This window comes from Camellia sinensis, chromosome 1 (assembly GCF_055761805.1).
Source record: "Camellia sinensis isolate YWXY chromosome 1, ASM5576180v1, whole genome shotgun sequence".
NCBI classification, from domain to species: Eukaryota; Viridiplantae; Streptophyta; class Magnoliopsida; order Ericales; family Theaceae; genus Camellia; species Camellia sinensis.
This window is the reverse complement of record NC_138961.1, coordinates 30,284,979-30,357,067: the sequence shown is the minus strand read 5'-3', so window position 1 is coordinate 30,357,067 and position 72,089 is coordinate 30,284,979. Positions and strand designations below refer to the sequence as shown.

Genomic DNA, 72,089 nt, shown 5'->3' with positions numbered 1-72,089 from the left:
GCATGTTAAAACAAAGCTAAAGGACTACTTAGATGGCATCTAAGTGACTCAAAATCAAAGGCATGCATAAACACCAAAACATGGAGCATTGCTACGCAAGCTTAAGAGGCATTAAAGATGCGTGCAAGGCAATCAAACAAGCATGGAAATGGGACTGAAATAACATGTGGGGGGACCCCAAATCACCAAATCGATGCAAAGATGTCATGCTACACATGCACATACTCAAGGCCAACAAGCCCAAATACAAAGGAGCTATATCAAGCATGCCAAAATCAACCCAAACAACCTAGGACAGACCTAGAACATGGCAAAACATGCACAAAATCTTCACAAGACTAAGCCTAAAACATGCTCCAACAAAGGCTAACAACCTAAGACATGTTAAGGCATAACAAGGCATTACAAGGCAACTATGCTAAGCATGCATGGAGTACCAGCACCAACTTAAAATCATGTTATATTATGGATATATAAGCATGAAAAACAACCTAAACATGCTCAACACACACTCAAGCATAATGCTCTCTCAAGAGGCCAAAACATGCCCTTTTCAAGGACAACAAGGAGAGGGGGTGACCCTCTCCTTCTTGGGACTTCAAGGCATCATCTTCACCACTGAAATCCCTCAAGATTTCAGTGGTGAAGAGACCCCAACACCAAAATCCCGGAGCTAGCACAAAATGGCCCAAAATGAGGCCTTTCAAGGCCTAAGGGGGGTCAACCACCCTCAAACAACAAAACACTCTTAATAAACAATAAAGAGGGCCTAAAAACAGAACTTTTTTATGTTATACAATAAGCATAAAAACATCTCTAAGATAGGTAGAAAATCAATGCAAAAATGGGGAATAAAGGTGTAAGTTTCTTACCCTTGATGATCCCTTCACAAATGGTGTTCCAATGGCCTCCTTTAGCTTGGATCCAACACCAAAACTTCAAAACCAGTCCCTTAGAACCTCAAGAGCCAAAGGAAGGTGAAACACTAGGTGTTTGTGTGCAATAGTAAGACACAAAACACCTAGTGCACAAAAGAGAGGGAAAGAGATATAGGGAGTGTATCTAACTCAAACCCTAAAACCAGAGCTTAACAATGGCTGTTTTTGCCCTCAAAATATCTAAACTCTCCAACCTCTCAAGCCAAGAGACCCCCTCCTCTCTATATGGCACTCCTTGTCTTGTAAAGCTTACAAGACAAGCTTCATAAGAGGGAGATCCCTCCATACACGTGTATGGAGGGGAGCCAAAGCAAGACAGCTGTCTTAAAATATCTGCAAAAGCAGATGCACAGTAATCGGCCGGCCAAAAATGCCATCTTGGCCCAAAAGAGTGCCGGCCGGCACTAAAAAGTGCTGACCGGCAACAAATAGTGCCGGCCGGCAATATACATTGCCGGTGGCAGCAAAAACCAGCCGGTGGCCTCTAGCCATTGCCGGTGATGGGTGGGGATGGTCCACAAGCCCTACCCTGCCCTTCCAAGGCAAAACACAAGTGTTTGGTGCAAAACCAGACACTAAACGGTCGAGTTCGGAAATCCTGAGGTAAGGCGCGCGAGCCGAGGCCTCCGGGAACTCCAAACGAACACAAACATGGATAATCACCGAGTGTTCAAACGGTGACGTCCAAGTCTTGAGGACGGTCAAAAATGGGGTGTCTACAGCGAGAGATAGACAAAGAGAGAAAGAAAGAGAGCAAAAAGAGATGATCGATAGAAAGACATAGAAAAAAAGAGAGATAAAGAGAAGAGAAATAATCGAGAGAGATGAGAGATGAGAGAGATAGAGAGACGAGCAAGAGACAAAGAGAGAAAGAGATAGAGACAGAGACAAAGACTAACAGACAAAGAAGAGTGATGAGTGAGAGAGAGAAGAGAGAGACAAAGAGAGAGAGACAAAGAGAGAAAGAGATAGAGAGTGAGAGACAGAAAATGAGATAGTGGTGGTGGTCATAATTCCACCCATTGATTTAAGTATGGTGTTTGTTTTGAGCTTTCAAGTCATAATTTTACATCCATTTTTCAAAACTCAATTCAAAATATAATTATTACTTTTCAAAACTCATAACCAAACACATAATTCAAAACTCTTTTCAAAACTTAATTCAAATCAGTTTTTTAAATATTTAAATATTTTTAAAATATTTTAATTTTGTGAGAGACAGATAAAGAAGAGAGATAGAGACAGAGACAGAGACAGAGACAGAGTGATAAGCGAGAGAGAGACAAAGTGGTTGCTAAAAGTTTATTTTCTTATAGTGGATCGATAAATCGCGAAGGAACTCGATAAATAGAGAAGATGAGAGGGAGAGAGTGAGCAAGGCGAACATAGTGAGGAAGAAATAGACAAATAGACAAGTAGACAGAGAGAGAGAGAGAGAGAGAGAGAGAAAGAGAAGAGTGATGAGTGAGAATGAGAGAGAGACATAGAGAGGGAGATGGAGAGAGAGAGAAAGAGAGAGAAAGAAACAAGAGATGAGCGAGAGATAGACAAAATGAGAGAGAAATAGAGCGAAAAGAGATGAGCGAGAGAGAGACACAGAAAAAGAGAGAAACAGAGAGAGAAGAGAGATGAGCGAGAGAGATAGAAAGATAAGAGAGAGAGAGAAAAGAAATGAGAGAGATAGAAAGAAGAGAGATGAGCGAGAGAGACAAATGAGAGAGATAGAGAGAAGAGAGATACGAGAGAGACACAAAGAGAAAAGAAGAGAGATAAATAGACAGACAGAGAAAAAAGAGTGATGAGTGAAAGAGATAAAGAGAAGGGAGAGAGATAGAGACAGAGAGACAGGAAGATGAAAAAATGAATGAAAAGAGAAATGTTATATCAAAAGAGTAAGACGACATCGTTTTCTTTTAATTTTTTTTTGCGACAGAAAAATACCGTTGCATTTATTCAAACCATTTTGTGACTGTACATATACGAAGCTGTCTCAAAACCACAATCACTATGCTAGATTAGAGTTTTCCAAAAACTCTTTTGAGAAAATTATACTTTCTTGTTTCCATGTTATATTGTTTTTATTGAATTTTTTAAATATTTTAAGTATTTTTTTTAAAATTTTTAGACACACCTAACATAAATACAACTAAAAATTAAAAAAATTGTAAAAAAAATCTTTTAAAAATTCACTAAATACCAAAAATACAATAATTCAATACATTTTTTTTTTTTGTATTTTTATGTATTTATTAATGTTTAAAAATATTTTTTTCATAATTTTTTTTTAGATACATCTAAGTAAGGTGCATCTAAAAAAAATATTTAAAATTTTAAAAATATTTACTAAAAACAAAAAAAAAAAATGAAAGTCACTTTTTGCGACGGCAGAAAATGCCGTCTCAAAAAAACAGAGTATTTGCGACGGCACCATTTGCCATCTCAAAAAAGTAGAGCATCCATCGCAAATGCTCTCATTTTTTGAGACGGCAAATAGTGGCACCATTTGCCGTCTCAAAAAAGCAGAGCATCCATCGCAAATGCTCTCATTTTTTGAGACGGCAAATAGTGCGCACTATTTGCCGTCTCAAAAAATGAGAGCATTTGCGATGGATACTCTGCTTTTTTGAGACGGCAAATGGTGCCGTCGTAAATACTCTGTTTTTTTGAGACGGCATTTTCTGCCGTCGCAAAAAGTGACTTTTTGAGACGGCAAGTGTGCCGTCGCAAATAGTTCCGTCTCATAAACCTACTTTTCTTGTAGTGGAATGTGAACGAGTTAAGACTGGAAACTAATAACATAATAATAGAGTTTGCCCATTGATTACCCACAACTTTTCAAAACCCAAGGACAACTTAAATTTTGAGGACGAAATTTTTTTAAGGGGGATAGATTGTGAAACCCTGTATTTTTATATAATAAAAATAATATATATATATATATATCTTTAATTTTCTTAAATAGTTATTCACAATATTTTGAATTTAATAGTCTGTATATTTTTATCCAGAAAATTTATTCAAAATAAAATAAAATAAAATATATTTTGACTTTACATTATTACTCAATATTAATTTCTGAACCTTATGATATTTTTATTATATTTTTCTCTATATTTTTTTGTAATCAAATTACACTGAAACCTAGTATTTTATATACTAAAACCCAATCCAAAAAAAAAAAAACCATGGGCTTGCTCCCTAGGTTTTCTCACTTTCCGCCTTCAACGTGCAACCATTTTATGTATCAAAAATGTGGTGGACATGCAATACCACCAAGTGTTCCATTCCTTTTATCCTTTCTTTTAATTTCTTTTCAATTTTATCTTCTTTTACTCTTCCTCATCTTTCCCATAAATTGAGCTTCTCTTCCAGTTTCATATATCTCTCTCTCTCTCTCGGTTCTCCCTCTCCCTCCACCTCTCATTCTCAAAACTCTCTTTCTCTTTCTTTATCCATGTTTTTCCTCCTCTCCCCGACCTCCATAGCCATGGCCTCAACCCATACTATCACCATCCGAACCACTAACCCGCGAATTTCACCACCATTGGCACACCGTCGGACCACCATCACCACCATCACCTAATTCCATTATCATCTAGAACCACCATTCACAAAGTGTTGTAGGTGAAGAAAGAGAAGAAGAAGGAAGATGGAAGAGAAAGAAACAAAGTTAGAGAAGTTTATTTTGAAGTTCAAAAGTTGGTTTTCGGCTTACTTTCGGCATGCCAAACCATTCATTCCGGGAAGAAGTGAGAAAAAATAGGCCATGTAAGATGAAGTACGAAGTAAGTTGAAGAGATTGGCGAAAGAATGAAGTAAAACCGTTAAGAATTAAGAGAGTTATGGGGTCCGAAAGATGGATCGAAAAAAAAAATGTCCGTGACGGTAGGAAAATAATCTTATTTTTTGTCAAATTTTGGAGATCCGACGGCATGCAAAAAGAGACGGAACGAGGCGTGTGAGTAGTGAACCAAAAACTAGGCCGTGAGGTGAATCCAATGACAGAAAAATAAGATAAAATGGAGTTACGATGAAGAAGACACAAGCATTTAAACTGGTGACATTGAAACTAAATTTCTGGGTCTTCTGTTCGTGCATGCTACGGCGGTTGGAGAAGATGAATTGAATTTTTATCCAGCATTTCTCGGCCCATGGTGCTACGGTGCATCCTAGTACCTTTAGGTTAATCGAGTGGTCCTATGACTTTGGGGATGACCACCAGTAGGTTTTTTGACATGTAGAATTCATTTTTTGGGTTAGATATTTCAAATTCTAAGTCTAAGATGATGATCAACAACTAAAAGTTCTAAGAAAATCCAATGGAAGATCAACAATGAGATCGCGTCCGATTAATGTGAAATTTCAGCAAGACGATCATGGAGCCAGGACGGTCATATCATACGATCAGAATCATAAATCAAATTCGGACGATAAATCGTTAGCAACCTAACATAGAAAGAAAACCCTCTCAACCCTCTCATTTTTTTTTTATATATATTTGAGATTTTCAGATTATATACATATGATAAAATGTCTAAACTTGTATATAGAATTTTATTTATAATTGTATGAAAATTTATGACGGTATATCAAATTTGGACTTGCATGTGTAGTTTATGCCATTAAAAAGATTATTGAAGATGTTATTTGGCCCTTTAAATCTGTCAGAAAGTTGTACGAATTTTTTAAACATTTTATACTCAAAATTTGAAGATGATTTCTTCTACAAAGTTGTTGATAATGATGTCTAATTTATCCCAAAAAAAAGTCAACAATTATTGAGTTTTTTACGAATTTATAAAAAATTTTAACCAAATCTGGAGCTATAGGTAGATTTCACTATGTGTTTGAAAAATCATTAAAAAAATTTATATTAAACCAAATCTGGTAATTTCTAAGCAAAAAATGAAATTTGAGAAGTCTAGTTTTATAATAAATTTTTATATTATGGAATTTATTTATAAATTTAAGTATGGAATTAATTTAAGAAAATGTGATAAATCTGTGTCATGAACATTTCTGGAATTTTTAAGAATTATTTATAATTTATTTTTGGAAAACGCTTTCTGAAAAATGGCCATAACATGTTTATTAAGTATTCTGTAGATTTATATGAATTTTAGAGTTCTATAAGTAATTTATTTATAATTTTATTTGCAAGATATACATTTTGAAAATTTTGGCAGATTAAGGAGGAATAAAAAATAATCTCTTCAATATTTTTTCTTTGGACTAAAATTTAATATTGTGCTAATCTAATCTTGTTGATTAAAAATACATGCATGTGTGTGATTATGATTTATTTCTTCTTTTTGGTATCTACATTATTATTTTATACCATGGTTTAAATTAATTGTTTATTTAAATTTTGTATATTTGTTTACTGTTGTGTAACATGTGTAATATTTTATATTAGGAATTTTAATGAGTTGGTATAACATTATTGGTAATTAAATGTTGAATTATTGTGAATATCTCAACAAGCAAAGAGACACGAAATTTAACCAATGATACATTAGATTTAAAAGTGATGGGGTGAGCCCGGTCTAAAATCTTGCGCAAGTGAGTTGCGAACCCTAACATGGCACGGGAAGGTATTTCGGCTCTTATCGGTGTAGGCGATATAAGGTTGGTGGTGCGAGTGTCACAACATAGACCGTTTCCTTGGGGCAGACCGTGATGTCACGACTCAGGTATGTAACCCTGGTGCGTGGGCATCATTGGTAGTTACTGTAGATAACACTTGAATATTTGACCAAGGGGGAGTCAGAATTGCCCGTGGCCATTGCTTACCGGTTGAGTGGAAATAGTGCTCCGTGGGGAGTTACTTAAACTTATCTGATAAACTAAATCTATGAGAATTTAAAAAAAAAAAAAGCGGGCATTTTCCTTATGATGAAATACTGCCTCTGTTTGTCATTTTTATTTATTTATTATCTATTGTTATTATTTCAACTGATGGCATTCCTATTGTGCTTATTAAATGCTACCTGTTATTCTGTTACTACGCATTATTCATTGTGGGTATTATTATCGGGGTGGGTATTTTGGGTTGTAGTACCTTATTGAGCCCGTCGCTTATTGGCATCCTCGTTGCCCTGGCGTTTCATGCCAGGTACCGAAAAAACCGAAGGAAACACCGAGGTATTGGAAGGCAACATTCTGCCTTGATTAGCTTGAAGCGTGCCAAAGTTCCATGAACCATTTTTCTGAGTTTTCTAGTTTTTCTCTAGTTTTTTTTTTATTTGTGTACTAAGACAAAGTTTTAAGTTTGACTGGAGTTGTAATTTAAGAACTTTTAGTTTTGGTGTTGTTAATTAATGGATGATGGTAAATTTGGTGGCAACATTGATAAGGATTCTTAATTAAAAAAATTGATTTTAAGTTTTAAACCTTATTATGATGTCCCCAAATTTTGAGGCGCCACAAGGAGCGTTGGGTTAAACTCCCTTTTTGTCAAGCCAACCATTATGCCTCACTTCGAGGTTCCGAGTGCGTCAAGCCAAGGCTGCTTCGAGGTGTTTTAGATTCCCCCTTTCTGTCCCTGTTTTGTATAGACTTTATGAGACTGTCACTGTACTGTTATGGTAAGGACTTGGTCCCTAACCTGAATGTCTGTATATGTTGTATGTATATATGTTTTGCTTATGAATGTGAATGTGTTCGGAAAAGTCTTTTTGCATACAGCCTGTCACAGCTCAGTGGACATCTTTTATTACTGTCTTGGCTTCCGCCAGCCCCTATACTCTGTATTACTGTCTTTACTGTTAAGCAGGCCATTGGTAATCACGGATTACTGGCCGGTTACAGTGCTAAACCCATAGGGGCGGGTTTGGGTCGTGATAGTTTGCGGCCGATATGTAGATGACTTGTGAAAAGCCACGTTGTATTTCTCCAACAAGTCGATCACCTCTTTCTTGAAGTAGGAACCATTATCTGAAATAATCTCATTCGGGACCCCGTAGCGACAGATGATGTTGTTTCTGATGAACTTAGCAACATGCGATGCCTTCAACATCGCGTAAGATTGGGCCTCAACCCACTTCGTGAAGTAGTCTATTGCTACCAAAATGTACTCATGCCCGTTGGACCCTTTCGGAGTGACAGCCCCAATTACATCAATCCCCCAGACTGAAAACGGCCATGGCGAAGTCATGTTATACAGCTTCGACGGCGGAATGTTCATGCTGTTTGCATGGATCTGACATTTGTGGCATCGCCGGACAAAGCCAATACAATCCTCCTCTATGGTGGACCAGTAATAACCTTGTCTAAGGATCTTCCGGGCTAGTATTACGCCGTTCATGTGTGATCCGCACTCTCCTCCATGGATGGCCTCCATCAGGCGCTTGGATTCTTCAGCATCAACATACAGTTTATGTATCCCGAGATGACCCCTCTTGTACAGTTTACCCCCGCAGATGATGAACTGAGCAGCCATTCTTCGATTTGCCCTCTTATCTTTGGCATTTGCCCTTGGTGGATACGTTTCCTTTTCCAAGAAGTTCCAGACATCGTAATACCAGAGATTCTCATCTTGTATCTCATCTATGGCAGCAATCAGCTCGTAGGCCGACACAAATTTTTGTTCAATGATGATCGGACGCATCCGGACTCCAAAAGGAATGTCTATCATAGAAGATAGAGTTGCTAACGAATTTGTGAACCTGTTGTTCTCTCTTAACAGATGAGCGAAGTTCAGTTTCTCAAACCGAGGAATCAGCACGTCCAAGGTCTGGTGATAGATTCTCATCTTTTCTTCTTTAACTTTCCAATCTCCTTTAGCCTGAGATATAACAAGGTTCGAGTCCCTGATGACGTCCAACCGTTTTGCCCCTAGTTCTAGGGCGGCTTCCAAACTAGCAATACATGGCTCATACTCTACCTCATTGTTCGATACTTTGAACCGAAGTTTGAATGCTCGAGGTATATGGAAATTTTCGGGTGCTATCAGTAACATCCCTATCCCATACCCGTATTGGTTTGACGCTCCGTCAAAGTACATCGTCCAAGTCTCTTCTTCGACATGCAGAATGGCCTCGTCTGGGAACAGGTACTCAACTGCTTCACCTCCTTCAACTGGGTGATCGGCTAAGAACTCTGCTACCACTCTCCCTTTCACTGACTTGCGTGTCATGTACTTCAGATCAAATTCAGAAAGCAGAAGCAACCAACGGGCTAGCTTAGCCGTAAGTGCCGGTTTGTCGAAAAGATATTTGATAAGATCTAATCTCGAAACTAGTATTACAGAATGAGCTAATGTAACAAGCCCGCAGGGGACCTCGCTACAGCTCGGACTCAACTTTGTCAGTCACGGTTCTAAATCTGAACCAAAGAGTCCAAATCCGGCAAATAGTTTTTGAGAAAACAGATTTTTGAAAGAAGTGCCAAACATGGACTGCTTTGCCAGATACAGAGTCGCCACCTAAATATTTTATTTTGGGAAATTTAGGAAACCCTGACTCGGTGCCAAAAGGCCACGTGTCCGTCATCACCAAAGTTGCCTCGGCTCGGGAACTTGGGTACGATTGGGGAAGGTCACTTCGTGAGCACCCCCGCTCGCCCGGTCATAGACCGGCCTCTACTAACCATGATATCAATTTTTGAAAACTTTGTGTACCCTTAATCCGGTTATTAGCCTAGGTTACTATGTGATGCGCAAAGCATACAAGTATAGACTGGATCGCCTGAATTGGAACAAAACATTTCATGTTCGTTTTTTGAAAATGGTTTGCTACCCGCAGGTAGGCTTGAAACATTTTGATGATTTACTCCAATTCAGATAACCCAGCCTCCACCCACAGGCATTCAGGCAGTTATATCATATAAGCACATAGCCTCATGGTAAGCATGCTATTCATGGCAGTCACTCACACGCATGCAAGGATGCTAAAGCATAAAACTTACCGAGTACTCCAAGCCAAAATGGAAACTTCATTAGAAATCATGCATGATCCTAAGTATGCAGAAATGCCTAATGCAACACATGCAAAAATACAACTATAGCAGGCTCGGCTATTCTAAGATGGCATATGAAATGCTACAACTAACATATATTCAATTTAGAATTGAAAATACAATGTAGTTAGTATGATGCGCCGAGCCCGATGCATGCAAAAACAGATGAATGAATGCAAACATGCTGTCATACTGTATGCTAATTTAAACATGCCCTAATCTAACCATCATAAGCAGGTAAATAAAAGGGAGAAAGACGTGGGGTTGGAAGACATACATCACACACACGCACACTTATTACAACATTGCCCTCGCTCGGAGGGTCCGAATAAATAATACAGTCCCGAATAATAACGAATTACAGCTAATTATTACAGTCCAAATAATATACAAATTCCTAATTAATTAACAACTAAGAAAGCTGTAAAAAAAACTGGCGTGCAAGCCAGAGACTGCCTCGCTTCTGATGGATGATGCATGTCCGGGTTGCCTTGTGCGGAAATCCACCGGGATGCCCCAATTAGCCTCTGTTTAGCAGTTAACCTTGGAAAGCGTGCTGAGCTCCGAAAAGTTGTTGATTCCTGATTTTGCTGCAACAGAGAGCAGGAAAGGGGCATAGCAGTGTATTTTCACAAATATATGCATGCCTCGATCCTCGTGCCACCAATCACGCATACCGAAGCATGATGGCCGAGGAGTCGAATTGAACAATTTAATGTAGGATGAATGCACATGAAAACACAACAAAACCTAACTCCATCATGGATGATCCGGAGTGTCGGTGACTGGGAAATTGAGACACATTCCGTCACTCGGAGTACGAAATACACCTCGTTTCCCGTGCCCGAACTAACTCCTATCCTGAACACGATGCAATATGCATGACATGCAACTAAGATGCAATCCTAACATATACCATGCTATAAAAAAGAGGTGCCTCGAAATGCGTGCACACGGGCACGCAAACCGAGGAAATGACAGAATGCAATGTAATATGGCTAAAATGACATATAGAATGCAACATGGACTTATACTAACATGAGAGAGCCTCAGCCACAATCACATAAGAGGCCGATGGATGAAAAAGAAGTGCCTCGAAATGCGTGCACACGGGCACGCAAACTGAGGCAATGGCATATGCAATGCAATGGCATGGAAACATGATATGGGCTTATACCAACATGAGAGAGCCTCAGCCACACTCACATAAGAGGCCGATAGGTAAAAATGAAGTGCCTCGAAATGCGTGCACATAGGCACGCAAACCGAGGCAATGGCATACGCAATGCAAATGAGATGCCTCGAAATGCGTGCACACGGGCACGCAAATCGAGAAAATGACAGAATGCAATCTAAGATACAACCTAGTATGCACTATGCTGTGAAAATGAGATGCCTCGAAATGCGTGCACACGGGCACGCAAACCGAGATGATGGTATACGCAATGTAAATGACATGGAAATATGAGATGGGCTTACACCAACATGAGTGAGCCTCAGCAACACTCACATAGGATGCCGATGGATGAAAACGAAGTGCCTCGAAATGCGTGCACACGGGCACGCAAACCAAGGCAATGGCAGAATGCGATACAAATGACATGAAAACATGATATGGGCTTATACCAACATGAGTGAGCCTCAGCCACACTCACATAGGATGCTGATGGATGAAAATGAAGAGCCTCGAAATGCGTGCACACGGGCACGCAAACCGAGGCAATGGCAGAATGCGATGCAAATGACATGAAAACATGATATGGGCTTATACCAACATGAGTGAGCCTCAGCCACACTCACATAGGATGCCGATGGATGAAAATGAAGCGCCTCGAAATGCGTGCACACGGGCACGCAAACTGAGGCAATGGCAGAATGCGATGCAAATGACATAGAAATGGAAAGCAATCATTCTAATAGAATTTCAGCACTAAAATATGGGGGAAAACAGTCCCGAAATAAGGCGAAATGACACTATATGCATGGAATTGTCCCGAAATGCGAATTTAGGCACCCGAAATGGCCTATAGCTATGCCAAACATGCACAATATGGACATGTAATGCAAAGAAAGAAGCTAGGCAATCCCAAAAAAGTCATTTCACAGTTATAAACATGGCCAAACAGCAAGCATAGGTAGGGCAAAAATGGCATGCAAGAATAGGGGCCAAGAGAGGGGTAATGAAGCAAGTGATATAAGCAAAATCCAAAATGAAAAATTTCCTTCTACAACATTGAAGAGGGACCAAAAATATGAATATTTACAGTATATGGAAAACCTCAAATCAATATACAAACATGCTAAAAAAAGGCACAAGATTGAGGCTCAAAAGGTGCTATAACATGAAGTATACAAAATAATCACCAAACAGAAAAAAAATGTTAATGAAACATGAAGTATAGGCCAAAATAAGATTATCTCTAGGCCTGTAAAATGGCCAAAAACAAAAGCATGGTAGGCTAACAAAACATGCAAGAATGGGGAATAAAAGAGAGATATAACATGAAGTGGCATATGGAGGTCCCAAACCATGAAAGGAACTAAATGAAACATGAATAATGGACCAAAATAAGAACTTTTTAAGAACTGTAAAATGGCCAAAAACAAAAGCATGGTAGGCTGCCATTGCATGCAAAAATGGGACCAAAAGGGGAGTATAAAGGTAAGTACAACATGGAAGTCCCAAATGGTGAGGGGCCCTTCAACAATGTTGAAGAAGGGCCCAAAATAAGCACATTCACAGATTACATCATGCTCAAAAACAGATTACTCATGGGCCAAAAATAGCATGCAAGATTATGACATATAAGAGGATTAATGAAGCAAGTGCATCATGGAGGGCTCAAACAGGGTTGAGCCCTTAATGAAAAGTGAAAATGAGCTCAAAAGAGGGCCACTTTCAGTTAGGGCCGGAGCTTGAAACAAAAATCATATAGGGCTTACAAATGGATCAAGAAAAAGGGTCAAAAGAGGAGAAATGTTACTCACCCTTGAAGACTAAATCTTTTGTTGCTTCTTGGACCAATTTGCAGCTCCTTTAGCCTTTGAGAAGCCCTCCTTGTTGCTGGAAATGATGTGGTGATGGTAGAGCTTGGTGGTGATGAAGAACATAAGGTGTAGGACTTAAGGTTTTTTAGGAAAAAGAGAAAGATGGAGGGAGATATGGATCTTGAGGCTTGAAGAACAATTTTTCCAACCCCTATATGTGATGCCACGAGCTGGTTATAAGGGCCAAAAAGGGGGTGTAAAGGTGGGGGAAAAGGAGGCCAACTTTCCCCCACAAAATATCCCCCGGATATTGATATTTTCTGGGGGATAAAGCTCTACAGCTGTAAAGTGAACAGTGCAAGGATCTCGGCCGGCCAGTTACTTTGGTTGCAGGTGGCCGGCCGGCCACACCCCCTAGCCGGCCGGCTAGGGGTCAAAAGGGTCAAGCTGATTTAGTGGCCGGCCACCACTTTTTAGGGTCCTTCCATGTGTGTACATCACAAATATGTGGTTCAAAGTTCAAGAATGTGGGTCCAAGGGGTTCAACATTAGCCCGGAAAGAGGGGTTCAAAAGGGTCAAGCAACATTAGTGGCCGGCCACCATTTTTTAGGGTCCTCCCATGTGTGTACATCACAAATATGTGGTTTGAGTTTGAAGAAAATGGCCCCAAGGTGTTCAACATTAGCCCGGAAGGAGGGGTTCAAAAGGGTCAAATTGAATTAATGGCCGGCCACCACTTTTTAGGGTCCTCCCATGTGTGTACATCACAAATATGTGGTTGAAAGTTCAAGAAGATGGCCCCAAGGTGTTCAACATTAGCCCGGAAGTGCGAAAAACGGGCGTCGGAGGGCGTCGGAGGATGTATAACTGGTTGCTGCAACAATTACTGGCCTCCCACCCTTCAGTGACCTTCTTAGTGATAAAACAGAGGTACCTGCCAAAAATGAACGAAAACCGTTGCAAAATGAATGTTCGGGGGCCAAAACACGCAGTTCGGGGTCCCAAAAATGGGCTGTTAAGCACCGAAAGTGGCATTCTGCCACGAAGTGGGTTTCTCAGACCCCAGTGTCCCTCAAAAGGGAGAAAATAGGAAGTATGCCAAAAATCAGAGTAAACGGAGATGGTTAGGCGGTCCCGAATCGAGGCACACGGCCAACGATCCCGAAAAACCGGAAACCGGACTCCGAAATGGAAAAAATGGCCTACGGCCACCAAATGTAGCCCACGGACATTGAGAGATGGTCTACGGGACCTCTCCCTCCCCTCAGGAAAAGAAACAAAGAAAACCGAGCCTGGTTCGTAAACCGAGGCAAAGCATAAAAGAGGGTTCGGAAGTCCGGAGGCAGGGCTCACGGCCGCAACTCTGAAACTTCTGAACGAGCACATTATGCAACATCACCAAGCGCTCAATCAGTGACGTCTGAGTCTTAAGGTCGGTCAAAAATGGGGTGTCTACAGTTGCCCCTCTTTGACAAAACTCGGAAGTCACAAGTGACGGGAGTGAATGTCAAAGCCCAGAGACGACCCATTTTTGACAAGGCCGAAGACTTAGACAAACGTACAAAGTAAACAGAGATGTGCCCGCAAGCATGCCCGCAGGCAGGGGCAAAATGCAAATGATATGCAAAGGGCCGGAGGTAACCCAATGATCATGCAAATGCAGCAAGCTGTAATGAGGCAAATATTCGCAAATAGATGCAACAGTTTTAAGCAAGAATGCAAAGCAACAACTACATTTCATGCAGTTAAGAAATGCGGAGGATTATTCAATCCCCGCCACGTCTCACACGGAGAAGATACGATACCTGCGCGATTCGTCTGGTCGCACCAGCCTCAATTGAACCGTACATACAATATCGTGCCTGCAAAAGAGAGAAATTGCAACAGGAACAATATGCTACCAACATACATTTAATGTGATTCCGAAAGTTCGACACACGCAGTGCCGGTGAGTGAATGCATCGCAGTGCAAGAGTGGAACATGCGTGACAACGTATGCTCAAACATAGAGGTATGCCAATGTCAAGAAATGTGCATAAAAATGTGAGTATGCTCATGAGAATGCAAGTTATGTGCATGATAGTACAAAATGAGCATGAATCAGGGTACCCGTTTGTCATGAAATAACGAGCACGAAAACGCGTGTTTCGGCGAAGGCAACTTGATCGCGGCCTCCGATCCGCTTCCCGGAAAGGCTACAACTCATTCAAAAAGGATATACTTCGATTTCGATGAATGATGATGAGACATATGTCAGAACTTGAAGCTGAAGTCCCGGCGGAGCTATTTCGCGACCGGAAGTGTACTTTTCTTAAACTTTTTCAGGTCCCGGGAACTCCGATCTTCCTCAAAATTTGCAGGGAGCTAGGTGAGCCTGTGAGGGACATGGCCGGCCGGTTATATGGGAAGGGGGAGGTGGCCAACCGGTTTTCCAAAAAGCAAATAGTTGGCCGACCAGTTTTCCAAAAAGGAAATGGCTGGCCGGCTAGAAAAAGTGGCCGGCCGGCCATATGCCCAAATCCGAGGGCATTTTGGTATTTTCACCTCCTTTTTGATGCTCCTTCAATCCAAGACTTGGGGCCTATATAATGCAGCCGAGATCCCTTCCTTTCTTGCCTCCTACAACACTTTCTTCTCCAGATCTGAGTTCCTTACGCGTTTTCCAATGCCCCACGCAAGTTGTTTTCGCAAAAACATTCTGTTTCAAGCACTTTGAAGCGATTAAATTTCGGTTTCGGAGCTTCTTTTCTCATTTTCGCCACTTGAGGTAAGTTTGTCTCAATATTTGGAAGGTTTTCTCGGGAGTTGACTTTTGTTGACTTTTTCATTTCCCGAGAGTTGACTTTTGTTGACTTTTTCCAATTTTGGCTCATTTTCGCTCATTTTTGCTCCTTTTGTAGATTCTTTGAAAATGGCGGGCAATTCTCCCCACGGCGGAGGCTTTCCAGGTGCCGGAGACGATTTTGATCCCATGACTCTACCCCTGAGGACCCGACCTTTTATTCCCGGGAGGTATAATCCGCCAGCACATGTCCTCCCTCGTGCCGTCTTCCGTCACTTCACTAGCTTTGACGAGCGAGCACCTGGGGATTTGCTTCTCCGAGAGCCAGAGCATCACCTCTCTCATGAGGCCCGAGAGGTATTTACTTCATTTTCTGTATTTTTCGTACATTTCAGCACCTTTGCCATGCTTGAACACGCAGTTTAGCTTATGACATAGTACTTTGCTTGCATCCTGAACATGTAGTTTCAACACTCGAATTTCTGAACACTCGGCTCATTAATTAATTGCGAACGCACAGTACACATTAGTTAAGAGGTGATCACACGGCTCAAACACTGATTTGTCGAACACACAGCCCGAATTCGAAAGTGAACACACAGCCCACACTTTAAATTTTCTGAACACACAGCCCAAACTAGAATAGTGAACACACAGCCCACGCTAATTGAAATTCGAACACGCAGCCCAAACTTAAAATTTTCTGAACACGCAGCCCAGATTAGATAGTGAACACGCAGCCCACACTGATTGAAAATTGAACACGCAGCCCAAACTTAAAATTTTCTGAACACGCAGCCCAGGTTAGAATAGTGAACACGCAGCCTACACTGATAGAAAGTTGAACACGCAGCCCAAACTTCAAATTTTCTGAACACGCAGCCCAGGTTAGAATAGTGAACATGCAGCCCACGCTAGTTGAAATTCGAACACGCAGCCCAAACTTCAAATTTTCTGAGCACGCAGCCCAGATTAAATAGTGAACACGCAGCCCACACTGATAGAAAGTTGAACACGCAGCCCAAACTTCAAATTTTCTGAACACGCAGCCCAGATTAAATAGTGAACACGCAGCCCACACTAATAGAAAGTTGAACACGCAGCCCAAACTTAAAATTTTCTGAACACGCAGCCCAGATTAGATAGTGAACACGCAGCCCACACTGATTGAAAGTTGAACACGCAGCCCAAACTTAAAATTTTCTGAACACGCAGCCCAGATTAGATAGTGAACACGCAGCCCACACTGATTGAAAGTTGAACACGCAGCCCAAACTTAAAATTTTCTGAACACGCAGCCCAGATTAGATAGTGAACACGCAGCCCACGCTAGTTGAAATTCGAACACGCAGCCCAAACTTCAAATTTTCTGAACACGCAGCCCAGGTTAGATAGTGAACACGCAGCCCACACTGATTGAAAGTTGAACACGCAGCCCAAACTTCAAATTTTCTGAACACGCCGCCCAGGTTAGATAGTGAACACGCAGCCCACACTAATTGAAAGTTGAACACGCAGCCCAAACTTAAAATTTTCTGAACACGCAGCCCAGATTAGATAGTGAACACGCAGCCCACACTGATTGAAAGTTGAACACGCAGCCCAAACTTAAAATTTTTTGAACACGCAGCCCAGGTTAGAATAGTGAACACGCAGCCCACACTGATAGAAAGTTGAACACGCAGCCCAAACTTCAAATTTTCTGAACACGCAGCCCAGGTTAGATAGTGAACACGCAGCCCACACTGATTGAAAGTTGATTATACTGAACACACAGTTCGTACACTTCACTTCTGAACACACAGCTACTTCATTTTATTTGTATGCAGCTTATTTCACTTCATCGGCACATAGCCCATCCCATTCCATTGGCACGCAGCCCAGTTCATTTCATTGGCACACAGCCCATTTCATTTCATCGGCACACAGCCCATTTCTTTTCATCGGCACACAGCCCATTTCACTTCATCGACACACAGCCCATTTCATTTCATCGGCACACAGCCCATTTCACTTCATCGGCACACAGCCCATTTCATTTCATCGGCACACAGCCCATTTCATCTCATTGGCACACAGCCCATTTATTTCATTATTGACACATGTATTCATTCTGAATGCAGGTTGGTTCCCGTAGCGTACGGGGGTATGGTTCCACCGCCGCACGGGACTGGTACGCTGAGCTCCCGGAGGCCGTCCGAGATTTGGTAGACTTGGCAGGATTCGGGGCTTTCTGCGTTGGGTTGTCCCGTTGCTCTGCCAGGAGGACTCTGATGGCAGCCTTGGTAGAGAGATGGTGGGACACCACCAACTCCTTTCATTTCTCTGCCACTGGAGACATGACCATGACGCCCCTAGACTTCGCTGTATTGACTGGCTTGGACATAGGAGGTTGGCCCATCCCCTATGATGAGGATATGGGCGAGTGGGAGACCGCTTGGATGTATCTATTGGGGGCTCGCCCGCCCGTTGACAGGGTTTCTGGGAGAGTCCGATACACTTGGTTCTCTTCCCACTTTCGGCGGGCGGAGATGGTGCCCGAGACTCCTGAGGAGACGGAGCAGTACGCCCGTGGTTTCCTTATGTTCCTCTTCGGGACTACTCTGTTCGCCGATAGAGGGAACACAGTCGGGCTATACCTGCTGAGCGCTCTGGTTGACCTATCACAGGTCCATCGATATGACTGGGGTGGCGCCAGCCTGGCTACCCTTTACTTTTATATGAGCGCGACCTCCCGCGGGCGGGGAGATTTACTTGGCGGCTACTGGAGAGCCTGGGAGGTACTTTTTCTGTCCCCTTGATTTACATTTCTGCTCTTCATTACTTGTACATTGCACACACAGCGCACTTTTACAGTCTGTATTTTGCTCTCAGCATTTCGTACTTACATTCTGCACTGTTTTTCTCAGCTATGGGTCTATGTATACTTCCCAGCATTAGCCCCAGAGTTGGAGGTGGAAGGACTCCCCATGACCCTATACTCACTAGTGTTCATGGGCCCGCACCGGCCAAGACCTCGAGAGACCCTCATTTACCTGCGACAGTACTTTGACACTGTGCGGCATTCGGAGGTACTTCAGAATTTTCAGTTCCTTTCATTTTCATCTTTGATTTGCTCTGTATATTCCCGATTTCTGATTGGTTTATGCATTTATCATCTGCAGATCTCATGGCAGCCTTGGGCGCCCCTGGGTGATGGTCTCCGACTTCAGTATACCGGAGGGTCGGGCATCTCCCAGTATAGGGTCCTGCTCGAAGGGCCGGTTGGCAGGGCATGGTTCTCGGGGGAACGCTTTCTGCGCCAGGTATGGGGGTATCTTTCTCAGGATCCTCCCGCAGTACCCCCAGTCAGTATGCGGACTGCTGACAGGCTCTCTTACTCGGAGGTAGTCGGCGCTATGCTGGGTAGCGATGCTTTACTATATCTTGAGGAGGGGGACTACGCCACTTACCGTCACATATATTTGATGCCTCCATTGACGGGAGCTCGCACCCCGATGACGAGGCCTGCCGGTATGTCATCCTCGGGCCAGGCCCGGGCTCGGGCTGCAGACGCCCCTTCTACTAGTAGGGCTGGTACATCTAGAGGTGGGGGTAGACCGATTCCTCCGATTCCGTCTACTTATCCTCATCCTGGATGGCCAGATATGCCGACTGAGTTGATGGCGTGGCAGTATGGGGCTATCTCTCCGACCCCGATCCCGCTAGAGCCTCCGATGCCCAGTGATCGATACGCCATTGATCCTGACTCACCGCTGGTATGCTCCACTGTTTTTCATTCATCATTCAGATGTTTAGACATTCTTTTGTTCATTGATGATTATGAGCTCATATTTGCAGCCACCGCGAGGGTACATGGAGGAGGTGGTTGGACTGGTGGCCACACTCGAGGGCATGGTCCTGCGTAGGGAGGCACAGTTGTCTGTCGCGGGCATTCAGGTACCTTTCAGTTTTCTGGCATTTATCATACTTCTGATGACATGCTGATTTCTACTGCATCGATAGACTACTTGTGTAGAGCACATCTGACACACACCCCACTTGGACACTGTATTTACATGCACCTACTTCACGTAGCTTTTGCTTGTATCTGCATCTGATGTATATATTTGGACTGATGTATTTGAATTGAACTCTTTGTTTTCAGATGCCTTCATGGTCCGGTCAGCCGCAGGCCAGGCCACCTGGGCCTCCTTGGGGAGCTGGGTCATCTGGACCTTTTCAGGGAGTTGGGTCACCCGGGCCTTTTCAGGGGGCGGGGCCATCCGGGCCTTCCCGAGGAGCCGGGCCATCTAGGCCTCTTCGAGGAGCTCGAGGAGGGCCTGTCCGCAGACGCAGGGCTCACATTGTAGAGGTGGAGCCTGATGAGGAGGAGGAGGATGCTGAGGAGGAGGAGGAGAAGGCTACCGACCGTCAGTCAGAGACATCTGCTGAGGAGGGGGGCTCCGGTCTTGGTTCGAGGAACAAAGGCGAGGCTGAGGGGGATCCTGAGGATGACAGCTCTGACTCAGATGATGATGATGGTGCAGAGGTTGTCCCGCAGAAGAGGATGAGAAGTGCTTCTCGTTCCCGCTCCCGAGGACATTGATGCTGTTGTTTCCTGCTTTATTTTTCTTTTACTAGTAGTTTGTAGCACTTTGCACATTGTTAGGCAGTTTTATTTTTTGTAAAACTTGTACCTTTGTTTGTTGTAAAGCATGATGGAATGAAACAGCTTTTGAAAAGGTGTTCGTATTTTAAACTTTAGCATCGTATCGCATCATTTTATTTCGCACAAGAAAAGAATGAATTTGAATGGGAGTGCGCATTGTGTAATCACCAAGTCAGGTAGTGAACCGACGCAACAAACTAAGCAACTCAACCTACTAAGATATAACAGAACCTTAGGAAGTTTACAACTCGATAAGCAAAATGCAACAACGTTGACAACGCAAATAAACAAGACTTTAAACAAAGATTGCTTAAACAGAGCGCAATGACTCGAAAACACGAAACACGTCCGCTCGACAAACAACTCGATAAGCAAAACAACAACTTGATAAACAAAACTCAGCAACAACAGAGCGTACTTCTGACGATCTGGGCACCGGAACGCATCCGAGATAAAGGGAAATGAAGGTCTTTGACTCTCCCGTTGCATGGAAATGCTTGAAACTTTCCCTCGAAGGGTAAAACAGGGCCAAAGGGATACACTGCAGCATTGCCGGCCATCTTTGGGAGCCGGCCGGCCAAATTTGTGGAGAGAGACAGCTGGCCGGCCATTTTTTGAAAAAGAGACTGGCTGGCCAGCCAGAAAAGGTGGCCGGCCGGCCACTTATTCCTGCAGCCACCTGGTTTTTGACACGTGTCCCCGTGAATAGTGTTTTTTCCCTCTATAAAAGCCTCAACTTCGAGAACATTCATTTCATCTTATTTTTACACAAAGATGGAGGCGTTTCTCGCGGAAAATCTCACATCTTGGATCTCTTCTCTAGATGGCTCGGAAAAGCTGAACTTCCGGGGTTTCGGCTTGAATGCACTATTCACGCTGAGCCGTACTCCGCTACAGCTCCCTTTTCTCCATGCCGCGGCAAGGTTCTGGAACCCAGTGACGCACGTTTTTAGCTTTGGCGGCCAAGAGATGTGTCCTACTTTCGAAGATTTTCAGGTTTTGATGGAGTCTGAATGCTCTGAAGTGATCTTGCCCCAGCTCCGTTTTGGCCATGCTTAGGCTTTAGGGCGGATGTGTGGGCTCACGGCGCATGATGCTCGATCTCTGATCTGCAGTGGGGAACTGGACATCCTCGGCTTGATCCATCGTTTTTCCGACACTGGTGACCGCAGCAACCATTATTGGCAGGGTTTCAGGCAACACGCCCTCTGCTTATGTTTGTTGTCTCACTTTCTGCTTTCCTCGGGCTTCGGCGGGGCTAGCATTTGCCTGATTGAAGTCGCCCAAGGCTTGAGAGAAGGAAAGAGCTGTATTGTCATGACCTTGGCCGAGACACTGATGGGCTTAGATTCTGTCTATCGCCGGGAGGCGACTAGGTTTGCTGGGAGTCCACTGCTGCTGCAGGTAATATTTCCCACCCGACCTCACATATATATTTGCTCACATCACTCGACCCTCAAGCTCGTTTTTCTCACAAAACCCTTGTCTTACTTTTCTCTCATCGTACATCTCTCTGTTCTTTATTCTCTCATTTTCCATCCCTCCCCTAGGTATGGTTAATGGACAAGTTGCAGGTTGTGGACTCTTGCCCGGCCTATTCAGCTCGAGGCTACTTCTTTCGGCAGCGCCTAGTCAATGCTCTTGACGAAAGGTGGTGGTTCGATTAGATGTGCAATTTGTCTGCAGACGGCATTGCTTGGCGTTGTCCTTGGCTCAACCTCCCGGCAATGAGCTATAGTATGTCTCGGCTGATTGGGATCCAATTGATTGGTCTAACCCACTGCGTATTTTATTTTCCGTTCCGGTTCCTGCATCAGTTTGGTCATGATCAGACCTGCCCACCGAAGGGGATTGAGTACCCAGCCGCTTTCCCGGTCCGGGGTGCACAGCTTGCCCGATATGCCACAGCATGGAGGACTAGAGAGCTCCTGGCCCCTGCTTCCACTTTCAGTTGCACTTTGTCCGATGAGTGCTTGGATTGGCTCAATGAGGAGGCACAGGTTGGGCCTAGCTTGGCATCAGATGCTTCGTCCAGCTCTGGGAGGGGACGCAGAGATACTTGATTCAACTATGCCCCAAATTTATTGCTTATTTAGCATTTTCAAGTTTTCTTTATGAATGTACTAAAAAGCAACCTCGATTATAATGCAAGAGCAGGAGAACTCAGTTTTGAAATCAATGAAATTGAAAGTTGTGGTACTGAAAGTTTTCCGCTTTTGGTCCAAAAATGGTCTTAGTCGTAAAAAGATTAATTTGAACAAAGTCGACTGTTATTAAAACTTTTCAAAACTATTTTCGATGTGGATCAGAACTGGACACGCCGAAGATCTGTCACTGAGATGCACAACCCCAGATCCCTGCGACTGGAAAGTTGCCCCTAGTCTGAAGAACAATGCGGCATTTCATAGCAACGGAAAGTTGCCCCTAGTCTGAGTAACTTTGCACTGTCGCGGCAACGGAAAGTTGCCCCTAGTCTGAACAGCACTGTACCGGAGATCACGATAAATGCTGATGGATAAAGATGACTGAAACGATCAAAATGGACAGAGTTGATCGGGGAAAAGTTCATGGCTAAACTTCAAGGTGAAGTTGCCTACGTATCCCAAAGATGGGAATCAAGCCTTACGTAGTTCAGGCCAAGGTTCACTCGAGTATTTTCACTCTCCTTTTGCGCTCTAACTTTTGCCAAGGCCGCCCTTTGCGGGTTTTCAACCTTGCGAGCTCAGTTTTTATATTTTCTAATTTTTTGTGCTCTGACTTTTGCCTAGGTCGCCCTTTCGGGTTTTCGGCCTAGCGAGCCTCTCAAGGATAGTATTTCTTCAACTTGTCCATATTGATCGGTTGTGAGAACTCCAAGCCATCTAGATCCATCAGAACCACAGCTCCACCTGACCAGATAGCTTTGATGATGTAAGGACCAGTCCAATTGGGTTTGAACTTGCCCCTTGGGTCGTGGATGGGAGCTCGGTTGTCTTTGAGCACCAAATCTCCTTCTTTCAGATTCCTGGACTTAACCTTCTTGTTGAAAGCCCGGGCAATTCTGCGTTGATAACCTTGGATGTGGTACAGTGCTTTCAGTCTTCTCTCATCAAAGAGCATGAGTTCTTCGAATCTGCTTTGCTGCCAATCTGCTTCGGCTATCTGGCATTCAGCCAACACTCGTAACGACGGAACCTCAATCTCAATGGGTAGAACAGCCTCCATTCCAAAGACCAATGAATATGGAGTTGCTCCAGTAGAAGTTCTGATTGAAGTCCTGTAGCCCCACAGAGCAAATGGCAGCTTGTCTGGTCAATCCCGATAGGTTCCCACCATCTTCTGTAGTATATGCTTGATATTCTTGTTGGCGGCCTCAACCGCTCCGTTGGTCTGCGGCCGGTATGTAGATGACTTATGGAAAGCCACATTGTATTTCTCCAACAAGTCTATCACTTCTTTCTTGAAGTGGGAACCATTATCTGAAATTATCTCGTTTGGCACCCCGTAGCGACAGATGATGTTGTTTCTGATGAACTTTGCGACATGCGACGCCTTCAACACCGCGTATGATTGGGCCTCGACCCACTTTGTGAAATAATCTATCGCTACTAGGATAAACTCATGCCCGTTTGACCCTTTCGGGGTAACAGCTCCGATCACATCAATTCCCCAGACCGAAAAAGGCCATGGTGAAGTCATGTTGTACAGCTTTGACGGCGGGATGTTCATGCGGTTTGCATGAATTTGACACTGGTGGCATCGCCGAACAAAACTTATACAATCCTCCTCCATGGTTGACCAGTAGTAGCCCTATCTGAGGATTTTTCTGGCCAGCATTACTCCATTCATGTGTGCGCCGCACTCCCCCCCATGGATGGCTTCCATCAGGCGTTTCGACTCTTCAGCTTCTACACAGAGCTTATGCATTCCCAGATGACCCCTTTTGTACAGCTTACCCCCGCAGATAATGAACTGAGCAGCCATTCTTCTGATGGCCCTCTTATCCTTGGCATTTGCCCTTGGTGGATATGTCTCCTTTTCCAAGAAATTCCAGATGTCGTAATACCAGGGGTTGCCGTCTTGAACCTCATCTATGGCGGAAATCGACTCGTATGCTGGCGTAAACTTTTGATCAATAATGACTGGACGCATCCGGACTCCGGACGGGATGTCTATCATAGAAGATAGAGTTGCCAGTAAATCTGCAAACCTGTTGTTCTCTCTTACGAGGTGGGTGAAATTTAGCTTCTCGAACCGAGGAATTAACAAATCCAAGGTTTGGTGGTAAATTATCATCCTTTCCTCCTTGACTTTCCAATCTCCTTTTGCTTGAGACACAACAAGGTTCGAGTCCCCAATGACGTCCAACCGTCTTAGCCCCAGTTCTAGGGCTGCTTCCAGGCCAGCAATACATGCCTCATACTCTGCCTCATTGTTCGAGACTTTGAACCGGAGCTTGAATGCTAAAGGGATACGGGAATCGTCAGGCGCTATCAGCAACACCCCTATCCCATACCCATACTGGTTTGACGCTCCGTCAAAGTACATCGTCCAAGTTTCATCTTCGACGTGTAGAATGGCTTCATCTGGGAATAGATACTCAACCGCTTCATCCCCCTCAACCGGGTGGTCGGCAAGGAACTCCGCTACCGCTCTCCCTTTTACTGACTTGCGCGTTACATACTTCAAATCAAATTCGGAGAGCAACAGCAGCCAACGGGCTAGCCTACCCATAAGTGCTGGTTTCTCGAAGAGATATTTGATGGGATCCAAACGCGAAACCAACATTACTGAGTGAGCTAACAGGTAGTGCCGCAGCTTCCTGGTTGCCCATACCAAGGCCAAACAAGCCTTCTCCAGAGGTGTATAGCGGGTCTCGTAATCCAGCATCTTTTTGCTCAGATAGTAGATGGCTCTTTCCACTTTGTCTTCTGACTCCTGCGCGAGCATGCAGCCCATGGTAGTCTCAGTTACCGAAAGGTACAATATCAACGGTCTCCCCGGCTCTGGTGGTGACAACACGGGCGAGTTCTGTAGATACTCTTTGATCTGCTCAAAAGCTGCTTGACATCGGCCATCCCATTGGAATTTCTTTCCTTTCTTCAGGAGACCAAAAAGTGGTTCACAAGTCAAGGTTAATTTAGAAATAAACCGTCTTATGAATTGCACTTTACCCAGAAAGCCTCGCACCTCCTTTTCAGTCCTTGGTGGTGGCATTTCTAAGATGGCCTTGATTTTGGAAGGGTCAACCTCGATGCCCCTTTGTGTAATCAGAAACCCTAGCATCTTCCCTGCTGTAACACCAAACGTGCATTTCTGGGGATTCAGTCGCAGCCGAAACTCTTTGATCCTTTGAAAGAATTTTTGTAAGGTGGTGTAGTGGCCCTCTCTTTCTTTGGACTTGACAATCATGTCGTCCACATACACCTCGACCTCTTTATGGATCATATCATGCAATATTGTAGTTGCTGCCCGTTGATACGTAGCTCCAGCATTTTTCAACCCGAATGGCATCACTCTATAACAATATGTCCCCCACGGGGTAGTGAACGCAGTCTTCTCCCGGTCTTCGGGTGCCATTACTATCTCATTATAGCCTGAGAAACCATCCATAAACGAAAGCAAAGCGTGTCCTGCCGTGAAATCCACCAATTCATCAATGTGTGGCAAAGGAAAGTCGTCCTTCGGACTGGCCCTGTTCAAATCTCTGAAGTCTATGCAGACCCGAATTCTGCCATCCTTCTTTGGCACCGGAACAATGTTGGCCAACCAAGTTGGGTATTCAGATACCAGCAGGAACCCTGCGTCAATTTGCTTGGTGACCTCCTCCTTAATTTTGAGAGCCCAGTCCGGGCGAATCCTTCTGAGTTTCTGTTTGACAGGGCGGGCCTCGGGATCAAGAGGGATCCGATGCTGTACAATCTCAGGATCGATTCCAGGCATGTCTTCGTAGAACCACGCGAAAACATCTTTGAAATCTTTTAATAAAGCGACTAAGCGCTCGCGCTCCTCCGAAGACAACGTGGACCCGATTTGGACCAGTCGCGGGTCCTTCTCAGTACCAATATTCACAGTAGTGATTTCATCCATTAAAGGTTTAACAAATCTTTCCTGCTCTTGATCAATTAATCGTTACAAAACTGGGGGAATTTCTCCCTCGTTGTTTTCATCAAAATTTTGAAAATCCTGATTTAAGCAATAAATCAAAGGCACAAAAAAATACTCAGAAACCACATCCACATCATTCTCATTAAATATTTCCAAGCCGTCAGATCCCTCTGTTACAACAGACTCAAAAGAAAATGAAAATGACGACCTAGACAGGACTGTGGCATCCGGGTTATCACCCCCAGGAATACCGGACTCAGACTCAGTCGAGCTGGAATCTGATTCCGACGCACAAGATTCGGTAGAATCAGATTCCGGCTCACTACCTGACCCGGAGCTGCTAGATAAAAAGCCTTCTTCATATTGCCAGATGAGAGAAGGTGCGATAGATGCATCCAAGATCGGCGCTGGAAAGCCCGCAGCTATTTCATCTCCAATCATAGAAACCGAAGAGTTATCCCCCAAGCACTCTTGGTCGATCGGAGGATCTGATAGTAGACTCGCCAGTGCTACCCCCATTTCAAGCTCTGTGCTCTCAGGATCCACTGTTCTACACTGCTCAACCTCAGTTGGTGGGTCTGTCTGCGCTTCGGCAACGTCATCCCCAGATAATTGTATGTCGAAGAAGATTTCAAAACCAGGTACGCGCTTCCCCTCCGCGTTTAGCCATGGCTCCGGGAAGCCGCAGAATGGAAAATCTTCCCCCTCCCAGACGAAGCGTCCGTTTAGGGTACCCCAGATGGGCCTATGCATTAACTCAAATGGTTTCCCGGCCTTCTTTGCTCTGGCCCTTCCGGCCATTTCTTTCCCTTTCCTCACCCAGTCCTCTTTGGTGGGCAGATAACCCAGTCCAAAGGCGTGAGGGTTGTGTGGCACTTCGGCCAACACTGAGACGCCCTTCCGGCCGCTTCTCCCTAATCCCATCCCGGGAGTATGTTTTAGCTTGTTCATGAGGTAAATAGATTGAGCACTAACGTACATACCCTCATTCACAGCCATGACATTCTGTACAATTCGGGCCTCCGCCAAAGTGAACCCCGACAAAAACACATCCTCCGTGCCGTGCTCGATCTCCAAGACAGGTATGGACACTTCCGGCGGCGGGTGGATTGATGAATTCCCAAAAACGATCGCTACCCCTTTCCCGTGGGGGTACTTTAGCATCTGATATAGAGTGGAAGAGACTGCTTTGACCTGGTGCAACCACGGTCGCCCCAAAAGTAGGTTAAAGGTTACGGGAACGTCCAAGATATGAAATTCGATGCTGTGTTGTCCTGGACCAACCTTGGTTTGAATTTTAACAGTCCCCATCACTTCTCTGCTGGTATTGTCGTATGCTCTAATCACTTGGGTAGTTGGGACGAAGTCCACGGGCTTCAACCCGATTGCATATGCCGTTCTGGTCGGGCAGACATTAATTGCAGACCCGGTATCAACAAGTACCACCAGTATCCACTTATCTCTACATTCCACAGAAATATAGAGAGGTTTGTTATGATTTGTGCCCTCAGGCGGTAGTTCCTTGTCCGAAAAGGTTAATGCCGGGGAACCTCCTCCCGGAAAAACCAGCCCAACCAGCTGTTCAGGCGTGGTGTCTATGGAGAGTTTGGACTTGTCCATAGCAGATAGGACGGCTTCTCTATGTACTCGTGATGCCATTAGCAATCCCCAGATGGAGATGTCTGCTTGTATCTTTTTTAACTGTTTCAGCACAGCTTCGTCTTCAATCTGTTTCTCCTTCTGTTTCTCCGCTTCTCTATCCTTCCCGGATGCCTCGGGTTGGTCCAGGTGTGGGGGTTTGAAGTACCGCCCACTTCTTGTCATATGGTCAACCTCATCGAGGTACCAAGTGTCATCCGGTTGATTATTCCCCCAGTCTTCATCCGTGTGGGCAAGACATAAGTCATCGTCTTCCCACCACATTCCATCGGCAGCCAACAGACACCTGTCTGGCTCCGGTTTAGTTGCACTCGTAGTAATCCCTGTCCACATGCTCGCAGCATTCTCTATCTTCGTGCACACAGCACTTTCAGTCCCCTCAGGGCCTTTAGCTTTCCTAATTCTCTCAGCCTCCTCAAACTTTTCTCTTTCCAGCTGCATTAGTACAGCTGTTTGTTCAACAATTCCCGTATCCATAATGCCCATGTCCCGAGCGGAATTCTTAGCACCGGCGCTCTCCAGCGATACAACTTGACTTTCGACCGTTCCGGCCACAACTGATACTTCCGCCCCTGCCGGGCTCTGTTCTGGTTGGGCTTCTCCCACTGCATCTGGTTGATCCTCGAGCCATCCAGTGGCCTCCGCTGATCCCTCATAATCATACCAGTTGATTGACGCATCCCCCAGTTCCTGGTCATCGAAAAATTGCAGGTTGGCAAAGTCCTCCTCTACGGCTTTCAGATCATCTGCCCATAGCCCAAATCCATCGCCCCGGATCATACATAGCTCTCCTGTCTCTGGCAATTCTATACCTAGCCCAATTCGGCTCGTTGATAGGATGTACTTGCTTGGATCATAGGCTCCCCCAGCAAAACTCTGTCTAGTCCCAGATTCAACAATCTCATTCTCTCCCAAAATCTGCCCTGCCCTATCTTCGACGGTCACCACCGTCGGTTCTGGTTGGGTTTTGGAGATGTCCACCATGCACAAGAAATCAGTGCAATCGAGGAGGAGCACCTCCGGCTTGGGTAGGTGGGTGGGCGTAATATAGATACTAGGATCGTAAGATGCGACCCCAGTCTGGATAAAATTAATTCTGTTGGGAGGGGGAGGTTGGTTATGTGGTGGGAGAGGGTTGGTTGTGACATTGGGTTTATCAGGAGGCGCGATCACCTGTTTGTCAATAAGATCCTGGATCTCATGACGCAATCTGTAACAACGGTCGGTGTCATGACCGTGTTGTTGGTGGTACGCACAGTATTTTGCTGGGCCATAAGAGGGGGGGGAGTGGATTTGGTAATGGCTTTGGCTCCAGGGGTTTCAAATGATTTTTTCTGATCAATATTCCCAGAACTTTGGTCAGGGGCATATATAGTGGGGTAAAGGTTCTTTGGCCTCGCGGTTGGAATCTGTTGGTTTGTGTGTTGCTTCCGGACGCGCCGGAGAAGGGTGTGGCAGCCATGGGCCTTGAAGGGGGAGGGGGAGTGGTGGTGACCATACTAACTTCCGAGGCTCTTGTATTTGCAGCGCCACTCGGGCCCGCATTGTTGTTACGGTTGAACGTCCTCCTCAGTTGTTCTTTGTCGTGGTCAAACAGACCCTGTTTCATTGCATCTTCGATTTGCAACCCCATCTCATGTAAATCTGCGAAAGTAGGGAAGGGGACTACAATCATTCTCTGCATCAACTTTGGATGGAGATTGCGCACAATCATCCGGATTTGATCTTTATCGGTGGGCCTTAAAGTCATCATTGACGCCTTTGCCCTCCATCGGATCACAAAGTCCGAGAAAGTTTCCTTGGGCTCTTGCCTTGTCGTTTCGAGATCACGAGTAGTGATCTCGATCTGAGTGTTGTATGAATATTGTGCGACAAAGGCCTCAGCCATTTCATCCCAATTCCTTTTCACTTCATCTTGTAACTTTGCGTACCAATGGGCCGCCACACCCGACAGGGTTCGGCCGAATAGTGAAAGCTTCTGTGGTCGTGTTAGGCCCATTGGCCGCAAGATGTCTGCAAACAGTCGGAGATGGACCATGGGGTCGCCGGACCCGTCAAAGCGGTCGATTTGTGACATTTTGAACCTATCGGGGAGTGTTACGGCCTCCTCAGTATATCCGTCTTCGATATCCGGCATAGCCTTGACCCCTTGGGATTTCTTGAAGAGCTTCTCCAGTTTGCTCAATTTCAGAGCTGTATGATCAACCTCGACCTCGAAGGGAGAGTCCGGGTGATTGGGTGTATGGACCTTGGACAATTGTGGCGGAAGCGGGGACGGAGCTGGCCCCGTTGGAAGATTTGTGTCCTCTTGCAGATTCTGGATAGTCGGCACAGTATTCTGGGTGTTTGGAGGAGCGTTCTGAACAACAGGTGTCTGCTCAGGTAATGGAGCCCTCGCCAGAGGAGGAATTTGTTGTGAAGCAGATGCTGTATTCTGTTGTTGCAGTCTGGTAATCAGCTCAGCCTGCTGGGTCATAATTTCGGCCTGCTGCTTAGCGAGTTCATCTTGGCGAACGGCATCTTGCTGCATGGCCCGCATGGTTTCCTGCATTTGGCGCATCATTTCCTCAACTCCTGTTGGTGCCGTCATACTGTTTTGATCTATCTGAACTACTGGCAGATCTGTCTCAATGGGGATCTCAATCCGACTGTCCACTGATGGGGGAAACCACTGTTCTGGTGATCTTTGTTCAGATACACTGCGCTTTTTCTACTTCCTTCTGGTAACAGGGGGTAGAGAATGAAACACTGGCTGTCCGTCGATTAGATCCTCAGATCGATGGAGTCGACGACCTCGTGTCCAAAGTGCTTGGGGAATGCCTGCTGGGTTGGAAGCAATTGTGCTAGAACTGACCTAGCAAAAGATAAATAAAGCGAAAAGGAAATAAATAAACAGATAAACGGACAGCATAACAGCTTAAAATAAAATGCATGACACACAGCCGGGCATAATCAACACACAGTCAATAAGCTGAATACACACTGTCCTCAAACACTGATTATTATCCCTGTATCACTGTCTCCTAAAACAGAATCTGATATCCGCAGATAGCTGATTCTCAAATACTGGCTGATGCCCGCAGGCCTGATACCCATAATACTGAACTGATGCCCGCAGGTCTGATACTGACAATATTGAACTGATGCCCGCAGGCCTGATACCCAAACTCATATACTGAACTGATGCCCGCAGGCCTGATGCCCAAACTCATATACTGATACATGCATTCCTGTAGAGACGCACTCTAAAGCACATAACAGATAAGTGAGAGCCAAAACACCCCTATGTTGGGGTAGGGTTTCCCTGTCCTATTTTGTCAGGAACTAGGGTTTCACTACGCACAGAGCGGTTTCAAACAACCTATAAACGGGTAAGCAACCTGTCCTAATTTGGAATGGTCACTATAGATCCGAATATGCACTAGGTCGAATGGTCAAAGAGGGTGCCCCGGTAAAACCGGGGTTTGTGTTCCCATACTGGCAGAGCCCACAACCGGTCAGCCTTATGGTCATGCCTTGACAAGACAAGCCTCCAGCAAACCGTTCAGGAATAGCAGATGGCAAACACGGTGTCCTAGGCGCACCAATGCAAATGCAATGCAAAGAATCACACAAGTGTAATCAAAAACAGATATCACGAGTTCGAGTCAAGTTCTCTAAATCCCCAGCGGAGTCGCCAGAAACTGTAACAAGCCCGCGGGGGACCTCGCTACAGCTCGGACTCGACTTTGTCAGTCACGGTTCTAAATCTGAACCAAAGAGTCCAAATCCGGCAAATAGTTTTTGAGAAAACAGATTTTTGAAAGAAGTGCCAAACATGGACTGCTTTGCCAGATACAGAGTCGCCACCTAAATATTTTATTTTGGGAAATTTAGGAAACCCTGACTCGGTGCCAAAAGGCCACGTGTCCGTCATCACCAAAGTTGCCTCGGCTCGGGAACTTGGGTACGATTGGGGAAGGTCACTTCGTGAGCACCCCCGCTCGCCCGGTCATAGACCGGCCTCTACTAACCATGATATCAATTTTTGAAAACTTTGTGTACCCTTAATCCAGTTATTAGCCTAGGTTACTATGTGATGCGCAAAGCATACAAGTATAGACTGGATCGCCTGAATTGGAACAAAACATTTCATGTTCGTTTTTTGAAAATGGTTTGCTACCCGCAGGTAGGCTTGAAACATTTTGATGATTTACTCCAATTCAGATAACCCAGCCTCCACCCACAGGCATTCAGACAGTTATATCATATAAGCACATAGCCTCATGGTAAGCATGCTATTCATGGCAGTCACTCACACGCATGCAAGGATACTAAAGCATAAAACTTACCGAGTACTCCAAGCCAAAATGGAAACTTCATTAGAAATCATGCATGATCCTAAGTATGCAGAAATGCCTAATGCAACACATGCAAAAATGCAACTATAGCAGGCTCGGCTATTCTAAGATGGCATATGAAATGCCACAACTAACATATATTCAATTTAGAATTGAAAATACAATGTAGTTAGTATGATGCGCCGAGCCCGATGCATGTAAAAACAGATGAATGAATGCAAACATGCTGTCATACTGTATGCTAATTTAAACATGCCCTAATCTAACCATCATAAGCAGGTAAATAAAAGGGAGAAAGACGTGGGGTTGGAAGACATACATCACACACACGCACACTTATTACAACATTGCCCTCGCTCGGAGGGTCCGAATAAATAATACAGTCCCGAATAATAACGAATTATAGCTAATTATTACAGTCCAAATAATATACAAATTCCTAATTAATTAACAACTAAGAAAGCTGTAAAACAAACTGGCGTGCAAGCCAGGGACTGCCTCGCTTCTGATGGATGATGCATGTCCGGGTTGCCTTGCGCGGAAATCCACCGGGATGCCCCAATTAGCCTCTGTTTAGCAGTTAACCTTGGAAAGCGTGCTGAGCTCCGAAAAGTTGCTGATTCCTGATTTTGCTGCAACAGAGAGCAGGAAAGGGGCATAGCAGTGTATTTTCACAAATATATGCATGCCTCGATCCTCGTGCCACCAATCACGCATACCGAAGCATGATGGCCGAGGAGTCGAATTGCACAATTTAATGTAGGATGAATGCACATGAAAACACAACAAAACCTAACTCCATCATGGATGATCCGGAGTGTCGGTGACTGGGAAATTGAGACACATTCCGTCACTCGGAGTACGAAATGCACCTCGTTTCCCGTGCCCGGACTAACTCCTATCCCGAACACGATGCAATATGCATGACATGCAACTAAGATGCAATCCTAACATATACCATGCTATAAAAAAGAGGTGCCTCGAAATGCGTGCACACGGGCACGCAAACCGAGGAAATGACAGAATGCAATGTAATATGGCTAAAATGGCATATAGAATGCAACATGGACTTATACTAACATGAGAGAGCCTCAGCCACAATCACATAAGAGGCCGATGGATGAAAAAGAAGTGCCTCGAAATGCATGCACACGGGCACGCAAACCGAGGCAATGGCATATGCAATGCAATGGCATGGAAACATGATATGGGCTTATACCAACATGAGAGAGCCTCAGCCACACTCACATAAGAGGCCGATAGGTAAAAATGAAGTGCCTCGAAATGCGTGCACACAGGCACGCAAATCGAGGCAATGGCATACGCAATTCAAATGAGATGCCTCAAAATGCGTGCACACGGGCACGCAAATCGAGAAAATGACAGAATGCAATCTAAGATACAACCTAGTATGCACTATGCTGTGAAAATGAGATACCTCGAAATGCGTGCACACGGGCACGCAAACCGAGACGATGGTATACGCAATGTAAATGACATGGAAATATGAGATGGGCTTACACCAACATGAGTGAGCCTCAGCCACACTCACATAGGATGCCGATGGATGAAAACGAAGTGCCTCGAAATGCGTGCACACGGGCACGCAAACCGAGGCAATGGCAGAATGCGATGCAAATGACATGAAAACATGATATGGGCTTATACCAACATGAGTGAGCCTCAGCCACACTCACATAGGATGCTGATGGATGAAAATGAAGCGCCTCGAAATGCGTGCACACGGGCACGCAAACCGAGGCAATGGCAGAATGCGATGCAAATGACATGAAAACATGATATGGGCTTATACCAACATGAGTGAGCCTCAGCCACACTCACATAGGATGCCGATGGATGAAAATGAAGCGCCTCGAAATGCGTATACACGGGGCACGCAAACCGAGGCAATGGCAGAATGCGATGCAAATGACATAGAAATGGAAAGCAATCATTCTAATAGAATTTCAGCACTAAAATATGGGGGAAAACAGTCCCGAAATAAGGCGAAATGACACTATATGCATGGAATTGTCCCGAAATGCGAATTTAGGCACCCGAAATGGCCTATAGCTATGCCAAACATGCACAATATGGACATGTAATGCAAAGACAGAAGCTAGGAAGTCCCAAAAAAGGCACTTTCACAGTTATAAACATGGCCAAACAGCAAGCATAGGTAGGGAAAAAATGGCATGCAAGAATAGGGGCCAAGAGAGGGGTAATGAAGCAAGTGATATAAACAAAATCCAAACTGAAAAATTTCCTTCTACAACATTGAAGAGGGACCAAAAATATGAATATTTACAGTATATGGAAAACCTCAAATCAATATAAAAACATGCTAAAAAAAGGCACAAGATTGAGGCTCAAAAGGTGCTATAACATGAAGTATACAAAATAATCACCAAACAGAAAAAAAATGTTAATGAAACATGAATTATAGGCCAAAATAAGATTATCTCTAGGCCTGTAAAATGGCCAAAAACAAAAGCATGGTAGGCTAACAAAACATGCAAGAATGGGGAATAAAAGAGAGATATAACATGAAGTGGCATATGGAGGTCCCAAACCATGAAAGGACCTAAATGAAACATGAAGAATGGACCAAAATAAGCACTTTTTCAGAACTGTAAAATGGCCAAAAACAAAAGCATGGTAGGCTTCCATTGCATGCAAAAATGGGACCAAAAGGGGAGTATAAAGGTAAGTACAACATGGAAGTCCCAAATGGTGAGGGGCCCTTCAACAATGTTGAAGAAGGGCCCAAAATAAGCACATTCACAGATTACATCATGCACAAAAACAGATTACTCATGGGCCAAAAATAGCATGCAAGATTATGACATATAAGAGGATTAATGAAGCAAGTGCATCATGGAGGGCTCAAACAGGGTTGAGCCCTTAATGAAAAGTGAAAATGAGATCAAAAGAGGGCCACTTTCAGTTAGGGCCGGAGCTTGAAACAAAAAGCATATAGGGCTTACAAATGGATCAAGAAAAAGGGTCAAAAGAGGAGAAATGTTACTCACCCTTGAAGACTAAATCTTTTGTTGCTTCTTGGACCAATTTGCAACTCCTTTAGCCTTTGAGAAGCCCTCCTGGTTGCTGGAAATGATGGTAGAGCTTGGTGGTGATGAAGAACACAAGGTGTAGGACTTAAGGTTTTTTAGGAAAAAGAGAAAGATGGAGGGAGATATGGATCTTGAGGCTTGAAGAACAATTTTTCCAACCCCTATATGTGATGCCACCAGCTGGTTATAAGGGCCAAAAAGGGGGTGTAAAGGTGGGGGAAAAGGAGGCCAACTTTCCCCCACAAAATATCCCCCGGATAGTGATATTTTCTGGGGGATAAAGCTCTACAGCTGTAAAGTGAACAGTGCAAGGATCTCGGCCGGCCAGTTACTTTGGTTGCAGGTGGCCGGCCGGCCACACCCCCTAGCCGGCCGGCTAGGGGTCAAAAGGGTCAAGCTGATTTAGTGGCCGGCCACCACTTTTTAGGGTCCTCCCATGTGTGTACATCACAAATATGTGGTTCAAAGTTCAAGAATGTGGGTCCAAGGGGTTCAACATTAGCCCGGAAAGAGGGGTTCAAAAGGGTCAAGCAACATTAGTGGCCGGCCACCATTTTTTAGGGTCCTCCCATGTGTGTACATCACAAATATGTGGTTTGAGTTTGAAGAAAATGGCCCCAAGGTGTTCAACATTAGCCCGGAAGGAGGGGTTCAAAAGGGTCAAATTGAATTAACGGCCGGCCACCACTTTTTAGGGTCCTCCCATGTGTGTACATCACAAATATGTGGTTGAAAGTTCAAGAAGATGGCCCCAAGGTGTTCAATATTAGCCCGGAAGTGCGAAAAACGGGCGCCGGAGGGCGTCGGAGGATGTATAACTGGTTGCTGCAACAATTACTGGCCTCCCACCCTTCAGTGACCTTCTTAGTGATAAAACAGAGGTACCTGCCAAAAATGAACGAAAACCGTTGCAAAATGAATGTTCAGGGGCCAAAACACGCAGTTCGGGGTCTCGAAAATGGGCTGTTAAGCACCGAAAGTGGCATTCGGCCACGAAGTGGGTTTCTCAAACCCCAGTGTCCCTCAAAAGGGAGAAAATATGAAGTATGCCAAAAATCAGAGTAAACGGAGATGGTTAGGCGGTCCCGAACTGAGGCACACGGCCAACGATCCCGAAAAACCGAAAACCGGACTCCGAAATGGGAAAAATGGCCTACGGCCACCAAATGTAGCCCACGGACATTGAGAGATGGTCTACGGGACCTCTCCCTCCCCTCAGGAAAAGAAACAAAGAAAATCAAGCCTGGTTCGCAAACCGAGGCAAAGCATAAAAGAGGGTTCGGAAGTCCGGAGGCAGGGCTCACGGCCGCAACTCTGAAACTTCTGAACGAGCACATTATGCAACATCACCAAGCGCTCAATCAGTGACGTCTGAGTCTTAAGGTCGGTCAAAAATGGGGTGTCTACAGCTAACAGGTAGTGTCGCAGCTTCCTGGTAGCCCATACCAAGGCCAGACAAGCCTTCTCTAACGGAGTGTAGCGGGTCTCGTAATCTAGCATTTTCTTGCTCAGGTAGTAGATAGCTCTTTCCACTTTGTCCTCAGGCTCCTGTGCAAGCATACAGCCCATTGTAGTTTCAGTCACTGAAAGGTACAGAATCAACGATTTCCCCGGCTCAGGTGGTGACAACACAGGTGGGTTCTATAAATATTGCTTGATCTGTTTAAAAGCAATTTGGCATCGGTCGTCCCACTGGAACTTCTTTCCTTTCTTCAGGAGACCAAAGAGTGGTTCACAAGTCAAGGTTAATTTTGCAATAAACCGTCTTATGAATTGCACTTTACCCAGAAAGCCTTGCACCTCCTTTTCAGTCCTTGGTGGTGGAATTTCTAAGATGGCCTTGATTTTGGAAGGATCGACCTCGATACCTCTCTGTGTGATCAAGAACCCCAGCATTTTTCCTGCTGTAACACCGAATGTACACTTCTGAGGATTCAACCGCAACTGATACTCTCTGATCCTTTGGAAGAATTTTTGCAAGGCGGTGTAGTGGCCCTCTCTTTCCTTGGACTTGACAATCATGTCGTCTACATACACCTCAACCTCTTTATGGATCATATCGTGCAAAATTATGGTCGCAGCCCGTTGATACGTAGCTCCAGCATTCTTCAGCCCAAACGGCATCACCCTATAACAATAGGTTCCCCACGGGGTGGTGAAAGCAGTCTTCTCCCGGTCTTCGGGTGCCATCAGAATCTGATTGTAGCCTAAAAAACCATCCATGAATGAGAGCAACGCATGCCCAGCAGTGAAGTCTACTAATTCGTCGATATGCGGCAGAGGAAAGTCGTCCTTCAGACTGGCTTTATTCAAATCCCTAAAGTCCACACATACCTGAATTCTACCGTCCTTCTTCGGCACCGGAACTATATTGGCCAACCAAGTTGGGTATTCAGATACCAGCAAGAACCCTGCGTCAATTTGCGTGGTGACCTCTTCTTTGATCTTGAGAGCCCAGTCCGGGCAGATCCTTCGGAGCTTCTGCTTAACAAGTCGGGCCTCTGGGTCAAGAGGGATCCGATGCTATACAATCTCTGGATCGATTCTAGGCATGTCTTCGTAGGACCACGCGAAAACATCTTTTAAATCTTTTAATAAAGCGACTAAGCGCTCGCACTCCTCCGAAGACAACGTGGATCCAATCTGGACCAGCCGCGGGTCCTTCTCAGCACCAACATTAATTGTGGTGATTTCATCAACCAGCGGTTTTACAAACCTCTCATGCTCTTGATCAAGCAAATATTTCAAAATCGGAGGAATTTTTTCCTCGTCATTTTCATCAAAATTTTGAAAGTCTTGATTAATGTAATAAATCAAAGACACAGAAAAGTACTCGAAGGCCACGGCAGCACAATTCTCATTAATCACTTCCAAATCGCCTGATTCCTCTGTTACAACAGACTCAAAGGAAAAAGAAAAAGACGACCTAGACAGGATTGTAGCATCCGAGTTGTCACCCCAAGAATACCGAACCCAGACTCAGACGAGCTAGAACCTGATTCTGACTCCACAGACTCGGTGGAATCAGCTTCCGGCTCACTACCTGACCCGGTGCTGCTCGATAAAAATCCCTCCTCGTATTGCCAGACGATGAAGGGTGCGATAGATGTATCCAGAATGTTTGAAGATGGGCTCGCAGTTATTTCATTCCCAATCATAGAAACTGAGAAGTTATTCCCCAAACACTCATGTACGATCTGAGGATCTGAGAGTAGACAAGCCAGTGCTACCCACATTGTAATCTCTGTATTCTCGGAATCCTCCTTGAACTGCTCAGCCTCAGCTGGTGGGTCTGTCTACTCTTCGGTAACATCATTCCTGGACAATTACAAGTCAAAGAAAATCTCAAATCCCGGCAATTGCCACTTCTCTGCATTTGGCCATGGCTCCGGGAAGCCGCAGAACGGGAAGTCTTCCCTCTCCCGGACAAAGCGTCCGTTTAGGATACCCTGGATAGGCCGATGCATCAACTCATAATGCTTCCCGGCCTGCTTTGCTCTGGCTCTTCCGGCCATCTCTTTTCCTTTCCTTACCCAATCCTCTTTGGTAGGCAGATAACCTAAGCCAAAGGTATGCGAGTTGTGCGGCACTTCGGCCAATGCTGCAATGCCTTTCCGGCCACTTCTCCCTAATCCCATCCCAGGGATGTGCTGGAGCTTGTTCCTGAGGTACACAGACTATGCACTAACATATAACTCCTCATCAATAGCCAGTATATTCTGTACAACCTAGGCCTCAGCTAGGGTGAATCCTGACAGGAACACATCCTCCGCGCCGTGCTCGATCTCCAGAACCGATGTAGACACCTCTGGCGGCGGATGTATTGATGAATTTCCAAAAACTATGGCCACCCCCCTCCTGTGGGGGTACTTCAGCATCTGGTGCAGGGTGGAAGAGACTGCCTTCGCCTGGTGCAGCCACGGCCGCCCTAGGAGCAGATTGAAGGTTGCGGGAACGTCCAAGACATGAAAGTCAATATCCTGTTATCCTACACCAACCTGAGTCCGAATCTGTACAATCCCCATCACCTCTCTGCTGGTATTATCATATGCCCGTATCACCTGGGCAGTTGGCACAAAATCTACGGGCTTCAACCCGATAGCATATGCCGTCATTCACGGGCACACATTGATAGTGGATCCTGTGTCGACAAGAACCACTGATATCTATTTTTCTCTACACTCGACAGAGATGTAGATAGGCTTGTTATGGTTTTCGCCCTCAGGCAGCAGTTCCTTGTCAGTGAAGGTCAACGTCGGGGAAGCTCCTCTCAGAAAAGCCAACCCTACCAGTTGTTCAGGCGTGGTGTCAATTGAGAGTTTGGCCTTGTCCATTGCAGAAAGGACAGCTTGTCTGTGAACTCTTGAGGCCATAAGCAGTCCCCAGATGGAGATGTTTGCTTGGATTTTCTTGAGTTATTTCAGTACAGCCTCCTCCTCGAGTAACTTTTCTTTATGTCTCTCCGCCTCCTTGTCCTTCCCGGACGCCTTTGGTTGATCCAGGTGTGGGGGTTTGAAATACCGCCCACTCTTGGTCATGTGGTCTACTTCTCCCACATACCAGGTATCATCCGGTTGGTTTTGTCCCCAATCTTCGTCTGTGTGGGCAAGACATAAGTTGTTGTCTTCCCACCACATATCGTCAGCCATCGACAAGCAACTATCCCATTCCGTTACAACTGCTTCTGTGCACACAGCACATTCCGTTCTTGTGCTCATAGCACATTCCGTCCCCATAGGGGCTTTGGCTTTTCTAGTTCTCTCCAGATCTTCGACCTTTTCCTGCTCGAACTGCTTCAGTGCAACCTGCTGCTCAGTATCTTTTGTACTCAAAATGCTCTGATCCCGACCAAAATTCTTAACACCGGTGCTCTCCGGCGGTATTCCCTAATTTTCGGCCCTTCCGACCACTATTGAAGTTCCCGTTCCTACCGGTCCATGTTCTAGCTGAGGCTGCTCAATAACATCTGGCTAGTAGTCAAGCCACCCAGTAGTTTCTGCTGACCCATCCAAATCAAACTAGTTGACAGTCACATCCCCCGAATCCTGTTCGTTGAAGAATTGAAGGTTGGCAATATCCTCTTCCAGCTCTGCCAGGTCATCTAACCTCTGATTAGGTCCATCCTCTCGAACCACACAAATCTCTACTTCCACTGGCAATTTTACTTTCGACCTAGCCTGGCCTGCTGATGTGATGTAACTGCTCGGGTTGTACATGAAGCTCGCAGACCTCTGAATTCACAATCTCATCTGCCCACACATTTGACCTAATTCTATCTTCGATAGTCACCACCACCGGTTCTGGTTGGGTTTGGAAGATGTCCAACATGCACAAGTCAGTGCTATCAGGAATGAACACCTCTAGTTTGGGTAAGTAGGAAGAAGTGATGTATATGCTCAGGTCGTATGGAATAACCGAGGTTTGGATCAGGTTGATGCGTTTGGGAGGTGGAGCTTGGTTATGTGGTGGGAGTGGGTTGGTGGTGACATTCGGCTTCTCTGGAGGCACAATCACCCTGTTGTCAATGAGATCCCGAATCTCATGACACAATCTATAGCACTGGTCGGTGTCATGACCATGTTGTTGGTGAAAGGTATCGTATTTAGCCGGGTTATGGGTTGGTGGGAGGTTATTTGGTAACGGCCGCAGCTCTAGGGGCTTCAAGTGCCCTTTCCTGATCAAAACCCCCAAAGCTTTGGACAAAGACATGTACAGCGGGGAAAAGGCTCTCTGGCCTCGGGGTGGATATTTGGTTGTTTGTGAGCTATTTCCGGACGCACCGGTGAAAGGTGTGGCTGTAAGGGTTTTTGGAGTGGTGGTTGTGGTGACCATGCCCACATCTGAAGTTCTGGCAGTTGCAGCATTGCTTGTGCCTGCATTCGTACTGTGGGAAAATGCCCTCCTAGACTGCTCTCTGTCATGGTCAATCAGACCCTGTTTCATGGCATCCTCGATCTGTACCTCGATCTCATGTAAATTTGTAAAAGTAGGAAGAGGTAGGACGATCATCTTTTGCATGAGTTTAGGTTGGAGGTTGCGCACAACCATCCGTATTTGGTCCTTGTCGACCGACCTTATGGTCATCATAGAGGCTTTGGCTCTCCAACGGGTTATGAAGTCGGAGAAGCTCTCTTTTGGCTCCTGTTTAGTTGTCTCAAGATCACGAGTTGTGATCTCAATCTGTGTATTGTAGAAGTATTGAGCTACAAAGGCATCAGCCATCTCCTCCCAGCTCCTCTTAACAGAATCCTCCAACTTTGCATACCAAATAGCCGCTACACCCGACAAGGTCCAGCCAAACAGGGAAAGCTTCTGCAATCTGGAGAGGCCCATCGGCCTTAGGATGTCCGAGAACAGCCGCAAGTGTACCATAGGATCCCCAGACCCGTCAAAGCGGTCTATGTGCAGCATCTTAAACTAGTCCAGTAGAGTCACGGCCAAGTCAGTATATCCATCCTCTATGTCTGGAATGGAACTGACTCCTTGGACCCGTCTGAACAGCTTCTCAAGCTTACTCATCTTCAGAGCGGTTGGGTCCATCTCAGATTCAAAAGGTGCGTCCATTGAGAAGACCGGTGACTTTGAAATCTGCGGTAGAATTGGCGGCAGAACTGGCCCCGTTGGGATGTCCGTATCTTCCTGGACATTTGCCGTATCCTCGAGTATCGGAACTCTAGATGGGGGTGGAGGTGGGTGCGAAGCAGATATTCCGGCTTGCTACTGTAGCCTGGCAATTAACTCTGCCTGTTGGGCCACTACTTCTGCTTGACGTGCAGCCACTTCTGCCTAGCGGGCAGCATCCCGCTGCATGGCTTGCATACTTTCCTGGAGCTGACGCATCATCTCTTCCATACTTTCCATAAGGTGCTGGTTTATCCGAACAACCGGTATATCTATCCCTGTAGTAGAAACTGAGACCTCAGTCTGACTGTTCACTGGTGAGGTGGATAAGGGCCACTGATCTGATGACCACTGTACTGATACACTGCGCCTTATCGACCTCCGTCTAGTAACTGGGGGTAAAGAATGGAACACTAGTTGTCCATCTATCAGATCCTCGGATCGATGAAGTCTACGACCTCTGGTCCAGAGTTCTTGGGGGATATCTGCCTGGTCGAAAGCAATTGTGCTAAACTACCTAGAAAAAAGATAAATAAAGCATAAATAAGGAAACAAACAGCCAGAAAAACAGACAGCATAACGGCTTAAATAAACACAACACACAGTTGATATTTGTAAGCTGAACACACTGTTTCTCAACACTGATTGCTGTTCCTAAATCACTACCCCAGATCTGATACCCTCGGGTAAAACTGATTCCCCAAACACTGATGCTCGCAGGCCTGATACCCAGACTTGCAAACTGATACATGCATTCCTACAAAGACACACTCTAAAAGCACATAGCAAGCAAGTGAGAGCCAAAACACCCTTATGGAGGGGTAGGGTTTCCCTGTCCTATTGTCAGGAGCAAGGGTTTCACTACGCACACAGCGGTTTCAAACAACCTATAATTGGGTAAGCAACCTGTCCTAGCTTGAAATGGTCACTATAGATTCCGATATGCACTAGGTCGAATGGTCAAAAAGGGTGCCTTGGTAACAACCGAGGTTTGTGTTCCCATCGTGGCGAGCTCGTAACCGATCAACCTTATGGCACACGACCTCCGGCTAACGATTCAGGAATAGCAGACGGCAAACACGGTGTCGTAGGCGCACCAATGCAAATGTAATGCAAAGAAACACATAAGTGTAATCAAAACAAGATATCATGAGTTCGAGTCAAGTTCTCTAAATCCCCAACAGAGTCGCCAGAAACTGTAGACCACCCCGAGCTCAGCTCCGCGCGCGAGGGCACGAATCATGGTTCATAGCTACTATAGTTCGGACTCATGTCACGGTTCTGAATCTAATCTCACAAAGTGCAATGTAAGATTGATAAATCACCAAAGAGTCCAAATCCGGCAAATCATTTTGGAAAATCGATTTTAATCAAGAAGTGCCAAACATGGACTGCTTCGCCAGATTTCGGAGTCGCCACCTAAATATTTTGTTTTGAGAAATTTAGGAAACCCTGACTCGTGCCTAAGGCCACGTGTCCGTCAACACCAAAGTTGTCTCGGCTCGGGAACTTGGGTATGAGAGGGGAAGGTCATGCAATGAGCACCCTCGCTCGCCTGATCAAAGATCGGCCTTTACTAACATGATATTTTATTTTTGAAAACACATGTGCTCTTATTCCGGTTTATTAGCTAGCCTTACTACGTGATGCACACAGCAAACAAGTATAGACTCAATCACGCAGATTGGAACAAAATAACTCGTGTTTGTTTTTTGAAAGTGGTTTGAAGTTACTACTTGCAAGTAGGCTAAGACGCGGATTTGCCACCCTCAAGTGGGCTTAGAAAAACATGATTTTGCCACTTCAAGTGGGCTTAAAACTCACAATCATCGAATTGTTCCTGAGAGGGAGATTTATGATCTGGATTGGGCCGTGGAATTAGGCCGGACAGATTTGGGCCGGACAGAGTTATGCCAGACAGATTTGGGCCGAACAGGTGTTGGGCCAAGTTGTGTGGCCCAGCCTTGAAGGAAGCTGCTCGGTTAAGGCAGCGCGTGGATTGACCGAGCTGCAAGGATCCGCGGTTACGAAGCCGGTCATGTGAAAGGTCCAGCGCTAGGAAAGGCAAGGTTGGACCGAGGTACCTTTTTGCTCGGCAGGAAGGTCGACCGCAGACAAGCGTGAGTTGTCCCGAGCTCGGCTTTGCCAAGATGCCGCCGAGTCCGGTCCTCATCTGAGCTTAGCTGTTGGAGTACTTGGGCATGAAGCGCAGCATGGCAGACGATGGCCGAGATGGTACTGCCTGGCTGCCGAGCTCCTAGGAGAATAGGCAGACAGTTGGGTTAGGTGGTGCTCAGCAAGGTTTATGCTGACAGATGGGATAGTAGTGCCACGTGTTGAGAGGACACTGGGAGTAGATTTGGGGCGCAGAAGGTATATAAACACGTCTGCGCCCCCCATACGCGGACAGATGAACATTTGGTGAGACATACACTAAACACTAAACACTCTCCCTTCTCTCTATCTATCCCCTGTGTGTGTTCTAACTTGATCGTCGGAGGGGTTTTCCGGCCACACACCGCCGGGTAGCTCACCGCTATTGTGCTCGCAGGTGATCGGACCGAAACGGAGCTTGGAAGAAAGGAGTACGGGCTTGCCGGAATATTTGCTCCCCGTACAGTTCCAATCCAGGCAATCAAGCCTCCACCCATAGGCATTCAAGCAGTTAATCACTTAAGCAGTTAGCCTCATGGCAATCATGCAATCATGGCAACACTTACACACATGCAAGATGCTAGAGCATAAACACTCACCGAGTACTCCGAGCCAAAACAGAAGCTATGTTAGAAAATAATGCATGCTCCTAGTTCATGTTAAGATGACTAATGCAACACATGCAAAAATGCAACTAAGATAGGCTCGGCTATTCTAATATGTCATGTGAAATGCAACTTAATATATGTATTTAAATTGGAATTGAAATACAATACAGTTTAGTATGATGCGCCGAGCCTGGTGCATGCAATACGAATGAATGATGCAAACATGCGAGCATAAGGATGCTAACTGAAGCATGTCCTAAAACTAACCACTGAAAACGGATAAGTAAAAGGGAGAAAGAAATGTAGGTTAGAAGACATGCATCACACACGTGCACACTTATTTACAACATCGCCCTCTTGGAGGAGGGTCCGAATAAGAAGCTAACTAGCTACGCTAATTAAACTAATTATTACACAACCGAATTGAAACAACTAGCTATACTAAGCTAAATGAATATTACAAAACCAATCAAATGATTAAATTACACGAACTAATCATGACTACTGAAATGCCCTCGCGGGCGATGAAGAGATGCATGCTTGGTCAGTTTCGCTCGGAAATTCACTACCGTGCCTCATGTTGCCTCTGTTTGCACTGTTTTAGACTCTTGAAAACTGTGCCAACCTCCAAAGTACTTCTGATCCACCTCATGGACATGCTGAGAGGTCATCGGCCAAGAGGAGTCGCCATCGGCCAGAGATTATGGCTATCGGCCAAATTGATAGCCGATCGGCAGACTAAGATGGCCGGTCGGCAGTTCTGATGGTCGATCGGCCAACACTTCCTACAAATTCTCCCTTTGCTGCAACAGAGCACTAACAGAGGCATGGCAATGTATTTGCAAGAAAATGTGTGTGCCACCACACTCCTTATCATGTCTAAGGCTCAAAGGAGTGTAATGCTCGACTCCCAAGCCATCAATCACGCATCTCAATGCATGATGGCCAAAGAGGCCGAGTTGCACAAATCAATGTCAAATGAATGCACAAAAACACATAAGTGTTTTAACATCTATCATGCGTGATCAAGAGGGTCGGCGACCGAGAAATGAGACACGTTTCGTCACTTCAAGTACGAAACATCCCTCGTTTCTCGTGTTTGGACTAACACCCTATCCAAACATAATGCAAAGCACACAACATGGAAATGCAATGCAACAAGCATACAACAACATGCAACAATAGGCAATGCGACATGCATGCAAATGTCATGCAACTCAAGCATGCAAACATGATGCAATGTAACAACATTTGAACAACATGCTAAATGGACTTAAACTAAAAATAGACAGACCTCAATCATGCCCAAATCAGTGGCCATAACACCAAAACTAAGGCACCAAAAGGCAAGACGTGCATGTACACACATTGGTCCTTAAGCTAGGTAACAATGCATAACTCTTAGAGGCATTCAAAGAGTGAAAGAAGTGGGAACATAGCAGTCCTATATGCTCTGAAATGTCATGTTAAATGATGTCAAATCATCCTAACAACATAAGCATGGCATGCTAGAAGGCTCAAAGCTTGAAGCTAGAATAGGTACTTGCACTATAGCTAAACAAAACACGAAGCATATGGCCAAGACAACCCAAAACAATCCTAGAACATGCCAAAATGAGTCTAAAACATGCATGGAAGGAAACCAAAATAAGCTAGCATGGTGAGCATGAAGCATGAACTTGCAAGGCTAATAAGGAGTATTACACTACACCCATCAAAACCAAGCATGAGGCGACTTCAACAACAAACATCAGAGTTATATCATGGAAAAATGAGACCAAATAAACACTGATATGGCAGCTTACAAGCTTAGGTAAAATGACATACGCAATGGCTCATTCTCAAGGCATAAAGAACCAACCTTCCAAAGCATGGAAAAAGTGACAAATGCAAGTGTATGGCAACATTACATGTACTGAAATCACATTTCAAATGATGCCAAATCATGAAAATAGTCCAAGTAATGCATGCTAATGGACTCAATACACAAAGCTAACAAGCTAGATTGAACCATGGCTATACAAAGCAAGTCATGTATAACCAAAACAACACAAATCAGAGCTTAAGAATGCTAAAACATGGACAAAAGCTTCTTGGAGTTAAGCCAAAACATGCTAGAATGATGGTCTAAACACATGATGCATGTTACGCTAGTGAATGGATTTGCACTACAAGTGCAAGGAGCATGCAAGATATGATCAAACCAAGCCAAAACAACGTTATATCATGGCAAAACAAGGCCTAAGACATACTGAAATGGAGCCACAAAGAGGTATAAAAACATGCCAACTTGGTGAGCCATCAACACAAGCATTCAAGAGAAGAGGAGGGGGGACAACCCCCTCCTATTTAAGGCCTCAAAACACACTTTCCGCCACTAAAATTTCTCTGGAATTCAGTGGTAGAAAGGCCAAATAAAGGTGATCACAAAGGCTCAAAGAGATGATTAAAAACAAGGCCAAGCAAGGCTCTAAAGGGGGTACACCACCCCCAACACCAAAGAGGCCTCAAGCAAACATGTTAAGCACTTCAAAACAAGACTTTTATCAGTTAAAAGCAAGGCCTAAAACAATACACAAGGATGGCCAATATGGTATACAAACAAAGGCTTAAAGGGGAATACACTCACCCTTGAAGCACAACTTTGAAACCAGCAGTTTTTGAGGCAAAAACCAACTTTCAGAGCTCAAATAACACTCCCAAGAACCTCATCTCAAAGATGGTGGGGTATTGCTAGGTGTTGTAGTGCAAAAGTGAAGACAAAACACCCTTTAAGGCACAAACTCACACAAATATAGAGAGAGAGGAAGAAATATAGAGAGATATATGTTTTGTATCTCAGATTTCAGAACCTCTGGAAAGGGAGAGGGGTCTCCCTTCTTATAGAAAAACAAGTTCCAAGCTTGTTTAGCAAGCTAGAACTTGGTCCAAATCTATCCATACACGTGTATGGAGGATACACCAAATGACCAACAGCTGGCACCAACTGGAAGAAAAATATCTGCAAAAGTAGGAAAAGAGGCCTCGGCCAAAAGATATGGCTGATCATCCAAAAAGAGTGTCGATCGGCCACCACCAATGGCCGATGACAAGAAAACAAGGCCGATAAGCACAAGGCATGGCCGATGGGTTGTAGGGATGGCCAACAAGCTGCCCCCTTCCTTCTGAAGCAAAACCACAAGTTTTTGGTCCACAACCAAGCACAAAACAGACAAGTTGAGAGATTCTTAAGGCAAGGCGCGCAGCCGAGACCTTCGGGAACTCAAAACGAACACGAGTATGGATGATCATCGTGTGTTCAAACGGTGACGTCCAAGTCTTGAGGACGGTCAAAAATGGGGTGTCTACAGGATGGACTCCATTGATAATTAAGTTGGCCGGAGTGTCCAAGGTGAAAGTCCCGAAATTTTATATACATCTGAATGATGTTGATGATTGAAGTGTTGATGATATGAGTTGTAGTCTCATTTTGACTTGTTTGGATAAAAATGAACCATGTTAATGAATTGATTTGGATAAATAAATAGAAGTGGATTGAAATGTGGATGTTAATATTGATTGGTTATGGAAAGAGTGTAAGTTGGTTTTCAAGTGTTACACATTTATCGGATGCTAATGTTTTAGTTAATTCTTATGTGTTGTTTAGCATATCTCTACTGGGCTTTAGCTCACCCTACTTGGGACACAATTTTTCAAGTACAGGTGATATGCCGCCTCCGAGATCTTAGCTTAGGAGGTTTTGGATTGAAGACTCCCTTTTGTTATTCGTTTTGATTTTAAATGTATATTCAAGCCTAGGGCTTTTTATGTATAGAGCTAGGACTCATTTTGTTGTAACCAAGTGATGACTTGAAAAGTTGTAAGCCCGCAAGGCATTCATTTTGTTGCGAACGCCATCATAATACAAACTCTGATAAATGAAAAGATGATATTTCTATTATGTTTTATAGATTTATTGAATGGTTGGATTATGTTTTATTTGAGGGCGTTACAACTTGGTATCAGAGCATACCAAGTTTGAATACTTTGGGTACGTGGGAAGTGGTTAGTACCACAATGGGTTTGTCTTGCTTGTTAGAGACTTAGGTGTAAAGTTATGTGCTTATATGATAACATGTTCATGTGACTATATGGGTATGGGATTTAGTTTCTAGGATGTTGATTGGGTCCATGGGTTTCTGAAAGTCCTGTTGGAAAGGCACTTGATCACTGCCGTTTCTAACTGGAACTCTAGCAATGTCACGGGACGATCATTATCTGGAAATAAAATTCGTATGTGTTTATGTGATTATATGCTTATGTGGAGTGAATTACAGTTGTCCATTGTATTAGGACGCGTGTAAGATAGCTTCGGCACATTTGCGAATGTACTAATCCCTTTATTACCTTTATTAGGATGTCAAGACGAGGTCCTGGTGGTAGGTGTGGTAGGCCTAGGAGGCAGGAGATGCCTATACTGGATGAGATTCCGACGCAAGAGGAGGGAATTGGCCAGGCCAACGTGGCCAAGCCAGTAGGTCAGCAGGCCATTGGCGCCTTAGCCTGTGAAATGGCCGGAGCATTGAGGGAATCTATGGACATTCTCAGCGCTGAGAATCAAGTCCAGGCCCAAGTAGCTGAGGCAAGGCCGTCTTTTCTGAAGAGGGAGTTCTTTCAGTAGAATTCAGATGAATTTTTGAGTGATCCTAAGGAGCCACTGAAGGCGAATGAGTGGCTTAAGTAGATGACGAAGACGTTTGAGATGCTTGGCATTGAAGATGGGGGTTTGCGAGTGACCTTGGCATCCTTCCAGCTGAAGGGAGAAGCGGGTCAGTGGTGAAAATATGCGCGGGGGCGCATCAGAGGGACTTGGGAGGCCTTTGTTGAAGCTTTCCAGGACAAGTTCTTGCCTGCTACAATGAATGAGAAGTTGAGGGATCAGTTTTCGCGACTTAAACAGTTGAACACACCAGTGGCTGAGTTTGAGGCCACCTTACTAGCTTGTCTAGGTTTGCACCGGAGTTAGTGGCGACTAAGGAACACCGTTGTTTGGAGTTCGAGAAGAAATTGAGGACCAGACTCATGTTTAGAGTTACCGGGTCCATGATTAGGGATTATGGGTGCCTCGTAGAGGCTACAGCCCATCTTAAGACCATTATGCATGCGGAGGAGGAGAGGATGAGGGGCTCCAGAAGGAGTCAAGATAGCCAGGGGGACGGTAAAAGACAGAGAGGTTCTAACCCTCAGCAGTCCCATGGAGCACGTTCAAGGTCTACCTTTCCTGTACCGAGTTTGGGTTCTAGGAGAGGCGGTCAGGGAGACATCACCTGTTACAAATGTAATCAGATGGGCCACAAGTCTCCAACTTGCCTATAGAGGAGAGGAAGGCAGCGTGCAGCATCATCTTCGGCTCGTTCTCAGGGCCAGAGTCAGGGCAGAGGCCAGCCACCCATTTTTTATCAGTGTGGGCAGACGGGGCACTTAAAGAGGTTTTGCCCGCAGTTGAGTGGCACGTCTGGTGCATCTGGTTCGAGGCAGACACAGAGTTACCAGCTAGCGCAGTCAGTTCAGGCCTCGAGGGCTAATCAGGGAGCCTCTTCGAATCAGTCTGTGCAGCAGTCTTATGCTCTGAGGGGTGAACAGGTAGATCAGAGACCTTCAGGGTGCGTGTATGCTGTTACAGCGCCGGATCTTGTACCGGCTCCATCTGTAGTGAGAGGTACCTTTTTATTTTGCAACTCGGTTGCTAATGTGTTAATTAATACGGATGCATCACACTCTTTTATATCTTCTGCATTTGCATCTGTTTTGGGATTGGAGTTAGCGCAGTTAGCATCTCCTATTTGTGTTGTATCACCTATTGAGAGTGAGATGGTTTTGAAACAGGGGTGTCGGGGCTGTGATATAGAGGTCGTCGATCGTCGGCTTCCCTTTTCTTTTGTGTTGATAGATATGTCTAGGTATGATGTAATTTTTGGTATGGACTGGTTATCGTCATACCAGGCTGTTATAGATTGTTACTACCAGAGGGTTACTGTATGTACCTTGAGCGGCGAGTGTTTCCATTTCTTGAGAGATCGGGTTGGTAGGGTTTTACCACCGATGTATGATCCACGAGGGCGGAGTGAGCTTAGTTGTCTTCCCGCTAGCTTTATGAGTAGTGAGTGTGATGAGACTCGGACTGAGTTGCCAAAAGTGGTTCGTGAGTACTCAAACGTCTTTCCCGAGGATCTTATTAGTTTACTACCCCATTGAGAGATCGAGAGATCGAGTTCTCTATTGACTTAATGCTTGGCACGGCACCGATTTCCATGGCATCATATCGTTTTGCGCCAGCTGAGCTGAGCAAGTTGAAGATTCAACTCCACGAATTACTAGATAAGGGCTTTATTCGCCCTAGTATTTCGCCTTGTGGAGCACCGACCCTCTTTACTAAGAAGAAAGATGGGGCTTTGAGACTTTGCATTGATTACCGAAAATTGAACCGGGTTAAGGTTAAAAACAAGTACCCTATGCCTCGTATAGATGATCTGTTTGATCAGTTGAAGGGATCTCGTTGTTTCTTCAAGATAGACTTGAGATCGGGTTACCATCAGTTAAGGGTCAAGGAGGAGGATATCCCAAAGACAACATTCCAAATGCGGTATGGCCATTATGAGTTTCTAGTGATGCCTTTTGGGCTTACCAATGCACCGGCTGTGTTTATTGATTTGATGAACCGGATCTTCTGAGAATTCTTAGATCGTTTCGTGGTCGTCTTTGTGGACGACATTCTGATTTATTCACCTTCTGAGGAGGAGCACGAAGAACACTTTTGAGTGGTGCTTGAGTTGCTTAGAGCCCATAAGCTGTATGCTAAGTTTGGAAAGTGTGAGTTCTAGCTAAAAGAGGTTAAGTTCTTAGGCATGTGGTATCCGGGGAATGGGTGACTGTAGATTCATCCAAGATAGAGGCAGTGCAAGATTGGGCACAACCTAAGAATGCCTTCGAGATCCGTAGTTTCTTGGGGTTGGCCGGGTATTACCGTCTGTTTGTGAAGGATTTCTCTAGGCTAGCTTCGCCTTTAACTAGATTGACGCGAAAAGGGGTCAAATTTGTGTAGAGTAAGACTTGTGAAAAGTCGTTCCAAGAGCTTACGGTTAGACTTACCACCGCTCCAGTCTTGATTATTCCGGAGAGCGGTTCAGGCTATTCGGTTTATTGTGATGCCTCACGAGAGGGTTTGGGTTGTGTATTGATGCAAGAAGGAAAAGTAGTAGTCTGTGGCTCGCGCTAGTTGAAAACACATGAGAGGAGCTACCCTACTCACGACCTAGAGCTAGCAGCTGTGATTTTTGCCTTGAAGATTCGGAGGCACTATCTTTATGGTGAGAGATTCAAGGTGTTCTCGGATCATAAGAGTCTAAAGTATCTATTTACACAGAAAGACTTGAATTTGAGGCAGAGAATGTGGATGGAGTTCATAGAAAATTGTGGGTATGTTTGGTTTGGTTTGGTTTTGTAGAGTGATTTCGGAAAATTTTTCTAAAAAACTTGTTTGGTTTCTAATTTTTCCAAAACAATTTCTAAAATCAATCACTTTTTCTCTTTTACACATCAATCAATCACTTTTTCTCTCTCCTCTCTCTTTCTTAATCACTTTTTCTCTCACATACATCTACTCAATTACAACAAAATATCAAATCATTCCAAACTCCCAAACTCTAAAACTACTTTCAAAATACACAACCAAACAAATCAAAAAAAGTTCTAAATTCTCTCTTCTAAAACAATTTTCAAAAACTACTCTCTCAAAACCAAACCAAACATACCCTATGACTTCGAGTTACATTATCATCTGGGAAAGGCCAATGTTGTGGCCGATGCCCTAAATAGGAAGTCCATTAGTGATGTAGCTTGTATTGCTATCCGAGAATGGGAGATATTGGGTGCCCTTGGTGAGTTTGACTTGCATCTGGGCAAGTCTGTTGAATCTGCAGTCTTGTTTTCTGTAGTTGGGCAACCTACGCTTGTGAGTCGAGTGTTAGAAGCACAGAAGGGTGACTTTGAGGTAGAATCCCTCCAAGAGAAGATCTCCAATGGAAAGGTAGAGAAAGGTTTGACTGTGTATCCCGACCTGAGTGTGAAATACCGAGACCGCTTGTTTGTGCCAGAGTCTTGCCGAGAGAAAGTACTCTGTGAGTTTCACCATTCACGCCTCGCGGTGCATCCAGGAGGCACAAAAATGTATCATGATCTGAGTCACCAGTTTTGGTAGAGGGGTATGAAGAAGGATGTGGCAATGTTTGCGTCAAAGTGCCTTACTTGTCAGCAAGTGAAGGCCGAACATCAGAGGCCCGCGGGCTTGTTGCAACCCTTGCCTATAGTCGAGTGGAAATGGGAGCACGTCATGATGGATTTTGTCGTGGGTCTTCCGACGACTCAACGGGGTAGTGACACTATTTGGGTGGTAGTTGACCAGTTGACTAAGTCGGCGCACTTTATTCCTATGCGTGTAAGAGATTCGGTAGATTACCTTGCTGACTTGTACATACGGGACATAATAAGGATGCACGGGGTCCCAGTGTCGATTGTCTCAAATAGAGATGCATGTTTTACTGCTAGGTTGTGGCAGAGTTTACAGAGTGCCTTAGGCACTAGATTAACCTTTAGCACGACTTACCATCCTTAGACTGATGGGCAGTCCGAGCGCACTATTCAGATACTTGAAGATATGCTATGAGGCTATGTCCTTGACTTTAAGGGGCCGTGGAAGAGGCACCTACCATTAGTGGAGTTTGCCTACAATAACGGTTTCCAATCGAGTATTGGTATGGCACCGTTTGAGGCCTCGTATGGCCGACCATGTAGATCTCCAGTCTGTTGGGCTGAGGTGGGTGATGCACCTTTGTTGGGCCCGGAGTTGGTGCGGGAAATGACGGAGAAAGTAGCACTTATCCGTAAGAGGTTGGTTACAGCCCAGAGTCACCAAAAGAGTTATACTAACCGTATGAGGAAACCTTTGTCATTCAAGGTGGGTGATCATGTCTTTCTGAAAATATCACCAAGATGAGGTTTGATAAGGTTTGAAAAAAGTGGGAAGTTGTCCCCTCGGTTTGTTGGTCCTTTTAAGATCCTTGAGCAGATTGGGGAGGTTGCCTACCATTTAGCATTGTCGCCGTAACTGTCCGAAGTGCATGACGTGTTTCATGTTAGTATGCTTCGAAAATATGAGTCGGATCCATCACATGTGTTGGATTAGACCGACTTAAAAGTAGATGAGGATGCTTCGTATGAGGAGAGACCGATGAGGGTCTTGGATAGATGGGACCAAGTCTTGCGAGTCAAGACGATTCCCTTGGTCAAGGTATTGTGGAAATATCATGGAGTTAAGGAAGCGACTTGGGAACGTGAAATGGAAGTCTGAGAGAAGTATTCGGACTTGTTTGCTTATGTATAACTTTGTATTGAGATTATTATTGTTGTTAAAGAAAAGTATGAACATTGTATATGTTTTAGAGTATGAGAACATTGTATATGTTATGGACATCTTGGAAACATGAGTTTATTGTACACATTGCATATGTTTGGGAATATGGAATATCACGTTTATTGTATTACCTTAGGAGCATTGTATATGCCATGTACACTTCTTGAAAATTTGAATTTTGATTAAACATTGTTAATGTTTTGGAAATTGTGAATTTGTTTCAATGTGGGGCTCGTGTATCAAGTCGGTGGGAATGAATGGCCGGAGGATAGGTCATGGTATTGGATTTGTAAGTATAACATGGTTAGGAATGACCAAACGTTGATTTTGAACTTAATTTGTAATTTCGGGGACAAAATTCTTTAAGGGAAGGAGGTTATAGCGAACCCGGTTTCTAACTCGACCTTTATAATGTTCCAGACTCGGGTCTTGTGGGTTAATGTTGTTGTTTATGTCTTTTCCTCTTTTTACCCTTTGAATTTGAGTTTTGAAATGTCTTGGGCGTGTTCAGAACAGGGTGGTTGGTTGTTGGTTTAGAACCTTGTTGCCCAGAATTTTGGTCTTCCGCTCGAATGGGTCTTCTTGCGCTCGAGCGTGGTTTGCAATCATTCAGTACTTTGTGCGTCTGCAAAAAAATACTGCGAAAGTGTTTTTCATGCTCGAGCAGTGTTTCTTACGCTTGAGCGGGTTTGAGCTCAAGCGGCCCCTTTGGCGCTCGAGCGACTGTCTGAAGTCTGTAAAATATTGGGCGAGTGTATTCAACGCTCGATCGGGTCTCATTGCGCTCGAACGGGTAGTGCCTTGCAATTGTGTCTTGGCGCTCGAGCGGCCTTTATTGCGCTCGAGCGAGTCGAATCTATGTGTTTGACTCTCGAGTGTCAAACTCTCTGCTCGAGCAAACTGTGCGTATATCAGATTGCGAAAGTGACTTTTTAAATCACTTTTTCTGTTATTTCTCTCTCTAAAACTTTCCAAAACCCTAGGTTGAGAGCCTCTCTCTCTAAAATACTCTCTCTCTCTCTACATTTTAACCTAGATCTAGTGATCTCCTCACCCTCTTTCCTTTGATAAAAAGTTTGAGCTCTTCAAGATCTCTATTTTCATCCGAGTGGAAGTTGGTTTTGTCATCTTTAGAGCTAATCTCTTGCTTGGCTCATCTTCTCTTCTTGAGGTAGGGATATTCTACTCTCCTACATAGGTTTTAACATAGATGTTGGTCATTTTGTGTAGATGGTAGGATTTGGAAAGTTTGGGTGAAGTGGGGTTTGAGTTTATAGATTTTAAAAGAGGGGTTTCTACTTTGGATTCCATATGTGTATGTGAGGTCTTGAAAATGGGGTTGTTTGTATAATATGGGTGAAATTTGGCCTTGGGAGCAACATTTGAGAAAAGGGAGAGAATGCCCTAATTTGCACTATATAAATTATTTGTTTAAGTGGTAAAACCAATGTGAAAATATGAAATTGGTTTGGAAATTATGAAATTGGGGGAAATTGTGATTAAATGGTGTAGTTGGATTGAAAGATCACTCATCTATAGAAAAGTTAATAATTTATCTGTTTGATAGATTTATTTATCTGTTTAGAAATAACTGTTTTGGGCTATCGGTGGAGGATAGCCATGATTGTTGTAAAAACTGCGTGATGATTAGGTAAATTGAAACTAATCAATTGGATTATGTCATTGAATATGACAGTTGGATTAACGCATTGAATATGTGATTTAATTGGTCATTGTATGTGACAATGTGTTTAAATACATTGCATATGTATCCTTGTTTGGGAGGAGAAAAGGAATGTCCTCCATTGTTTGGGAGGAGATAGGGGATAGACTCCATTGATAATTAAGTTGGCCGGAGTGTCCAGGATGAAAGTTTCGAAATTTTATATACAGCTGAATGATGTTGATTGAAGTGTTGATGATACGAGTTGTAGTCTCATTTTGACTTGTTTGGATAAAAATGAACCATGTTAACGAATTGATTTGGATAAATAAATGGAAGTGGATTGAAATGTGGATATTAATGTTGATTGGTTATGGAAAGAGTGTAAGTTGGTTTTCAAGTGTTACACATTTATCGGATGCTAATGTTTTAGTTAATTCTCATGTGTTGTTTAGCATATCTGTACTGGGCTTTGGCTCACCCTACTTGGAACACCATTTTTCAGGTACAGGTGATATGCCACCTTCGAGATCTTAGCTTAGGAGGTTTTGGAGTTGAAGACTCCCTTTTGTTATTCGTTTTGATGTTAAATGTATGTTCAAGCCTAGGGCTTTCTATGTAAAGAGCTAGGACTTTTTTTGTTGTAACCAAGTGATGACATGGAAAGCTGCAAGCCCGTAGGGCATTCATTTTGTTGCGAACATGTAATATCCATCATAATACAAACTCTGATAAATGAAAAGATGATATTTCTATTATGTTTTATGGATTTATTGAATGGTTAGATTATGTTTTATTTGAGAGCGTTACAACTGCTATCTTTATAAATCCCATGTTTACTTCAAGTACTTGCATCATTATTTGCATAGCCCTTATTTGGTTAATTAAATTCACTGTAGTGGTATCTTCTTTATAGGGTAGAGTGTGTTTGTTAACAATGGCTTTGGTGTCTTCCAACAGATGAGTTTACTGGTTTGCACCAGTCCCAGAAAGAGCATTTCCCATGTGGGCATAGATAATACAATTTGCCTCTGTTTTTCTCTGATTCAGTGATTTTAATTGTTGCTTTGCTCCCATAATAGTAGATCTTACTTCTATACTTGATCACCCCCCTCCATTACTTGATGATGACATATCCATATGATCCTAGATTTTATGGAATGTGAGAGTCATAATGCATTTTTAGAACATATATCGCATTATTGTGCTTGATTGTGCTCTATTTGTGACTTATGTTGGACTGTGAAGTGTGGACTTGATTTTTTTTTTTTTAAATAATTACTTAATGTGAATGTGAATGGTAGCATACCTGTGTCGTGCTGGGTTGTAGAGCTCTGTCTTGTGCTTTATCTATTTTCAGTTCTAAGTGTTGTGCTTGGTTCTGAAGATGAAATATTGCCTTGGGTATATATAGTTGGGTTCAAGAGCCCTGAGGGCATTATTGGCATTTTTAGGATTATCTTTGATGACCTCAGCATTTTCTATTATCTGTGCTAACAAAAGTTACAAAATGGGAGAATCTGGAGAATGTCAGGTAAAGTAAGGGAGGTTTATGTAATTATTCAAACCACAGGGGAGGTTCCTGCATTTGTCAGAAACTTCATGGGAGGTGAGTGTAATTTACCCTATTATTTATATATATGTGTCACAATTTGGACAGATAATATAAATAGAAGGTTAAATAGATAGATTCTTGTTCAATGTGTGTATGCATTGAAAGGTATATTTTTGGTCATTTTGCAAAACTTCTCCTTATGAATGTAATGTTTTAACGCATGAACTTTTAGGGAAAGAAAATTCAAAAGTGAATTTATCGACTGAGCACTCTAGGGATTAATACTTATTTTGAAGACTTATTTAACAAAACTAATCATAATTGTGTGTATGATCATCATCCAAATTCCTTATAAATAGTTATCTAAAATCATTGATCGACAGTGCTTGTGTCAAAGTTGATCTTGATCCATGACATACGACAAAAGAGTAAATTCAAGCGAACATAATATTTTCACATAATAAAACACAGATATATAATATAAATTATAAATCTTACAGGTAGGTGGTTCTCATTTCTTCGTCTCACATCTCTATTTATTATGAAAAAGTCTTCTTTAATCTTGGAAAATTTTAATATATACACATTTGAAAAGGGTATATCATATGCATCTCTAATTATGTTACTTTCTTTTTTAATTATGATCATTTTTTTTTCTTTATTTATGACATAACATTATTTTATTTTCTTTTTTAGTTTATGTCTCATATTATGTTTAGTTATGATTTTCTTTTTTTAAATTATGACTAAAAAAAATAAAATTATATCATTTTTTTTATAAAATATATATAATACATGCCCTATGGTATTTATACTTTTTTCTTTGGGCAAATTACAAAACCCCCCCTCGAAGTTTGGTGAAAATACAGATTCCCCTCTGAGGTTTGAGAAATTACATCCCGCCCCTTGAGATTTATATTTTCATAACAAATTGCCCCATGAGATTTTTATTTTCATATAGATTCCTCCCTAATTTCTCTTAATTTGTTATGAAAATTGACCCTCAAGGGGTAATTTGTAATTTCTCAAACCTCAGGGGAGAATCTGTATTTTTATCAAATCTCGAGGGAGTGTTTGTAATTTGCCCTTTTTCTTTTGATCTTATATGATAAATTCAATCCGGAGTACCACAACGAAACGATTTACTGAAGGAGAACTAAACCCATCCTCTACCCCTAAATGAAAGGGACGAATAAAAAAAGAGAAATGTTTGGGACTCTTTTTTTTGAAGGTTTTATGATCCTTAATTTGATCTTAGACATTGACGGATGTACGAGCTCCACATTATGAGTGATTAGAATGAAAACGAAGATTATGAAGATCATACATGTGTGAGAATCTCTATCACAATTAATAAAAAAATTAATATTCACAATAATATAAAAGTGAGAAATGTTAAATGCACACAACCTCACCGAGCATTGTTCTATAGAAATAGAAACAAGTACACAAATCCAAGAGTAACGGCTACTTTTGGTACTTGGAAAAGTAAACCGCGGCACACCCAGAGATATCCAGCGCCCATTAGACAGCTTGCTCTACACAATTGACCGTTGTCACACACTCTTCACCAACCTAAATACTTCAATTAAAAACACTTTCAAAAACTAGTAAAGCAGCTCTCTTTCCTTTCCTTTCCTTCTCTTCTCTTCTCTTCTCTTTCTCTGTCTCTCTCTCACTCAAAAACCCTAGAAAAGCCCTCTGTTTACCATTACCAAGCAGCTCTCTCAATCAATCAATCTCCAGCAAACCCATCTCATTTCATCGAATTCCAAATCAAACCCATAATTTTTTTTTAGGAAAAATGGACTCAACCCAGAGACGGAAAAGCGGGATCAACCTCCCAGCTACCATGTCCGAGACCTCTCTTCGTCTCGACACCTTCTCTGCTTCTTCTCCGATTCGCACCGTATCGAATCTTCAATCCCCGAGGACTATGTCTCCTCGGACGATCTCCAACTTGTCTTCCTCGCCTTCTTCGTCGAAATCGGCGTCTTGCAGCGACAGATTCATACCCTGCCGATCGTCTTCGAGGCTCCACACTTTTGGCCTCGTCGATAGGGCTTCTCCCGCCAAAGAGGGAGGGAACGAGGCTTATTCGAGGTTGTTGAAATCCGAGCTTTTTGGGTCTGATTTTGGGTCTTTTTCTTCTCCTGCAGGTCAGGGATCGCCGATGAGTCCTAGCAAGAACATGTTCAGGTTCAAGACGGATCATTCGGGGCCCAACTCGCCTTACTCGCCGTCGATTTTGGGAAGTGATACTGGGTTCAATTCGGAGAATTCGACCCCTCCTAAGCCGCCTAGGAAGGTGCCCAAGACACCCCATAAGGTACAGAGAGCTCTGTTTATTTTGCTCTTGTGTTTGGTTGCCGAGAAATCTGTGGAAAAATACATGTAATTTTAGGAGGCTTATTTGAATTTTTTCTTGGGTGGAATATCAATAATTTTTTATTTTCCTACATTTCCTTAACTTTTTCTTAGGCATTACTGTCATATACGGATACCCAAATTAGGGACAGATCCACTAGGAATTAGATGTACATTGTATATTCTTCTAATTTTATGTAATGAACAAACTAATTTCACCAAAACTCAATCAACTAGTAGGTGCTAACTAGTTTGGCTTGTAAAGTCCCTCTCTACTCTAGTTGAGCTTAAGATATTAGGAAATGAGCTCAATAATGTATATCAAGCTATTAAGAATACGAGAATTTACGATCTTTTTTAATCTGATACCATGTTAGATCACAATTTTCTTAAACACTAGAACTGTTAGGAAATAGCATCCAACAATGTATATGAAGCTAACACGAGACTTGGGTCAAAACCTGCCCTCATTTAAGTTGAAGGGGTTCCCAAAAAACAAATAAAAAAAGGAAAGAAAGAGAGAAAGTAGTATATCACCATACTATCCAAGGATAGTATGCTATATGATTGTAATCATTGGAAATGTATACTTCTTGCAGGTTCTAGATGCCCCATCACTCCAAGATGACTTCTACTTGAACTTGGTTGATTGGTCCTCCCAGAATGTTCTTGCAGTTGGATTAGGCACCTGTGTTTATTTATGGACTGCAACAACCAGCAAAGTATGTTTTAAATTCTTGAGTATCATAAGAGATGGAACAAGTATGAAAAGATCAACCTGTCAGTCCAAAATAAAAGAGAAGATAACATTTAATTTAACATTTTGCTATATTGTTCTCAGGTGACAAAGTTGTGCGACTTAGGACCTACTGACGGTGTGTGCTCAGTCCAGTGGACTCGGGAGGGTTCATACATATCAATTGGCACAAATCTTGGTCAAGTTCAGGTAATACACCAAATTTGTGATGTAGTCAAGTCACATCATTGTTACAAACACGATTCAAATTCACCAAGCATTTATCCTCCTTGTTCAGGTTTGGGATGGGACTCAGTGCAAGAGAGTGAGAACCATGAGTGGGCATCAAACAAGGACTGGTGTCTTGGCTTGGAGCTCGCGTATATTATCTTCTGGGAGTAGAGACCGCAACATACTTCAGCATGATCTTCGTGTACCAAATGATTTCGTTAGCAAGCTTGTTGGCCACAAATCTGAGGTAAATAGTCAATCAATTAATATAGTACCTACTTGGAATGACAATGGTGTTATTGTGCTTACACTACATTCTTAATCGTTCAGGTATGTGGATTGAAATGGTCTCATGATGACCGAGAACTTGCGTCAGGAGGCAATGATAATCAGGTAATATCAATTAGATTGTGTGTTCTTCTTCATTGACCCAATGAACCTTATTGTTGATTCATTTGCTTTGTTGTCATATGTTTGGTGATCAGCTTTTGGTATGGAACCAGCATTCTCAGCAGCCCATTCTAAAGCTGACCGAGCACACAGCTGCTGTCAAGGCCATTGCTTGGTCGCCCCACCAGAATGGCCTTCTCGCATCTGGAGGTGGAACTGCTGATCGGTGCATTCGCTTCTGGAACACTACGAATGGCAATCAGTTAAACAGTGTCGACACAGGGAGCCAGGTGAGAATGCCAACATAATACATTTACAAAAATGTCTCGATGACCATTTTTCATGCTCCTAAAACAAGTTTCGCTATTAGGGGCTCTTTGCAAATTTTTTTTTTTCCTCACAGAACTGTGATAACCTCATAAGCTTACAAAATTTAGCTGCTTAATTTCCAGGTATGCAATCTAGCATGGAGTAAAAATGTGAATGAGCTAGTAAGCACTCATGGGTATTCCCAGAATCAAGTTATGGTGTGGAAATATCCATCAATGGCGAAGGTACTTTGTGACCTTAGAGCATTATGATTTCTTCAAATCAAGTTTTAGATAACCTAATTCAAATGTAATTTTCCTTTGCATTTCACCTTTGATAGGTTGCAACTCTAACTGGCCATAGTTTGCGGGTACTCTATCTTGCCATGTCACCTGATGGCCAGGTATTGCATTAAATCCTTATGCTTTTTTACCACATGTATCTTTTTACCACATGTATCTTTTTGTATGGAACTCTAATTATCTTTCTGAACTTGTTTATGCAGACAATAGTGACAGGAGCAGGGGATGAGACACTGCGGTTTTGGAATGTATTCCCATCCATGAAAACACCAGTAAGTGAAGCCGTCACACTGATCAAAATTGATTTGTTCTTCTAATTAATTTATAATTTGCGTTTTTATTTCAGGCACTTGTTAAGGACACGGGAGTTTGGTCATTAGGAAGAACTCAAATTCGATGACAAATTGGCTGGCTTTTCTGTTTGATTATTTTGTAAATGCAGATGTTATACTTCAATGCTGGCGGGGAGAGGTGGCAGATTTTATTTTATTTTTTTCAAGTGCAGTGACGAGTGTTTAATGGCAAGTTTTTTTTTTTCAAAGATTAAACAATTGTAAAGTTTTTTTTTTTTTTTTTTTTGAAGTTATTTCAATGTCAATACTTGATATTTCAGACTGGATTTTGAAAAGATTTCGGCTCTTTTGGTTGTATTTTCTTTTTTCTTTTTTTTTGATTCAATTGAAGATAAAAAACAGATTGCAGAACTAAAGTCATGGGATATTTGATCCAACATTGATCATGTCATTAACTAGCAAAGAAGAAATAGAACTGGGTGGGTCTTCTAGGAAGAGGAAGTGCTCCTGTTCTATGAAGCTTCAAAAAGGGATCGGATACCGATACTCTTCGGATACGTATCGGATATTTCTTAATTAATTTTTTATTAATTTTGAAGTATCGGATACTCGAAGTTACATATTACTTATAATATTTTGTACTCCTCGGATACGTATCCTTGTTGTCTCTCTCACTTCTCTCTCGCTTTCTCACCCTCTCACGTTTCTTCTCTCTGCTCTCATTCTTTTTTTGGTATTGACATGTAAGGATAATGTTTAATTTGCATTTGCATTTGCTTTTGCTTTTAGTTTTGGATGTTTTATGAATGTTTGAGCACTTTTAGGTTAATAGGAATCCCTCTCTTTATTTATTAATTTACTTTAAGCTTTATTTTCATGCATATTACATTATTAAAATCACAAAAAAAAAAACAAAAAAAAAAAAATTATGAATGTATTCCCGCTGTACCCGTATCAAATTTTGACATATCGCCATATCCTAGGCTATCATTGATGACTTAAAAAAGTATATTTGCTGAAATTTTTATTTAAGAATGGTTTTTTGGCTTTGGCTTTGGCTTTGGCTTTGGCTAACGTCTTGTGATATTCACTGATGAAGGGGAATAAGTTGAAGCTATTAACCTTGAAGACTCTTAGTTTTGTAAGAATCTTTCTTCTTTATCAAGTTGTCTTACTAAAAATTGTTAAAATAATATTTTTTACGAACGTATCCCCGCCGTACCCGTATCCTACTTTTTCAAATTTTGTCGTATCGCCGTATCGTATCGTATCCGTATCCCGTATCTGTATCCGTGCTTCCTAGCTCCTGTTGAGTTAGCCAAAGCATCTGCAGTGTGGTTTGCTTCCCTGGCTATTGTGGCAATGGTGGTGCATTGGCATCTTCTGAGGATGAAGTTGGCATCTTCGATGAGTGCCCGATATGGTAAGTTCGCAGCAGCTCCGTCCCAAATGATTTCCATAGCCAGCTGGGAATCAGTTTCGATGTGGGTTGGCCATTCCTTTTGGTTGTATTTTCAAATTATAATTCTATCCACACATTCTAATACCATGTTTGAATAGGATTTTCAAATTATAATTCTACCCCCCACATTCTAATACCATGTTTGGATAGGATTTTCAAATCATATTTCCACACTAAATAGAAAACTGTACAGAAAACACTCTGTCGGGCGGAGTTTTTTTTTTTTTAAATTTGGCTTAACCGGTTGACTTGCCGGACGTCCTAAGTAGTGTGATTTTTTTTTTTTTTTTTTTTTGCGTGCAATTGGCACTATTTTTTTTATTATTATATTTTTAATAAAACAATAATTTTGGAATTTTTTAAAAAAAATTATAAGCTTTTCATAGATTTTTAAATTGTATGTTTGGTTATGAATTGTAAATTTTTGTATCACATATCATATGTTACATTAAAAATTTCTCATTCGATTCAAAACTCATTCACCAAACAAATTTTTTATACTCAAATCATAATTCTAAAATTGTTAAAAAACTCTACAAAACGCAACATTTATGTTTTTTTTTATTTCCTGTGTCAAAGTTGCAGTGGAGATTCTCTTTCCAAACGTTTCCGCTGTCTATGAGAAATTTTTTTCAATATATGAGCGGGTTTGATTTTAGTTTTTTGAATTAAATTTTTTAAAAATTAATTTCTTTGATTTTCGTGTGTTTTTATTTTTAATGAATATTTTTAAAATTAAAATATTTTTTTTACTTTTCTAAATATACCTTACTTAGATGTATTTAAAAAATAAAAAAATTATGAAAAAATATTTTAAAAAATTAATAAATACATAAAAATATAAAAAATGTACTAAATTCTCATATATATTTTTTTGTATTTAGTGAATTTTTAAAAGAATTTTTCACAATTTTTTTACTTTTTAAGTATATTCATGTAAAGTATGTCTAAAAAGTTTTAAAAAAAAATGTTTAAAATATTAAAAAAATTCAGTAAAAACAAAACAACAAAGAAAACAAGAAAGTAGAATTTTCTAAAAATTATTTTTGTAAAGGCAATGGCTTTGGTCCAGTCCAAGATCGGACTGGACCGTGCTGTTAGGCCCATGGGGGCCCACCACGAGTCCCGTTTTGATAATCCGAACCGTTCAATGTGTAGAACTCGTCGAGTATTATATGCCTGTAAAAATCACGTTGATCGGATATCGATAGCTATGTGAACAAAACAGTTTTTTATCAACCGTTAATTGTTTCACCGTCTATTTTTTTTTATACAAAACTAATTTGATCACATAGCTATTGATATCCGATCAACGTGATTTTTTACAAGCATGTAGTACTCGACGAGTTCTACACATTGATCGGTTCGGATTATCAAAACGGGCCCAAAAAATGAACCCCATGGACCGACTTGGACAGGTCCAGTAATGATACAAATTTTCTTACCTGCCATGGCTGAAAAGATTTCCTAAGTATTCCATTAAAGCACAGTTTGGGGAGTACAAACAGTCTCCATGATTTTACACTACGAAGGGCAGGATCAAAATCCCTAAATTACAAAAATAGTAAATCTTATGCCACTTTAAAGCAAAGACTTCTGGTTCCTACACTTTGGGAATCAATCATTTGAACGCCAATTCTCCAAAGTCACCCATTATAGCAAACCTTGGCATATCAAATAAATCTCTCTGGAAGATGATCTTGTGGCTTTAGGCCTCAACCATGATGCCTTTCTAAAGAGTGGTTTGCAAATTCGACTGAATTCTACACAGCAAACAACTTAAAGTAAGGTATATGCACAAACTAACTAACTTAGCAAATAAAATAGTACATATTCTGAAGAATAAAAACATACCTTGCACATCTTCACTCTCTAGAAACTTAATGATAAGGTGGCCCCCACGTTTTAGTACACCACGATCATCTGGACTAGAATCAGAGCCATCTGATTGCCGCTCCCTTTGAATAATATCGTCTAAAATAGCAGTCCCTCCAACAGCCAAATCAAGTGCTCGCATCCCCAACTCAGCGGATAAGGCTGCATCCTTTGTTGTGATTCCAGAAACTAGGGGGCACATATCTGAGAGTATGACTGAAAACCCTAGCTGCTGCAAAATTGGCAAACCAAAACCACATCAGCTCTTTAGTTTGGCACTTGGGAAGAGATCTAATAATAGCAACACTAAAGTTGATTTAGAGAGAAATTGGATGTGTTTTCAATTACCACTAGTTGATATAACAAATGAACATGAGATACTAAAAGGAAAGAATATAGGTGGCTTCCCAATTTTAGTGTACTGACCTAACCATTTCCACGTAAGGTTAGTGGCACATGAGATGCTAAAAGGAAAGAATATAGGTGGCTTCCCAATTTCTTTGAGAAATCATTTCAGTCAGCAGACATACCATAGCGTAACTGAGCATTGTATGTTGTTGATATAAGTAGAATCCTTTCTTGCTACAATTGCTTCAAAAGATGAGGAAGTTGGGACACAGCGCTTCACAATTCTAGGGCATTGGGGCAATCAAATTTTTACTTTTTATTTTTTTTAAGCAAGAATGTAAATCTTACCTATAAATCCATGACATCACAGCAAAATATTTCCCATAACCTAAGGAAAAGAAGCGGGGGAGAGTAAGGGGGGATAAGGAAGAAGTATAAACCAACTGAGAATTTTATGAGAATGCAAGCCATTGACTGAGCATGGAGAATTACATTGAATTTCTTTTCATCAACAATAATATGAACCAAAGTTGTTAATACTGTACCGGACTAGGTACCATTTTTCCATTGGTATGATACCTACCAGTACTGGTTACCGGATACCATTTCGAATTTATCACAAAAATATTATATATGTAGTAAAAATACTGTTTAGCAATAAATAATTTAACAATACATATCATGAATCACAAATTTATATATAAAAGAGGCTTAAAAGCATACTATGTCTGCTAAAATAACACAAATTAAGATACTTCAAAGAAATATGGAACATGAGTTTTACCATTTTAATATTACAAACTCTACACAAAAAAAATATGTATATATTTGGCCAGTATTTACCCGGTATTATGTTTTCCAGCCGGTATTGGCCGGTATTTTAAGCGAAACGCAATTGGACTATGTAGGTACTGTTTTGCTTTTGAAACAGTACATACCAGCCGGTACGGTACGGTACGGGATTGATAACATTGATATGAACAAAATGCTAGAATTGCACCAGGAAAGGAAGAAATAAAGGTATCAGAGGAAGGCCATAAAGCATGAAGTATAGCATAAAAAGGACATATACTATGAAAGATAATCACATTGATCAAAATGCACTATAAAATACATCTGCTCCACCTCATTCTCGTTTGGCAAGAGGCTATTTTAGCCAATTAGCCAAAAAGTTACTAAATTAGCCAAAAAGCCAACAACCCATACCAAAAAATCAAAGATTCTCTTTTCTCTCTACTTTTTGCACATCTTTTCGTAATTAGCCAAAAAGTCATCCCAAACATACAAGTTTTTTTTACCTACCTTTTTAGCCAAATAGTCAAAAAGTTACTAAATTAGCCTGCTCCCAAACGAGGCCTAATAATTCTAGGGGCAAAAATAATTAAATCATTGCAAAAGCAATTTCAATATTCTAACCTTATTAGGTGTCTTAAAAATACGAATAATGGCAAAAGCAACAACAAATGACTTAGTAATTTAAATTACGTTTCGCAAGCTGGATAGGGGAATGGAGAACCATAGTGTCTGGGGTATAATTAAGGTTGCTGTCAATTAAGCAGCAACAATGCCTTCTTGAAGAATCCGATACCAAAATGCCTAAAACAATATGATTTCTTGTTGATCATCAATGCAAAACAATTTAAAACACAAATTAATGTATAAAATGAGGTTTAGAATAGAACTTTTAACCCATTGCATTGCATGTGCCAACACACATTATTCATAATTCATTGATTGATTATTATACCTGAGGAGAGAGTGCTTTAACTTGGCATTTGGGGAGGTTCATGACATCAGCACAAACCGTGCGAACCCTAGCATCACAATGGAGAGAAGGGACCTTCACCTTCTGTTCTGCAAATTCCCAAAATTTAAAAAAACACAACCCAGAAAACCATTTCCTATAAATCTTTACAATTAAAATACACACACAAACAAACCTAATTGAGTGAACAACCAAATAATCAAATCAAACAGTGTCTAGTGATAAAAATCACCTTGAGGTCGATGCCCACAACTACACCACCATTTTTTAATGGGCCCAAGCTCTGACAAGCTACCTGAGTTCAATTCAAGTAATAAAAATTAAAACCCATGAACGCAATGACATTCTTGAAGACTCAAAACACATGACAAAGATCACAGAGAGAGAGAGAGAGGGAGAGAGAGAGAGAGAGAGACCTGAAGCCAGGCACCAGGAGCACAACCAAGGTCGAGAATGGAAGAACCGGGTTTGATGAGTTTGTATTGCTTCTGCATCTGAAGCAGCTGCTCTCTTGCAACACAAACCAGTTACATAAAAAGAGAAAAAGAAAAACCATAGAAGAACAGAGAGAGAGAGAGAGAGACCTTGAAGGCAGAGCGAGCAACGTAACCAAGGCGCTGAGCTTCTCTGTAGAAGAAATCGGGTGCTCCTGCCCCACTCATCCTCTCTCTCTCTCTCTAGGGTTTAGCAATCAAAAAAAACCCTTATGAACTGCACCCCTGGGTAAATTATGAGGTTGGTTTGGGAGGTGGGTTGATTTTTTGATTTTTTGATTTTTTTTTGTTATTTTAGTTTGGGCTAAAAAGTTTGGTTTGAGAAGAGTTTTTTTGATTTTTTGACTTTTTTTTGTGAGAAAAGAGTAATGATTATGGATTGAATGTTTTTTATGACTAAAATAGCTTATTTTGTCTTTTATAGATAAAATAGCCAAAAAAGTCCCATATTTTTCTTCCCAAACGGTGCCAAAATATGAATTTTTTTATAATTTTAGAAATTAAATTTCATTCCTTTATGTTTCTAATTACATAATAATTTATTCTTTTTATTAATGAATCATTAAGTCAATTAATAATATTTAATGATATTAAAAAATATATTTTAATTAATAATTTAGATAATTTTATTATTGCATAAAAAAATAGTTAAAAATTTTAAAAATTCTAACAATGAAATATTTGTAATTTTTAAAATCACATACAATAATGCGTATTTTAAACAAATTTTGGGAAGTATATTTTATCCAAAACATTTTCATTACTGTAAGTCCTAAATATTAACTCAGTTTGTTTTTAGCAAAAACTTTTCGGGGGGTTTTTTTTCAAATAATTTTTTAGTACTTTTTTAATCTTTTTATAATTTTAAAAAATTGACATATTTAAAAAGTTGTTAATTTATTTTTTTTTTTGGAGTGAAAATTCACGTGTGTTTTGATTTTTTAGTTTTTGGTTTATTTAATGTTTTTAATGACAAATAGATGTTTGACTTATTTTGCCTAATAAATCAAAGGATTATTTTGAAAATGATGGTTAAAAACTTTTAATCTATTTTAAGTTACATTACCTTTTATATTTTTTATATATTTTTTTAAAAAAATTAAAAAAATTAAAAAATTAACTTTTAACCATCTTTCCAGAACAATCCAAAAAGCTCACTTTCTTACCCGATTCCACCTGGGGTCTTAGTTGATGTTTAATGGGACACTTACCAATAAGTCTCGTATCCAAAGTTTAAAATCCATCTATTCCCAAAACAAAATACTTGCACCAATTAGTCCTACATATTTTTAATTGTTACTAATTTTTATTTTTTTATAACTTTAAAAATGCTGATACATCCAACGACTTCTGTCAGACTCACCGAAGACTATCCGGAATATTCAATATCACCGAGAAGTCGCCAGAGCATCACCGGAAGTTTGCCAGAGTGTTTTGAGCATCGTCGAAAGTTTGTTGGAGTGTTCTGAACATCACTAGAAAATATCAAGAATATCATCGGAGACTCACCGAAATATTCAGAATATTTGCCCCCCCCAAAAAAAGAAGAAGAAATGGAGAAATTATACATAAAAAAGGTTTGGTTATGGTGTGCAACTTACACCTTACACCTTATACCTTACACTTACACCTTACACTTACACCTTTTGTAAAAAATTAAACCTTACACTTACACCTTTTTTGAGGTTGCACACCATGTGCAACCCACTTACACCTTACACCTTACATTTACACCTTACACTTACACCTTATACTTATACTTACACCTTACACTTACACTTTTTGTGTAAGTGGCACATGGTGTGCACTTGCACACTTAAGAAAACTCCAAAAAACATAACAACAACAAATAACAATGGGAAAAAGTATACATTACTTTTCAATTTTGATAGGGTTTAAGCAAATAATCTGCAATATTGATCAAATTAAAAAGTAAGTTTTGAAACTATAAAATGTTACAGTTTCAAAGCATTATTCTATTAAGCTGGAAAACATGTTATGAAACTGCAAAATTTTACAGTTCTAAAAAATGTTATAAAACTGTAAAAATTTACATTTTTAAAGCATGATTCATTTCAGTACCAAAAAAGCTGAAGCTGTAAAATTTTATAGTTTTCACTGCCTATAACTAAAACTTAAAAACAACTTATTTAGAATTTGAAATTTTTCTCATTAAAACAGAAAAATAGACGTGTGTAACAGAGAAAAAGTAGAAAATTTGAGAAATTAAAGGAAAGGATAGATATAGAAAGAATATTGTACACTAGCAATTATTTTTTATTTAGATCTAGTCGGACCTCATGTAGATCTACTCAAACCTGATATAGATCTGAGTAGATCTACATTTTCTTCGCCGTCGGTGAGGATGAAGTAACGAGTTAATGTCGGTGGTTGATGGTTGCCGGTGAACCCCAATCAATGGTAGTCGCCGGTCACTGGTGACTATATATTAGAAAGAGAAAGAGAAAGAGAAAGAGAATAAAGAAGGTATAATCACCGGTCGTCAGACATGATAAAGAGAATGAGAGAAAATCACAGGAAAAAAAAAAGAGAGAAATACGTAAAGAATGAGAGAAAACGCAGAGAGAGGGAAAGAGAGAGAGAGAGAGAGGGGAAAACGTGTTGGACTTTTAGGTCCACTCAAAAAGTTGTTGGATTAAATAGTGTACACATATTTCAAACAGGACCTACGAGTAATTTTCCCATGTTTAATAAAGTTGAATATTGAAAATTGAAAGTTAAGTGTTAAAAATTCCATGTTGAATTTTTTAAATTAAAAAATTATTTGATAAAAATTTAAGTATTAAATTAAAAAATAAATTGTTTGATATATATAAGATCAAATTTTAAATTTATTATTTTTAAATTATATATTTTAATTTTTATATTGTGATGGTGATGGTGATGGTGATAGTGATAGTGATAATGATAGTAATGGTACTAAAATTATTATAGTACTTATGGTAATAATGACAATTATAATAACTGTAGAAGTAGTAATGATGGTGGTGCCATGATAATAGTGGTGGTGGTAGTAGTTGTAGACGTTCCCGAACGCCCCGGGAGGATGAGTCTCGTTCTGTTCATTTGAGCTCACTACAAGTTCAGACTCTCAAATTGTCACGGTTCTTAATCTGAACCAAAGAGTCCAAATCCGGCAAATCGTTTTGAGAAAATAGATTTTTTTGAAAGAATTGCCAAACATGGACTGCTTTGCCAGATACAGAGTCGCCACCTAAATATTTTATTTTTGGGAAATTTAAGAAACCCTGACTCGTTGCCTAAGGCCACGTTTCCATCATCACCAAAGTTGCCTCGGCTTAGGAACTTGGGTACGATTGGGGAAGGTCACTTCGTGAGCACCTCCGCTCGCTCGATCAAAGATCGGCCTCTACTAACCATGATATCTAATTTTGAAAACTTTATACGTTCTTATTCCGGTTATTAGCCTAGATTTACTATGTGATGCGCACAGCATACAAGTATAGACTGGATCGTCTGAATTGGAACAAAACATTTCATGCTTGTTTTGAAAGTGATTTGCTACTCACAAGTAGGCTTAAATGCAGATTTTGCCACCCTCAAGTAGGCTTAGAAAAAAAAAAAGGTTTTGCCACTATCTAGTGGGCTTAAAACTCATACTTAATGAATTGTTCAAATTCAAATAACCCAATCTTCACCCACAGGCATTCAGGCAGATATATCACATAAGCAGTTAGCCTCATGGTAAGCATGCTATCATGGCAGTCACTCACAAGCATACAAAGATGCTAAAGCATAAAAACTTACCGAGTACTCCAAGCCAAAACAGAAGCTAATTAGAAATCCATGCATAATCCTAACTATACAGAAATGCCTAATGCAACACATGCAAAATGCAACTAAGATAGGCTCGGCTATTCTAAAGATGGCATATGAAATGCTACAGCTAACATGTATTCAACTTGGAATTGAACTACAAATGCAGTTAGTATGATGCGCCGAGCCCAG

General features: G+C 42.4%; 3 protein-coding genes across 6 annotated transcripts; 2 read left to right on the top strand and 1 right to left on the bottom strand.

Moving 5' to 3' along the window:
• Positions 1–18,956: 18,956 nt before the first annotated feature.
• LOC145789643 (uncharacterized) lies at positions 18,957–42,155 on the top strand. The gene is made up of 4 exons (XM_082866776.1): positions 18,957–19,425; positions 19,508–19,606; positions 19,815–20,136; positions 41,980–42,155. The coding sequence occupies exons 1-4, from the start codon at positions 19,021–19,023 to the stop codon at positions 42,153–42,155; spliced, it is 1,002 nt and encodes a 333-aa protein (XP_082722902.1). The 5' UTR covers positions 18,957–19,020.
• Positions 42,156–58,940: 16,785 nt separating this feature from the next.
• On the top strand, positions 58,941–62,512 carry FZR3 (FIZZY-related 3). Its single transcript, XM_028226966.2, has 10 exons — positions 58,941–59,856; positions 60,494–60,616; positions 60,736–60,840; positions 60,929–61,108; positions 61,192–61,254; positions 61,347–61,541; positions 61,704–61,805; positions 61,901–61,963; positions 62,066–62,134; positions 62,209–62,512. Exons 1-10 carry the CDS (start codon positions 59,332–59,334, stop codon positions 62,260–62,262), a joined length of 1,479 nt encoding a protein of 492 aa, XP_028082767.2. The 5' UTR covers positions 58,941–59,331; the 3' UTR covers positions 62,263–62,512.
• Positions 62,513–65,068: 2,556 nt separating this feature from the next.
• On the bottom strand, positions 65,069–68,326 carry LOC114284095 (FtsJ-like methyltransferase family protein). 4 transcript variants are annotated; one of them, XM_028226963.2, is made up of 6 exons: positions 68,190–68,326; positions 68,022–68,108; positions 67,838–67,900; positions 67,588–67,689; positions 65,472–65,724; positions 65,069–65,380 (listed from the first exon to the last, which is right to left on the bottom strand). In XM_028226963.2, exons 1-6 carry the CDS (start codon positions 68,265–68,267, stop codon positions 65,271–65,273), a joined length of 693 nt encoding a protein of 230 aa, XP_028082764.1. In that variant the 5' UTR covers positions 68,268–68,326; the 3' UTR covers positions 65,069–65,270. The 4 variants fall into 4 exon arrangements, with proteins under 4 accessions (XP_028082764.1, XP_028082765.1, XP_028082766.1 ...); XM_028226964.2 differs by having other exon boundaries at positions 65,472–65,721; positions 68,190–68,325; XM_028226965.2 differs by having other exon boundaries at positions 65,069–65,373; positions 68,190–68,323.
• Positions 68,327–72,089: the final 3,763 nt, after the last annotated feature.

Bases quoted from the DNA above. Each gene is read 5' to 3' on its own strand.
- FZR3 (XM_028226966.2), top strand. From the start codon at position 59,332: ATGGACTCAACCCAGAGACGGAAAAGCGGGATCAACCTCCCAGCTACC. The intron at 60,617-60,735 runs GTATGTTTTAAA...TATTGTTCTCAG, and splicing joins GGACTGCAACAACCAGCAAA to GTGACAAAGTTGTGCGACTT. The intron at 61,255-61,346 runs GTAATATCAATT...TTTGGTGATCAG, and splicing joins CAGGAGGCAATGATAATCAG to CTTTTGGTATGGAACCAGCA.
- LOC145789643 (XM_082866776.1), top strand. From the start codon at position 19,021: ATGCGGACTGCTGACAGGCTCTCTTACTCGGAGGTAGTCGGCGCTATG. The intron at 19,607-19,814 runs GTACCTTTCAGT...CTTTGTTTTCAG, and splicing joins TGTCTGTCGCGGGCATTCAG to ATGCCTTCATGGTCCGGTCA. The intron at 20,137-41,979 runs GCGAGGCTGAGG...CCGTCTGAACAG, and splicing joins TCTTGGTTCGAGGAACAAAG to CTTCTCAAGCTTACTCATCT.
- LOC114284095 (XM_028226963.2), bottom strand. From the start codon at position 68,267: ATGAGTGGGGCAGGAGCACCCGATTTCTTCTACAGAGAAGCTCAGCGC. The intron at 68,109-68,189 runs GTCTCTCTCTCT...GCAAGAGAGCAG, and splicing joins TTGCTCGCTCTGCCTTCAAG to CTGCTTCAGATGCAGAAGCA. The intron at 67,901-68,021 runs GTCTCTCTCTCT...AATTGAACTCAG, and splicing joins CTCCTGGTGCCTGGCTTCAG to GTAGCTTGTCAGAGCTTGGG.